Raw genomic sequence first — 72,089 nt, forward strand, 5'->3', positions numbered from 1 at the left:
CCAACGGTAGTCTCTTAAAGGGGCAGTACACATTTTCTCGTACTCAGTGTGTTCAAGTAACAAGATTAACTATAAACCAGATAGAAAAGATAGGTATAAACAAATCATGAAATGGTGAAATTTCATGAAATAAATGCAAACAAAATAATACAGTTTTGAAGGCAAAGGCAAATATGCTCATAGTTTTGCAAAAGAAGTTTGAAGCTGTTTTTTGTATTTATTTATATTTATTTAAGTATACTATAATAAACTGTTGTTTACAGTTAATACAATGTTCATAGTTTGAAGTTAAAATTTTTGAAGCTGTAGTTGGAAGCCAAGTGTTTTGTATGTATTTATATTTATAATATACTTTAAACAGTTAATATATTGTTCAATTTGAAGAAAAAAAATTGCCTTGGCAATAAAAAAAGCCTTTCTTTAATGTCGTCAGATACATATCTGTGTGTACAGGCCTCATCGACACCATCAGAGGGGTTTCTCCTGTGCAGGTCATGCGATTAGACAGGAAAGGTGTCGCATTTTGCCGGAGAAGGCAATTTTTTTTTTTTATATATATATAATCTACTTTAAACAGTTCATATATTTGGCAATAAAAAAAGCCTTTCTTAAATCTCGCCAATCGCAATTTTTTTAATTTATTTATTTTATTTTTTATAAAAGTATCGGTTCCGGCACCGTTTAGGCACCGGTATCGTTTTAAAAGTATCGGTTATGTACCGGTATCGGATAAAAACCAAACGATACCCATCCCTAGTTATAATGGTATACAGTTCAGTTCAGTAGGCCATCTGAAGGCTTGGTTGAAACCATCCCTCTGTAAAGAATTTCCCTCATGAGTATTAAGAGGTGTAACTGTAACCACCAGTTATATCCTGGTGTGTAAAATACACTACAACACTACAATTTATAGAATAGCCTTATTGCAACTCTTCACTTAATGATGTGAATTTAAAACCACTTGACTAGCAGTAGGAACAAAAGGACATCAACTGAGCTTTAGTCCAAGTTTGAGCAAATCAATTTATTAGTGTAATATAGTGACAATAACAGACATGCTTTAGCCATTCGTAATAATATCTCTCCGATTCCAAGACCGCATTATTAAATTGTGATGCACACTGAAGGCCTACCGTTTTGTCAGTATTTAATTTGATCTTTGGCTAGACAACATCCCTCTTAGTGACCGTGGTTACATGGATTCGAATAACTGCCTTAGTCGGACTGAAATCGCATTATCCGTTTCATGTAAGCACCTTAGTCGGATCGTAGTCGGACCGCACATAGTCGGACTAACACCCCTGGATAACTCGATCCGATCCAGTTGATAGTTCGACTATTGCGGCATGTAACGGTGAATTGGATAAGGAACTGGACTTTGCGTCTTTGCGCATGCTTGAGATCCCGCCGCCATCCTCCCTCCCTCCCTGCCAGGTCGTGACCCGGAAGACGAAAGAGACGATACGTTGTCTCAGCTGTTCATACTAATGACACGTTTATTTATGAATATCCTGCAGACTGTCTCACAAGCTTATTCTTGTTGACTATGAACAAACATAACAGAAGAGGTCCGAAGATATGAGTACCTTTACAACCCCTCCTTAAAAACGTATAAGGACGTTCAAATTACGATACTTATGTGGTGCCAGTGTTGACAAAAACGTTGACTGCGACTGTTTGGACAGAGCGCGCTAATTCACCGAACAAATACTTTCATATTAATTTCCCACCACTTGTTAGTCATGTCATCCATTCATATCGATGTGAATCAATCAATACTAATACATCTTTAACTGTGATGTGTTTTTGTTTCATTTCACAACGTATTTACTGTATAATCAACGATAGCAGGTGCCCGCTTGTAAACAGTCCACATTTTATTTGCTTAAAACACACAGCAGTACTGTCAAATCAGAAAGCAAATCAGCTGTTAAAGGGCTGTTACCTGACCAAATACCTTTCAAACTCGGTGATAGTATTCACAACTAATTTGTTCTTCATTCTATCAAATATGATGAAGTGTGGTCCGCGACGGCCACAAGTAAATTATTGCGACATTTCTACGACATTATTGCGACATGGAGCAGGGTTCCAGATGCTTTGCCTTGCGCATTGTCATATCTATAACTAGCCTACTGGTACGTACAAAAGGAGAGCCCGCGAAAATCATGTGTGCGCTAACAATTGTCTGGCGCCAGGTCTTGGGTAGGAGGCATGTTGTTCCGGGGATATTTAGTTAAATGGTCCGCGAATTTTTATTGGCTAAGTGGTCCTTGGTCTGAAAAAGTTTGAGAAACACTGCTTTATAGACAATAACGATCATACACTCCCATTGCACTCAAACAACCACACTCAAACGAGGAGATATTGTATCAATTAGCCTATTAAGTACTGTATTTATTGATTGCAAAGAGTTCAACGTTACAGCAACATAACTTTGCTCCGGTCGCTAAATCTGATATATCCGTGTGCATCATCGCTCTCCCTCTCTCTCTCTGCCACACCCACCCTGTAACCTACGTGTTTATACATTATAGAAGCAAGACCATTATATTGTAACAAATCACGGAAGCGTGGTATATTTGTTATGGCTTTTTATTAAACACAACACACTGTCACAATGGCACGGGCTTTATGCCCACGAACAGACTGTGCTACCGTCACCCACCTGTATAAGCTCTGTCCCAACACAGAACAACGACATGTAATTAGAACGGTAAGGAACATATAGCCTAGGGAACGTCATGCATAACATAAAGTATAACAGTATGCGCCCGCTGCACGGCATTACGGGGCGACTATGCCGACACGTTATAATATTCTGGTTTAAAGTTAATGCTTGTGAAATCAGCTGTCACTCGACTATTACCTGACCAATACCTGTCAAACTCGGTCATAGAAAAATATCATGAATGCATATTTATTACGATGGGGAAACTATAAAATCGGAGTACGGACAACTAATGCCCAGCGTTGACGATGCAGATATAGAGCTGGAAACAGCTAAATGACCTACAGCCCAAATGCAGTGAGCTTTATCAAGCCCTGGAAAGTTCGGCACATTTGCCCGTTTCCACAGCGTCTGCTGAGCGGTCATTCAGTACAATGGGGCGTCTTAAGACATATCTTACGAAGTACGATGACTGACAAAAGACTGACTGGACTTGCTCTTATGAATATTCACACAGATTTGGAAATCGACAGCGAAGAAGTACTTAAACAATTTGATGCAACTGGCAGAAGGGCAATGCGTTTTGGCTGTAACCCATTATTTGCGCGCGTGTGTGTGTGTGAATGTGCATGCGTTTCTCTCGCCTTTTATCTTTCACCTTTGAATAATGTAACTTATAAACACATCGGCCTGGCAGAAACAAACAAACAAACAAACAAACAACCCAAGAGGCAACACGCATTTCTGGACCGATGAACAGACGCGATTCATGCTCAATCAACTGTTGTTGTTATTGGTAGTGGTGAAGAGGTCAAGCGGAAAGGGCTGTATCACCACTAGTTGTAATAAAAACAGCGCCACCTATCGTATCGGATATGACATGCTTTCGGCCAATGATTCGATTTATTCACTGCCATGTACATTGGGATAATAGCACCTACCCTCGAAAGAAAGCATAGTCCGACTAAGCAAAGATTCGAATTATACCATCATGTAAACACACTGAGTCATCCAAGTCATTCGGTAGCCTACCGAAGCACTGCGTAGCCTGTAGTTAACAAATATACCACTCTCCCAAGTTAACATAGGAACTTGTGACTGGGGAGCAATGGCCATTTGGATTTGTGTAGGTTTCAACTAAGATTAGGTTATGTCATTTTATCTGTCATGGACATTTTCTCTCAGACCCAGATTACTTTATTACACGGCAGATACGTATGAACATGTATTTGTTTTACCATTTGTCGAATCAGTGTCACATCTGCCGTCAAATAAGGTAAAACTGTGACTGCAGTGGTGACGTGCACATGTTCATCCCCAGTTAAAATGGTCCCCAGTAGACCCATAACCCTGAGAGCACTGAGAGGTAGAACTCCACTCAGGTGGAACTCCTGACAGGTTGATTTTTATAATACACCACATTGTGGAAGCTTTTAGGACCCTATTGTCTCAAGGGGAGACGTGATCTATCTTCCTCTTGCTTGTTTTAATAGAGAAAACACTACAGGTTTTTTTTTTCAAGTGTAGTTCTAAAAAAGAACATGTACAAAGTTACAAAGCAACAGGACCACTTTGAATGATGAGGAAATCCAGGCGGCCATCTGCTAAAGAAGGGAATGAAGGCTGCCCAGGGGGCCCCTGCCCAAGGCAAAATTATCAAAGGACTCCCCCCCCCCCCCCCAGAGACAAGAAATCTCTCACTTGAAGTCATTTTAAACTTTTCACTCAAAGGGAATGCTGCTGAGGCAGGGGGCAGAAGACCTACTCGTATATTTGGCAAAATTGCCCTCACACTCTAGCAGCTATCAAAGAGGTATGTGCACTTGGGGAATAAATCGCCTCTTTCATTGAATGCTCTAGGACTGGGCTGTTCACTGACTTTAGACTGGGCAGTTTTCTTAGTTCAGTTCTTTTTTGGCTCAGAGCTTTATGCTATGTTCTTTGAATACAATTTAAAATAAAATACAGAAAATGATGTGCAGACACAACCTGCAACCAGCCTGTCAATCACATGTTCTACTTCAGCCCATTGGCATGTGATTGTGGGGGAGGCCTGGATGGAGGTGGTACACACGTTTGGAAATGGAATTGAACTGAAATATCTAACTGATTACCATAGGTCATCATTGATGCTCATTGTTAATTGTAAATCAAAATGGAAGAAAATCCTGTAACAGAATATTTTAAATAATTTCAACTGCTTGATACAGACTGCTAATAGGACAGGATTTTCCTCAATTTGTCTTGTTTTCAAAAATCACAAGGTAGGAAATGCTATTCTGTGGGAAAAGTTGGACTTGTTAATGAGCTTTCCGCCCTCTCACAACATTATTTGAAATGGCCTATACTGTAAATCTGAGTAATTCTTGTCCAGTTGTTCATTTGAAATCCATTCTCTAACGTAAACAGTTTCATGGGCAGCGGTGATCACCTACTTAACATTCCGCTTGTGAAATCAGGCAATAAATGAATACCTATTTTTGTCCACAGAAATACGAATGGTTGAGTATACATAATGAAGTTTATGTTTACTGAGAACTGGGCTTTGCATAAAATGACAGCAAGAATTTGTGCCACCGCTGAGCTTGTCATAAGTGATACTGTAGCTTTTCTGAGATGGAGGAAATTGCCCATCACAAACCGTCATTCACTGTCTCCTGGCTTGGCTGATGAGAGAAGCTTAAATTTCACTGGCGATGAGATTTCAGAAGCTATCTGGCTCAGGCCGTGTTGCCTCCTGCCTGAAAATGGTCCATAGCTATGGCTGTGTCCTGATGTCCAGCCTTTCCCCTGACCAACAGGATATATGTAGGAAGCAAGGATGAGTAGGCAAAGGAGCAAACATAATGACAACATGTATGATGTGGTGTGCTAGGTAAGGTAGGCATTGTCTAAGAAATGTCAGGCTTTAGGCTTCCCTCCAAACAATATGAACACGCACTGCCTGACTACTGCTGGAGGACGAGTCCATGAGAGAGAGAGCGTTTAGCGCAAATCATTGTCATTGCTTAAACATATCAGGCTTATGAATGCAGGCATGGCCTCCCAACATCACCATGTGTCATCTGCCTTTTCCATACGCAAGTATTTTGCCTGTAATGGAGAGATAATTAGGTTAACATGTTGTCTTCAGTTTTTATTTTTTATCGGCATTGCTATAAGCACTAAAAAGTATGATGGAGTCAAATACATTTCTACTCATAACTTTTTTTGTAAATGTTATTATTCTGTACTTACTACATACATCTACAATCATACCCTGTAGTTATTTTTTTTCTTACACTGTACTTCACTGTGACAAACCGCGCCTCGGGTTAGCGACAAAATGGGGTTTGGCCAAAAAGCTCAGAGACATGTTTGAGTTCGGGCCTAACAACACCCTTGAACAGTACATTATTGACGATACAGTAATGCCTCTCGTACCTTATTGCTTAAATAAACAGGCTGTAATGTAAAAGTGTTAACCCTGTTCCGTATGCATTCTGTCACAGATGACAGATTTGTATTATTTTTATTGTCAGAGCATTTCATTGCTGTCGGGATGTAAAGAAGAAAAACATTTCAAGAAATATAACAAAAAAGGCCTCTGAAATACATTGCCTCCACTAGCTTTTAATATATGACCAGGGAGGCTTCAAAATTAGGCCTGGTCTTTTCCCCAAAACTATGGTAATGCTAGCAATGCTTGTACTTTTTCTACAGATAACTCACATGCTACTGTACGTGTGTGTCTGTGTGTATGTTTGTGTTTCTATAATTTGGTACTTGTAGCCTCTTGGGAACATTCTCTCATAAAGCATGTACATTTCTGGCTAACTGCAGGGGTTGGTTGCAGAATGTGACGTATCAGGGCCTCAGCTGAATTAAACATATAAATCAGCACTTCAGCCAGCATTGTGCCTACAAGCAGTACCAATGGATATGTTCATGTCTAGGTGGTATGTGTGCTTCGGTTTTCCAAATAGTGGAAGATGTCTGTCAGTGTGTTTGCTCTGTGCGTGTGTTTGAGAGAGAGAGAGAGAGAGAGAGAGATTGACAGAAAGATAGAGGTTAGTTGCCCACCCGATGGAACATAATCCATGAAGTGTGCAAATACGAAGCTGCATAAAATTCCACTGAAATGAACCACAACCTACCTGTTCCTCAGCCTGCCAGTGGCCATTAGCTAGCTAGAGGATCACTTGGCATGAGCTGTCCAACGTGTCATCAGGATTGTCAGTATATAGATTTCAGGACAGAATTGATACTGACTAGGAAGTGCCACAGTAGCGATGGGATTCATATGCTTCAGCCTGGAACACTGACCCTTTTTATTCACTGTGTCACTACAAAAGGAAGCTTCCTTTGCATGTGTCTCTGTCCCTCAGTCTCAGCAGGAGCTCCACAGCAGCTAACCCACAATCTGCAGTCTGTGCCACACTGTGCCTCTTGAATAATCTAAAAGTTACTGCTGATCAGCAAGTTTGGAACACAGTTTTGACAATTAAGTGTTTCCTCACTTTAGATGGCTCACACAGCCCACAGTTTTAATAATACTTCCGCACACCTCACACTGGTGGGTATGACTCAGTTTGAAAGCTCAGGTAATTATATCCAACATGGTAGTAATAGCACATATTGTTACATCAAGCTAACATTCACCAGCATAAGGGGAAATTTGGTAAATGAAATACAAAAACTCACCATTCACCCAAACCATTTATGGGGAGCTAGTGAAAGTATATATGCAGTGCTATTCATCCAGTGTTCATTACTTTCTGAGTGACACAACCTGCATTGCTGGTTCTGAAAAATATTTTGTAATTAGGTTGAAAAGTCCTTGTAAAAATGAACAACGTTCTTTGTCAATGGAAGTATTTGTCACGACTTGGGATCTCTGTCACGAGTTGGGACCTCCGGGCCTCTAGAGGCCGCCAACTAAAGAGGCTTTTGGTGTGGTTATGTCTGTACATGTGCTACCTGTGTTTGTTATACCTGTACATGTGCTTTGGTTGACTTCCTGTGTCTGTTTCCTTTCCATTGTTTCCACCTGTCTGCTTGTTAGTTAATTGGTCACATGACCAATTAAGAGTTGTATTTATACCCGGTTGTTTTTGGTGTTCTTTTCGGTGACTTACTCGTTTGTGTTCTGGTCAGTACTGGCTTCTAGCTTTCATGTTTCTTGTTTCAGGTGTCGAGTCTCTCAGGGCTCTCAAGTTTGCTAGTTCCAGTTTTATTGTCATAGTCTTTGTTAATCTCTTGTTTTTCCTAGTCTTGTTAGAATCAACTTCTCTGTTTTTGACACTCTTCTGAGCGTTTGGATTATTCCTTTTTGTGTTTTTGGATTTTCCCTGTTATGGAGAAGTGATTAAAAAGACAACAATTCCTGCAAGCATCTAGCACTTGGGTCCTACTTCCTGCATTAGCTCAGTGAGCTTCTCTCTGGACCAGAGAACCAGCGGCCAGGGTTCGCTTCCCGAGCCCGGCTTTGACAGTATTGTGTTACTTGTATTTTTTGTTTAACAATAATGTACATTGGTTTAGCAATTCTGTATTGAAATCCTACTAAGCAAAATGAACCAACGCAATGGAAATTGACCGTGAAAGTCATAATGATGGACCCATGGATGAACTGTTTGCAAAGACTGTAAGTCCTGTTGAAAATCCCCCAAAACTCTGTCATTGTCTTCTTGAGTCAATAGAGATAATCTTAGAGAAAATGGGACACAAAGTTCCTGAAAATAAAACAATGACATGGCAAAGCAAAACCCAAAAAGTCTCACTGAACCCAGGATGACAAAACAAAATGTTTGAAGAGATGCGGGAGAAGGAACACAAAGAGAAAATCAAAGTTTGCCATCTACTAGCATCATCCTTTGTGTGATGGTGGTAGGGTGGGGCCAGTACTTTCTTACCCTGCAGTCAAGAATTGTCCTTTCATTTTCTTTCCCTCTCGCTCTCTGACACACACACACACACACACACACATTCAGACATATACCCAAAAACACAGGTCTGAATTTGGTGAAGCTCTCTTTCTGTGTTTCTTGATAAAAGCCGTTACTTATTGCTACGCTGCAGTGTGTCCCCTCCAGCAAGGAGTCAGCCTGTTTAATTATGGCGCAGAATTCTGATTTTTTCCTCCTGCACCGATATTCAACAGGGCACCTCATTATATTTTACTGGAGTGCACATGAAAGGAAGCCCATGGCAGCAAGCAAAGAACAGCCTAATTAATCTTCATTCACTTATTCAAGTTACTGTTGGCAACACACCCCATTTACACACGTGCATTAACATGTGTGTACACATCATGGAGGCACAGTGTCTCAGCAGTTAGGGGTTGCGTGAAGTGCATACGGATGTTTTGAAATGCGACCACAAACAATGCAGAATAACCATTTAGGGGGTCCTTCTAGTCAGCTTCCTGGGTTCCTATTCTTTTCACATTCATAGAGTATTGAAGAGATTTGAATGGTATGTATAATAATCAACATGAGTTGAACTCATCTGAGATTCAGCTGTATTGCTTAGGTGTGTGTGTTAGAGAGAGAGAGAGAGGGAGGGAGGGAGGGAGGGCAGCAGAGACATAGAGACTGTGTGTTTCTCTCCTGCTTTGGTCAGGTGTACAAACATCTGCTGTTCCAGGTGGCTGGGATGGATGTGGACTTTGAGACACAGTCTGATGCTGCTCCAAATAACTGGGAACATGTTCTAACGTCTATGCCAAGATTTCTGGTAGTGTGATGCCTAACAAGCTGACATCTATCGATTTTTCCTCTGACTCCTTTTCTTCCCTCTTAATATGAGAGCTTAACCTCTGCAAATGTCTTTGATTCAGAGTATGAAAGTAAAGCCCCTCTTTCCCCAGGTCCACACAATGCTTTAATCCACGGGGCAAGCTCACTGCACTCAAGGACAAAGGACACTTTTACAGAGGGCTTGAGCCAGTCTCTGATGGCTACTGTAATAAGTACTTTGATGCTTTTTTCTTTGTCTTTCTTTGTGTTGATTTTTCCTTCAGTCGATAAAACACCCCTTTGTATTACCATGAACAGTGTCCACTCACAAGGGGCCATTTATGTTGCTTTGAGTGAGTAATGAGTGAAATAGCACCCATATTGGCATCTTAAGGGTGTGTTCTCACTGTGCTCCATGCAGACTTGAAGTTTTGGTTCACCCCCTTTTGAAAAGGTAGAGCTGCCCTCTTCTGTGCAAAAGAGAGAGAGAGAGAGAGAGAGAGAGAGAGAGAGAGAGAGAGAGAGAGAGAGAGAGAGAGAGAGAGAGAGAGAGAGAGAGAGTGAGAGCGCAGTGGCCGGGAGCGTGTGTGTGTGATGGATATAAAAGAAGTTGGCAGAAATGGCTGCAATTTTACAGCCCGTTAAACTGTTATGGCCTAATCATACAGAGATTGAGCCCAGGCGTTCCAACCAGAAAGGAAAAACAGGTGGGGCACGTTCAGATACTGACTATGTTTTAACCCCACATACTGACCATCCTCTCTCTCTCTCTCTCTCTCTCTCTCTCTCTCTCTCTTTCTCTCTCACTCACTCACTTCTCACTCACTCACACACCAAGGGTGGCTGGCCTGCTAGGAACTGGGGTAGGTTGAGGGGCTGAGGAGGTGAAGGGCAGATGTGAGGAGGATGATGATAGTCGGGGGGGATGGGGTGGGGGAGGGGGTGGGGAGCTGAAGTGGATGGCAGACCAAAAAGGCAGCGTCTACATTTCACTGTGAGGCAGACGGGATGCTGGGTCTGACGCAATGGCGTGCAACACAAACACAATCTTTTTCTCTCGCCCATGTCTGCAGACACGCGACTCAGTGAGCCGCAGCACAGACAACACAAATGTCATCTCACGCACGGCCGCAGACAGGGCCAACAAGGCTTCTGCAAAGTTTTATTTCGAGATTTTCCAGGGCCACATTTGTTGACAGAAATGAGTGCTGAATCAGAGCATGGCAACCACCTACTGCAGATTTGGGGGTCTGGCAAAGAGAACACTGCCCATTCAATCCTGCACTTCCAAAGAACTAAAGTGAATGGCTGCTGTCTGATACTTAATCAGGGGCGTAACTATAGGGGGTGCATCAGGTGCGGCTGCACCTGGGCCCGTGGGGTGTCGGGGCCCGTAGCCGGGCCCAAAGACATACACGCGTCACTCAACGGCCCCTTCTATCCTAGTACAGCGACAGGAGTCGCATAGCGGGCCCACCGTCGATCTCTGTACAACGTCAAATTTTCTCAGATATGCTTATTTTCAAATACGCGCTGTTAATAAGCTGTGGGCAGTGTCAAATGCTATATATACACTTGAAAGGGCAAACTTATCTCAGTCGTGGTGGTTATATTTTTTGGGGGAAAAGTAGCAATTTATATCAAAATCATATGCTTATCCTACATACACTATAGAAACTATCAAAACACTATTCAATTAAATGAATAAGTTCTTATTTTCTTTGGTATTTTTGTGATTAGCAATGATGATTGCTGGGTACTATGTATGTTGTTGTCCAATGTCAAGTCTCTATTTGATCATGTGACAATACAATACGCTATAGTTAAACCAATTCTGATAACCTAGGTCTGACTGAAGGTCTGATAACCTAGTTCATTGAGCACTGCACAGTACAACTTCACTCGTAAGTCGTAACAATGCCTTTTAAGCACAAGAGTGGAAGTAGAAAAGGGCAAGAGAAAAAAGAACAGGAGGAGAAGGCGGCAAAACTGCCTAAATTAGATTATTTTGGCTTTTGAACTAGCCGTCAACTAGTCGCCAGCCCACTGAGTCAGCAGTGCAGCGGTTAGGCTGGGATCAGAATCGCTGCTTCTGCCCTCAGTGGTGTGTCAGCAACCATGCAGCAGTTAACAATTTTTACTGTAAGAAATGTTCCTGCTGAGAGTCAAACAATACTTAGTTCATTGTGTACACACCCATCGCTTCTGAAATATGTAAGGTTGATTAATTAAACACTATTTATATCGATAACAAACACCTTTGATTAGTGTTTTTTTTTAGACGCTGTTGTGGAAGTAGGGAACGCTACGATTATCTTTTTTTTTAAGCGTTCACTAGGGGGGCCCGTTATAATATCTTGCACCTGGGCCCGTCGTTACTACGTTACGCCACTGTACTTAAGTGAATGAGGAACCACTCTGCATTTCATTCCGACCCCTTTGATCACAGTAAGAACACACAAATGCGGAGGTCCACATGTATTCCAATGATAAGTGGCTGGATCTGTATGAGAAGATGAAATGATCCCTCTTTTTTTTGTTGGTGTGTCTGTCAGTGTGTTTACATGATGGTATAATTCGAATCTTTGCTTAGTCGGACTATGCTTTCTTTCGAGGGTAGGTGCTATTATCCCAATATACATGGCAGTGAATAAATCGAATCATTGGCCGAAAGCATGTCATATCCGATACGATAGGTGGCGCTGTTTTCATTACAACTAGTGGTGATACAGCCATTTCCGCTTGACCTCTTCACCACTACCAACAACAACAGTTGATTGAGCATGAATCGCGTCTGTTCATCGGTCCAGAAATGCGTGTTGCCTCTTGGGTTGTCCATCGCGTTGTTTGTTTGTTTCTGCTGGGCCAACGTGTTTATAAGTTACATTATTCAAAGGTGAAAGATAAAAGGCGAGAGAAACGCATGCACATTCACACACACACGCGCGCAAATAATGGGTTACAGCCAAAACGCATTGCCCTTCTGCCAGTTGCATCAAATTGTTTTAGTACTTCTTCGCTGTCGATTTCCAAATCTGTGTGAATATTCATGAGAGCAAGTCCAGTCAGTCTTTTGTCAGTCATCGTACTTCGTAAGATATGTCTTAAGACGCCCCATTGTACTGAATGACCGCTCAGCAGACGCTGTGGAAACGGGCAAATGTGCCGAACTTTCCAGGGCTTGATAAAGCTCACTGCATTTGGGCTGTAGCTCATTTAGCTGTTTCCAGCTCTATATCTGCATCGTCAACGCTGGGCATTAGTTGTCCGTACTCCGATTTTATAGTTTCCCCATTGTAATAAATATGCATTCATGATATTTTTCTATGACCGAGTTTGACAGGTATTGGTCAGGTAATAGCCGAGTGACAGCTGATTTGCTTTCTGATTTGACAGTACTTATTCGTGGGTTTTTTCAGCGCCAGATAACCGAACAAAACTTAACTCAGGCTTGCCTCACGGGTACAATACCAAATTTCATCATATTTGATAGAATGAAGGACAAATTAGTTGTGAATACTATGACCGAGTTTGACAGGTATTGGTCAGGTAATAGCCGAGTGACAGCTGATTTCACAAGCATTAACTTTAAACCAGAATATTTTAACGTGCCGGCATAGTCGCCCCGTAATGCCGTGCAGCGGGCGCATACTGTTATACTCTATGTGATGCACTAGCTCAACGACGTTCCCTATATGTTCCTTACCGTTCTAATTACATGTCGTTGTTCTGTGTTGGGACAGAGCTTATACAGGTGGGTGACGGTAGCACAGTCTGTTCGTGGTAACTTGCACCAGGGCATAAAGCCCGTGCCATTGTGACAGTGTGTTGTGTTTTAGTGTTTAATAAAAAGCCATAACAAATATACCACGCTTCCGTGATTTGTTACAATATAATGGTCTTGCTTCTATAATGTATAAACACGTAGGTTACAGGGTGGGTGTGGCAGAGAGAGAGAGGGAGAGCGATGATGCACACGGATATATCAGATTTAGCGACCGGAGCAAAGTTATGTTGCTGTAACGTTGAACTCTTTGCAATCAATAAATACAGTACTTAATAGGCTAATTGATACAATATCTCCTCGTTTCAGTGTGGTTGTTTGAGTGCAATGGGAGTGTATGATCGTTATTGTCTATAAAGCAGTGTTTCTCAAACTTTTTCAGACCAAGGACCACTTAGCCAATAAAAAAAAATTCGCGGACCATTTAACTAAATATCCCCGGAACAACATGCCTCCTACCCAAGACCTGGCGCCAGACAATTGTTAGCGCACACATGATTTTCGCGGGTGGGCTCTCCTTTTGTACGTACCAGTAGGCTAGTTATAGATATGACAATGCGCAAGGCAAAGCATCTGGAACCCTGCTCCATGCGTGACTTGGTTATGTTACAAACTATAGTTCGCTCACAGCCTCATACTCCCATCACACACTCAGACAGACATCACAAAACACAACGATGCGCATACTGACCGCAGTATTTCACTACCAACAGTAGGCTAGCCCACTGGCATTAATACAGCCATCCTAGTAGTCAACTTTTCATAATTAAGAGCTGTCATTATCCAACGTCACACAACACAGAATATAGCCTAGTTATCATCTTGCTGTCTCAGCGGGAGAAAAACACAGTGTTTTGAATGCAACTCCGCGGCGAGATAATTCCCAATGAGGCTGAACCACTTTCTCCTTGTCTATGTTAGAGGCTTTCTCATTTAATTTTCTTTTCATAGTTCCTGTCTTAAGCCACCAATCCATGACCTTGTTAATAGATTAGGCAACTCTTTATTAGATTAGGCTACTACTGGCTGTGTTCTCTTCGTTCTGAGTTGTATGTTAGAAATGTCGCAATAATTTACTTGTGGCCGTCGCGGACCACACTTCATCATATTTGATAGAATGAAGAACAAATTAGTTGTGAATACTATCACCGAGTTTGAAAGGTATTTGGTCAGGTAACAGCCCTTTGACAGCTGATTTGCTTTCTGATTTGACAGTACTGCTGTGTGTTTTAAGCAAATAAAATGTGGACTGTTTACAAGCGGGCACCTGCTATCGTTGATTATACAGTAAATACGTTGTGAAATGAAACAAAAACACATCACAGTTAAAGATGTATTAGTATTGATTGATTCACATCGATATTAATGGATGACATGACTAACAAGTGGTGGGAAATTAATATGAAAGTATTTGTTCGGTGAATTAGCGCGTTCTGTCCAAAAAGTCGCAGTCAACGTTTTTGTCAACACTGGCACCACATAAGTATCGTAATTTGAACGTCCTTATACGTTTTTAAGGAGGGGTTGTAAAGGTACTCATATCTTCGGACCTCTTCTGTTATGTTTGTTCATAGTCAACAAGAATAAGCTTGTGAGACAGTCTGCAGGATATTCATAAATAAACGTGTCATTAGTATGAACAGTTGAGACAACGTATCGTCTCTTTCGTCTTCCGGGTCACGACCTGGCAGAGAGGGAGGGAGGAGGGCGGCGGGATCTCAAGCATGCGCAAAGACGCAAAGTCCAGTTCCTTATCCAATTCACCGTTACATGCCGCAATAGTCGAACTATCAACTGGATCGGATCGAGTTATCCAGGGGTGTTAGTCCGACTATGTGCGGTCCGACTACGATCCGACTAAGGTGCTTACATGAAACGGATAATGCGATTTCAGTCCGACTAAGGCAGTTATTCGAATCCATGTAACCACGGTCTGTGGGTGGGATATAAATCGATTTGTGGCTCCCCAAGTCCAAATACAAGTTGTAACCCTCCATCCCTAGGAGTCAGACCACCTGCAAATCAATATGTAGTGACTGCCTGCCGTGTTCTCTGGTGAAGAACCAAACCCTGGGGTCCTCAGGGAGGGGGAGTAAGGATTACTAGACACTGCTGTGGTCTTGAAAACACGGTTCAAATAAAATGCTTTTGTTAGAATTATACTCTTGGATATTTTAATCAAAGTCTGTATGTTTGATTAGGATTGAAGATGCTTCCCAAAAGGATGTTGCAGCGCAATATTGGGAATGAATCTTAGTCTTATAATGTCAGTTGATTTAAAATGTAGATGTGACGACTTCTTCACACCTACAGCAAATTAGTCTTTTTTCAGTGAGGTCTGTGAGCCTAAAAGCAACACGATCTGAGGAGCAAGAGCGAAATAAAACAAACAAAGTCAGGAGTGCATTGGCGTCAAAATAGGAAAGGTCAATAAACTGCTCCAATATCCAGCTTTAATTACATCACCGGCCTGAGCCCCACCTGCCTGTGGTACCTCAGCCAAGAGCTGCGATGGTGGGAGAGGGCTGCTCTTCCCCACCGCGGTGCAGAGATGTGCTAATCAAAGCATGCAAGCACACTAATGGCAAGACTTTTAAAGGAAGGACTTCTTCAACTTAAAAGCATCTCAGTTTAAAGGGCAACCTAAAACTAAAATAGCTACTTTTAAAAGGATATTGATCATTCTAGTCTAATTGGAGCCTACTGTATCTTAAAGTCGAAAGCAAATGCAGAGGTCTTTATTTTCATGCTTGATGGCTTTGCTGTCCCGAGAGGATTGAGTGCAACAGATGTTGTCGATCTGATGAAAGATTTTCTTTTTTGAACACGATGGAAATGTTTGTCATCTCACCTCTACCTCCGGCTCTATCTCTCTGCGTGTGTGTGTGTGTGTGTGTGTGTCTGGCTGAGCTTTAAACCTCTCTAAAGGACAAGGATCTGACCCAGTGCAAATGACGGCAACGGACATAAACAAGTCCGCTCTCCTACAGTTTCCAAAGTCTCCGCCATTTGTGTTTTCTCTGCCATAATCCACTTTGAGAGAAAGAGAGAGAGAGAGCGTGAGAGCTGGCCATCTTTCTCTGGCTTAGATCAGCTTTCCCTGATAAAACCTGCCAATTATGTGTTAATGCTGCTGCTGTGTGTGTGTGTGTGTGTGTGTGTGTGTGTGTGTGTGTGTGTGTGTGTGTGTGTGTGTGTGTGTTGGAAGGAGTTTATTAATGTGCCAAGATGATACATTTAGTGAAGAAAGGTGTTGGCTTCTGTTTGTGTGCTCCCAGTGCTTCCATGACTGTGAGTGGGTAGACAGTTTTGAAAGGAGGTTTCCACCAAATATACACACTATTTGGGTCTTATTGAGGAGAAGACTGTTTATCACCCTGCACCATCAAAACAGACCTGGAACAGCAGCTCCGTGCTACTTTCTCATTTTTCTCTGTGGGTTCTCTGTACGTTTCTTTACTAGACCTTACTTGTTTTAATACAATGTTTAGACCATCGCTAAATTGACATTTAAAGATATACAGTATAAATCTTTGAATGCGCATCGTTAAATATATATATATTTTTTTTGTATGTTCTCTTTGGATTGGTTACAAACTGTCTTGTTCAATCAAGTCTTGGTAAGAGAGGATTCTTTCAGCTGCTCTGCTGCTTTTTTTAGAGTCATTCTTCAAGAAAAACAACTGAATTACAATCAGCTTCTAAACTTTTACGATTTAAGTTTCATAGTCTTCTAATCCAAAGACCACACAGTACAACACAATGCAGTGCAATGATGAAAGCAATGCAAAGTACTGATATTTTTGCAAGGCACTTATGGCATCTTTATCTTGCAAACTGAAGTTCGACTGTGAAGTTATATTACACAGCGAACCCAGTCTATTCATTGGAGTTCAAACAAGAATGTTTTCCCTGGAAAATGGTGTCCTTGGCAATACAAAGATTTCATCCAGAAGTAATATTTGTTTCATGCATTTGTATCATCCCAATACATCCTGTTAAGTAGATAAATAAACAATAAATGTATACTTGATGCTGCTCTTGATTCACATAGGCACTTTTCAAATATTGTCTCTGCTTGATTTACACACAGCGCTATTCTGTTGGGCAAAGAAACAAACATTATCAGGGCTCAGTGTCTTTGCCGTCTTTTTTTGATATCTTGACAGCGGATTACTGTTGTTATGCGTGCTGCACATCTTAATGACTTCCTGTTTGAAACACATAGCCTCAAATCACCTCCTGGGACATCTTAACTCCAAGATAGGCCCAGGCTCCTCAAACAATCCCAGAAGGCCTTTGGTTGCTTGATATTGTTACTAGCACACTGACAGTCTTCCCTAATACACAGTGGGGTCATTCCATGTCATTTCAACCACACCACACCATCCCAGAATTGGCTGAATTTCTGAAGTACTTGTGAAAACTGTCTCTAAAGTAAGCATTTTTTTCAGTCATGGTCATTTATGTATCTTGAGCTTGAGCTTAGTAACTTGGACATGAATACAACCAGAGTTCTGAAATTTGGCTGATTCAATTTTTCCTGTAGAAATCAATGGAATGGCTGAAATGATATAGAGGCCCAAACATGGTTACAGAATATTTAGAAGTCAGGAAAATAAAAGTGTACAGACCTGATTTTTCAGTTGTTTAAGAATAAATAGCATGATTAAAACAATAATGTTGGACATTTCACCTGGTAGCCAGTCTTAAATTTACTCAAAATTCAGGGAACATTTTGGGGATATCAAAGGCATTATGTTCAAAGTATGTGTTCCTTTCAGAAAGAACTGTATAAGCTGTAGATTTATTGTCACTTTTTATCTTTATTCGTTTATCCCTCCTACTCTGATAGAAAATAATCACATAAGGGGGGCACTGTGGCGTGAGCCAATAAGCCCCCCATTTACAGGCTACAATGCCTGCGGGGACACAGGTTCGATTCCGGCCTTCTGTTGTTTCCCAATCCTCTCCCCACCTCTCCACTCCTCCTCACTTCCCGTCCAAAATACTTTACTGTCCTATCCAAAGAAAGGCTAAAAAGCCTTTAAAAATAAATAAATAAATAAAGACATAGTCACATCCATTATGTTATGGGTCATATTGACCCACTGTGTAAATATGTCCAAAGTGTCTGGATTTATCAATGGAAAAGATTATCATCCAATTCTGAGATGGTGTGGTGGATGCCCATAGTTCAAATTACATGGAAAGCCCCAGTGTACATGTTATAAACATACACAAAATACTATGATGTGTGTGCAGGGTCATATCAATAAGTCTAAAAACATCTATTTAATTACATGCTTTGTGATGAATTCATCTAAATGAATCGCATACATCAATTTTCTGTGAGAAGTATTACAAAATCCCATCAGATTTGCTACTGACGTGAAGTGACCACACATTAATAGCAAACAACTTCAAGGTACTTCAATTAACTTCATTTAATGAAGAACACATTCTCCTTATTCATGATTGACCCATCTCCTAGTTTGTCTAAAACTAGCGAGCTAACTCAGTTAGGCAACATCAGACTGCACCGACAACTAATGCACTGACCAAATCTGGCTAGTTTGCTAATTTGGGTCACGAAAAAAAAAAAACGCACTTTATAACTTTGCTTGGCCTCGGTCAAATGCAATGATTTTTTTATATAGTGCATATGTTCTTACTGTTATGGTTAAAAATATTTAACAAATAACCTTCAGGGATTAAGCAAGCATTCTGGAATTCTCTATCTCAAACTTGAAAACTAGTATACACATAATTCTAAGATGAATCTGTGTTATTTTTTTTGACGCATTCTTTTTCTAGAAATAAATTATTGAAATTAACACATTAGTAATTAACCCTAATATGAATAACATTTTTGCACAATTATTGATTTTGGTACTGGAGTAAATTGTTGTACTCTTAAGGGTGGAATTCAGTGTTACTATAGAACAGGGGTTTTCAACTGGTTTTGTCCCAGGGACCACCATTCTGACCAGAAAGTAATCCGCGGCCCACTGATGTGCCAGTGATTCCCAAAACATTTTACAGTCCCCTACCCTTCTTTTTCATGTTTGTAACCGCCACCACGCCCCCTCCCCCCCGCACACATATTCTGCCTATAATACTTGTCAGTGTAATTTCTTCGCTGAATATGGGTCTACATCAGTATTTTGGGCAATGCGACTTGGCTATTCAGACATAAATATGTCGACGGGCCCAGGTATATTTATAAAAATAAAAAAAGTCAATGGTGAACTGATCAACATAGGCTCATGTCGCGGACCCCCTGCAATGCCGTCGCGGACCACCAGGGGGCCACGGACCCCTGGTTGAAAACCCCTGCTATAGAACATTGAGACCAGTTACATGTATGTCAGGTTAAGTGCAGGATGTAAACACAATTGCAAAAGCTCACACAACTTCTGAGGGTAGAAACAAGATATATGTGAAGCATTAATTGAATAGATAAGAAGAATATGAATGAGAGGATGAGGTTCTCAAAACATGATGTCTTCACCAATTACTCACTTCATACTTACTAAACAGCGGTACAAAGCATGTGGAGGAGAAATGAAGTGCTGCCTTTCAAGTTATTCAGGAAATTATTAAATGTACATTTTGGTGAATGATGTTTATCATCTTAATTCATGGTAATCATTATGGTTAAACCTACATTACGTTTTATTTAACTAATGAACATATGTCACAAAAGTCATCAAGGGTTGTAGTGCCTGTCCTTGCTATAGCCCTTCAGTTGCACCAAATGCAGAAATACAAAGCTAAAACAACTCAACAACTAACTTAACTACTTTTTAAAATTCTTCTTGCATATTATTTGATATAGAGTAAAAGTGATCTCAAAGTTCTTCTGTCAATTTTTTTTAAAAAGTCAGGTGAAGCCGCTGCTGCTTGTAGCCTCATACGCAACAAGTATGTTCAACAGCGAGTTTCACCGAGGCGGGCACACATCGTATGAGAAGCAGACATGTGTACGCTAAATTGAAGCTCCATTAAATATGCCTGTTATGGCTTTTAAAATGTTTACTTTCACTGAACACTGTCTTTGAAGATGTACACCCACCAAACACACACATGTACAAACACATGCATGCATGTACACACACACGCACGCACGCACGCACGCACGCACGCACGCACGCACGCACGCACACACACACACACACACACACACACACACACATACATACACACACGCACACACACACACACACACACACTGCCGACCTCTCTCAAACATAAATGTTTCAGTGTCGGATGAATAATTGATTGCCCTGCTCCCAAACGATTCCCTCCCCTAGCTTTTTACGGGGTCCTCCATAAAATAATCATTTACTGATTGAAGTTGCAATACTTTTTCACATTATCATTTTCCTATGCACTGTATTTCCCTAAAACTCTCCCAATGCCCCCCCCCCCCCTATCCCTACACACACAGACAGTTTCAAAGAGCCCAATACAGTAATACCACATTCTAGGGTCTCAACCTCTCCATCTCAAAGGTACACCTACAGAGATGAACAAAATGAGCTGAGAAATGGTAATGAGTTTATTCACCGTCCAGCACTATTTGGAGAGATAAGACTCTGTCTCTTTAAATAATTGATCCGCCAGACCTTGCGGGAGCTGGTGCTTCCTTCAGGAACGGAGGCGTGACTTGGTTTATGGAGGAGCTGAACTGCGGATGAGCACTCCGCCGGCCGTCCAGTCTCGGACACTCACAAACACCCCAACAGCACACACATTACTGGCCGGGGCTGCTCTTCTTCCAAAAGCTCTTGGCAAACAGTGGTCTCTCATCTGAATTCCCATCATCTCTTCAGAGCAAACATGTGCTCCGCTGTACACTCTCAGTCTCTCTCACACTCACTGTGATCATAGCCTTTCCCACTCATGGCGTCGCTTCCCATGTGGGTTTTCCTTACTGTAATAATTTTCTACAGTCTGTAGAAACACATTATGTACAGGTTTTTAACAACACAAAGCAAACTGTTTTTCTCTGTCTTCCAAATATGCCAGAGGTCAAAAAGGCATTCACGTGAAATGAAGGCGTTCTGACTTTTTGTGGGCATAATTTATGGATGCATTTGAATCTTTTGGCCAAATATTCACGCATGTGGGCACAAATACACATCCCATCACATACTGAGCGCAGAGACACAGAGCAAGAGAGAGAGAGCACATGAGAGAGAGAGAGAGAGAGAGAGAGAGAGCGTGGGTGCTAACCTGGAAGGGCTCCAGTGCTGTGCCACACTCTTTCACCCTGCGGCCCACTCTGTGTGCGTGGGAGTGCGCAGGGGAGTGCGCAGAGTGTGGGCCAAGAAAGGTGTACACCTGCAGTGTTACCGCTTCTGTCATCTGCATTCTAAATTATTGTCAGGGTGTAAACAGCACAGCGAGGACATGAAACATGAAAGACCTCAGACAGTACCATCTCTCTCTGAATCTTTGCCAACTAGTCTTATTTCACTTATATTAAAACATAAAATAGTCTTATTTGTAATATATTATGAAATGAGCAGGGTAATACCCCCTCTCATTTGCAATATATGCACGTCACCTTCAAGATCAAAGTGATACACTGTCAGGCTCATCTGCTCATCTGTCACGGTCCATCTTCCACATTAGATGTGTTAGGAAGTAATGTTAAAAGCAGTTCATATAAAGTCATATGCACAAGCTACCATGGTAAAGCAGGGACTGTGTTGTGCGTTCTGTTATAGGCGTATTAGTTTAATATTGTTGTGCCACAGAAATGGTCATCTTGTTAGCAACATTTTCACACTTTGTGCCCTTTTTGGTCAATGAGGGCAGAGTTTGTCAGTCTCTTTCTTTCTTTCACTCACACACATTATCTCACTCACTCACTGGCACACACACACACGCACACGCACACGCACACGCACACGCACACGCACACGCACACGCACACAAACACAAACACACACACACACACATACACACACACTCACAGTCCGGTTAAATTTGGCACAGTTGGAGTAATTTTTTTTCTGGTCAGTAATGGCCTCCGCTGTTTTATGTTTAGTGTTGTTGATAATTGGTTTGGGTTTATCACTTCACCTCCAATAATGGAATTGGAACAGACCATGCCTTGCCATGATATGTGTTTGCATCTGGGGAGTATGCATCTACTGACCAGAGCCAAAGAACCCGGAGAAGCCTAGCCTTTAGAGAGGGAGGATACCCACTGCTTACTGATGCCTCTGAATGTCATAAAATACCAAACTATGATGTTTACTTCAACAAATCTGAAGCACCATTGATATGTACAGTAAGTGCGTGTATACCTCCTTAACAAAACACACACACACACACACACACACACACACACACACACACTGTCCTCAGGTAAGACTCAAAAACGTCTAACTCCCTGAGTTTTTCAAATAAAGGTATATTTAAAGGTAAAACTAGTATTCTTCTCAAGACAATACCCTCTGGACAGGACGATAGTTGAATCCACAGCGTTGTTATAATGCTCTGAGGCTTAAATATTCCCTGTGGTCGCACCTGATGTGAACTTGAATTAAGTCAGCTGTCAGGGAGATGTCTTGTGAGGCGCTGACCATATCTAAGGATGAGTGTATAACCTGGGCACAAGCTATGTTACCTGTTGAAAAGGCTGATCATCACTGTTCTTACATGTGCTGGTTCAAACACTGTTGTTATGACATGAAATAATAAAAAAAATTGTCTTACAGGAGCTGTGGCAAACAAGAAACATCAGTTGAATAGAGATTTCCCAACTGATAGTTATTCTAAGATCAGGCATTATAGTTTCTGCAAATGCTAATATCTGCTTCTCTGTGGTTCTCTGATTGTTATTCATGCTAACTGTTTCAGAGGGAGTGTTAAAGTGAATAGGGTACAGTGTGTTGAATCACATGTAATCTGTACGGATGTTGCCTCTGTGTCACTCATGAGGCCTGAGAATCACTACGGCGATGGCCAGACTTGCAAGTAGACCTAAAGGATTAGTCAAAAGAACGAGTGGGTATGAATAACTCCACCAGCTTTTGACTGCGTCTTGGCACCCACGCCTTGGTGGAGGGAAGGCAAGGCGGGGCCAACGGTGTGATTTCATTTTGGGGATTACGCCAGGCTCGCGAGCTGCATGCAAACGAAAAAAAAAAAGGCCATCTGTTTAGAGTGGGCCAGCCCCGCACAGATTTGGAGTCCGCAAGGAGATCATCTCCGACTTCATTGTTCAATATTACTGGGCGAGTCCAATTTCTCTCCGCGTGCCACGGGAGATGGACCCGGTGTTAAGCCGCAAGACGCGGGGAGTGTGATATCTTGATGGCCCAAGACTGAGGCAGTGTGAGGGTTACACTCACCAGAGCCACAGGGATGTAATATCAGAAGGGCCTTTAGCAAACAAACCCGCTCTCCTGTGTTCACACACTCTCCAGCTCCACACAAGCAGAGTCACACAGATAGAAGGTCTAGGTATTAACTCCAAAGTGTCAGACCACCTTCTCTGTTTTAACTGATAGACTTAAAACCCCAAAAACCTAGAGGCTTGTATCAACATAGTTACAGTTCATTGTCATTGAACTGATTGTCTTGGTTACCTTTAACCTTAGTGAGACCAGGTAGACAAAAACTGTCTATAACTGGATGGTAGTGCTCACCATCTACTGCCTCAGCCAGTGGGTTTTTGTAAGGTGCAACTGATCAGGTGGTGGAAGATGTAGTGAGGTTCAGACATGAATGTGGCTTTGCTGAATATATTTTCAGTTTGGCTCATATCATTCAAGGTTTCAGTCAACCTTTACCACCTTCTGGAAAACACCTGAAAATGCACCCTAGTTGTACTGGCAGCATAGTTGGTCGGGTTTGGCTTTTTATGTTAACTGCATATGTGTATACACAAGCTTAAGAGTTTATTTGAGAGGAGAGTTAAAAATCGAATCATCGTAAAAAACAAACACCCATGGGAGGAGCTAAAACACCTCTTCGGCACGGCACAAAGCCTCATTATAGTGTTTGCAATGACAGGGATGCCAGTAAAGAGAGAGAGAGAGCGAACACTTTGATTGAGTGTGACATCTTTAATAATTCATCACAGCAGGTTACATAATTTGCTTGTTGGCCAGGGTGCATCATTCCACTGGCCTCCTGTGGGTGGCACTGTTGCTCCATGGCTCATGAAGGTAGTGCTGGCCATGCAGGGAAAAGACTCCAGCTTCTTCAAGTGGAGCCCGTTTCTGTCCCTGACCAAAGCGAACTGAGATAGTGGAACGAAAGAGGCCTCCTACTCCAGGTGAGTCCATCTCTCTCTCTCTCTCTCTCTCCTATTCTCTCACTCCCACGGCCTAATTCATGTTGCCTGAGCTGACAGATCGATGATTGGATTGGAGCACTCCGGCCAACTGTTTCAAATGGACTCTCTGCTTTGGAGAGGTCTAGGTTGTGATTGTGAAATTCTCTCCACTCCCAAGTCCTTCTCCTATCACCTCATACCTAGAGATGGAGAGCTGTGTGTGTGTGTGTGTGTGTGTGTGTGTGTGTGTGTGTCTGTGTGTGTGTGTCGGTGTGTGTGTGTTGGAAATCACTCCTGTGTGCATGAGAGAGAAACCTTGGTTACAATTTTGGAGCTACACGGTATGTTTGGTTTTGTGTCCAATAATGACAGCTGAGAGGTTGTTTTTACTTACTTAACAAACTTACTTTTTTTTTTTTTTTTTGAGTGGGATATGGCCAGTAGTAGGAATAGACAAAGAGAGTGTGTGAGAGAGATAGAAACAAAGAGGAACCCAGCAGAAGTGTTATGTGGCGCTGAAGGGGCCACACTAAAAGTGTGTGGTGTTTTCGTGACCTTTTGCTCAGTTAGCCTCTGAGGAATCTGATGTCTATCACACACTATAGAGCTGTTTCATGTTTGGTCTACAGAGAGAGAGAGAGAGAGAGAGAGAGAGAAAGAGAGATACATATTTGTGATGTACTGTCTCTGAAGGATATCTGGATATGGAGATCTAATAGCGATATTGTGGTAGCCTGAGGGGTTAATCAATGCAATGCTACCGTGAATTGCTTATTTGTAAGCCACAAAGGCAGACCTCAGGTGATCTGTGCTTATTGTAGTAAATCTGAAGATGGCATGACAACAGTAGCGGTGCTCAGAGATATGCTGTGCTGCAATACAGTGAGGCCACAGACGAGTGTGGAGCCTTTCTCCATGTGGGTGGCGTCTGACTCACCGTGAAAAGGCACCAGCGTCATGAAATGCCTCCCACTGCCACAAACACATGCACGCACACACTCACGTATACATGCACACACAGCACAGTTTGTGTTGTCATGGTAGAAATCCAGAGCAGAAGGCAAAGTGTCACTGTTTGTTGTGCTACTAGTATATTTATTTTAACACATGAGAGCTACTACTACTGTCTGGCTGCATTTACTGTGGGTGTTGTGGTTCCATGAGCTTGCACATGCACTGCCAACCTACAACATCAAAGTACAATAGATTTGAGCCTGTCAACATGATCCAACAGCATCTGTGTGTGTGTATGTGCGTGTGTGTGTGTGTGTGTGTGTGTGTGTGTGTGTGTGTGTGTGTGTGTGCGTGTGTGTGTGTGTGTGTGTGTATATGTGTGTGTGTGTGTGTGTGTGTGTGTGTGTGTGTGTTTGCATTAAAATCAGTGTGTAGGTCTCAAGGTGAGCAGGTGGAGGCAGTGATGTTTCTTGTGCCAGTCTGAAAGGCGAGATTTCCTCTCTCCATGCCAGTCTCGGTGCAGATCAGTGGAATCTTCTCTTCTCATCTCTCCACTTCTTTAACCCTTTTTCTGCTTCTTTTGGCGGCACGCCTCATGGCTCCTCTACCCCATTTCTTTGAGCTCCGGCCAAACGCCGCCGCCCGTGACAGAAGCACATTTATATTTGCAATGGGTGTAAAATCCAATTCTCCACCTGCCATTCTGACACCAAGGTAAACACTCGCCCAAGTGAATAATTAATGTGTCCTCCCCCCCCCCCTTCTCTTGTCCCCTTTTCTGCTCTGAAATAACATGTAATATCACTTTGGAAGGTAAGCATGTTGGCGAGTGCATGTGTGTCCGTGGGCAATCGTGCATGCAGAGGATTTTGCAGAGGTATTGCAATGCTTGGTTTCACATCCATTTGTGGTGTGTTTTGAGGATTCAGGCAAGAACATGGCAAAACAACACAGAGCTGAGAGAGACAAGAATTCCCCAGTGCTTTGCTTAGGGGGAAAGTACAAAGTTTCTCAGATTAATCCAAAAGATCTAACATTGAAGGCATGCTTTAATGTAGATTTTATGGTCCCTGCCAATTAACCCCATGGTCTTGGACATTCTACCTCTGCGCTGGGCTGTATGTTCTGTGGGACTGCTCTGCATACTCCTCAGATCAGTTTGTTGGGAAATACCAGTAGGACCTGGGTGTTTTCGACCTACTGGGGCCTTATAGGAACATTTTCATTTATTCATGAGAACTACCACAGCAGCAGCTAAACAGACTCAATACTGATCACAAAACTGATCCAAGGCTGGAATTGTGTGAATCCAGCATAAACAAAAAACTAAGTTCTGCTTCAAAACTCAAACCTATCCCAAAAATAAAACCCTAACATGTTAACAAAAGTTAAAGAAAAGAGCAAAAATAGTCCACAATAATAATCCAATTGTGGGATAGTATCATTTTAAAATTCCTTGGGCACACTGAAGCACCTGAACACATTTTTCATTCAATCAAAAACCATTCAACTATAGAATAAAATGACTTACAACATGAAAATGCTTTGAAAAGGACAGATAATGAATGGTATTTTATGGCATATCTTTTACTTTAACTAACAGTGGTTTTCTAACAGTACATTTCCAAAGATGTTCCTTGTTTTAATTGATGTTATAGATTATGTCATTTTAGGGTGGTACTAAAAGCACCTTTCCTGTTTTTTGCCGAAGCTCACTTGCCCCAGCAGGGGGAGAACAACATCAAGACCATAGGTTCAACACCCGAGATGCACATATGCTGATAAAAATGTAGGCTGTGGATAAAGTGTCTGCTAAACATATATTTTATAATTTACAGTATTACATTTTACGCAATTCCACAAATAGTAATTTTACGCCAAAAATATTATAACTCCTAAGCTGATCATACAAATAAAAGCCTGACTTTCCACATGGATCATTTGACTTGGATTTCCATATTGATGCAAATCCTACCATTCCCACTGAACATACATCATGCAGTTGTGATTTACAGTAATTCCCTGCATAACAGTGCTACAGGGCTATTGCATAAAACAAGATAATGGTGTAATAGGAGATATTTATATCTTAGCAGGACCCAATGAGCTCCAATGCCAATAGCAAATGCAATGGACGCATTCATATAGCCACATGAGAACATCAGAAATACCAGGATGTACCAAATAAAAAAATGTGATGTCTGTGGTTATTTTTACAGTTTACCAGAAGCTGGTGAGCTTTGTGTGAGCTGGATAGGATAGGATAGGATAGGATAGGATAGGGTAGCCAACTCCAAAGAAGCTGGTGAGCTTTGTGTGAACTGGATAGGATAGGATAGGGTAGGATCGGGTAGGATAGGATAGGGTAGGATCGGGTAGGATAGGATAGGGTAGGATCGGGTAGGGTAGGGTAGGGTAGGGTAGGGTAGCCAACTCCAGTTTTGTGCGCAACAACAGGGTTCAAGACACGATTGCTGCATTTGCTGAACAGTAGAAACACACTTTCGACTGTCAAGTGAGTTGTGTTGTAAACCAAAAAACTGGGATTGATCATCTCTGCATCACAACTTCCACGTACCTGAGGTAAGTGAACTGAGAAAGAACCACTGGGAGGTCTGATGGCTGGAGGTTCAATTCTTTTTCAGCCTTTCTGTATGTTACAGTAGTCTTCTGGCCTTCTCCTATTTAAGACCGGGGCCAGCCCGAGGCTTTTCCTCAGGCTTCAAGACCTCCCCCTCTGGTGAAAATTAAGTTTTACCCTTGTTAACATGTCCATGTTTTTTTTTTCTATGAAGCACAACAATATCATCAGGAAAATAAGCAGTCAATGCTGTGGCTGACTATTTCCGCATTGGAGCTGCAAAGCAGTGACTTAAAAAATGTCTCAAAAACACGGAATCAGACAAACAGGTTTCACATGTCACAAACCTAATCAACCAATACCGTCAACTTGCCTGTCAGGAGTGAGGAGTAACGTCAGTATACATATACATACAGTGCGACATTACCAATGATGAACTAGATGGCTTTCTTCAGAGGCTTCCTATGGTGTTCAAAACGTTTCTCCCTACTGACACATCTAGATGTTTATCATCTCAATGGAGTCAGAGGTGGCGATCAGGACCATAGTTTATCGAACATTAGGAGTCGGCTCATTCCTTCATGTAGATTTAAAAACAGTAAAATCCTAAAAAAAAGTATTATAGTGACTTACTGTTGACTTACTTCTAGTAGTTTGCAGCAGACATCTTTTTACTGAAAATACTAAGCTGATAAAATACTAGGAAATAACTACACTACGTAAATGTCCAATAACTTACTGTAGTTTTCACAGGAAAATCTTTAACACTGTGCTCCGAAGCTGACTGTGCCACACCCACTGCTTTTTTATTTTGTCATTTTTATTTTATTATTTTGTTATTCGTATCCATGAATTCTCTTCTTATTCAACTTCTGCTGCAACGGCGGGCCTAGGAGTCGTGCTGTGGCCGAACATTAGAGAAAGAGAGAGGGACTCTGATTGGGAGGCGGTTTTTGGTCGATTTTTTATTCCCCCTTTTTTTGTCGTTTCTGCATCTCATCCTGTGTCATCTGTGCCTTGAAGTGGTGGGATTTGATAGGCCATGAAATGGGTTTACCGTGTTAAGCGCGATTGGCTCCTGGGGTGCCGCCGGGGCTAGAGTGGCGCTTGGCGGAGGCAGAGCTGAGCTGGATAGGGGGCTGCTGTCATCTACTGTCAGGTTAGTCACTCGGTGGCATCCTGGCCGGGTGAAAAAACATTTAGTGCTTTTTTCTCATTTTCTTCTTTTCTTTTTCTTTTTTCTTTTTTTAAAAAAAAGCACTTAAATCTTCCCTCTGCTCGTAATTTCCCTCCCTTCCACGATTCTTCCTGTTTTGCATGACACACGCAGCGAGACATTTTTACCCCAACAGCATCTCTTTTTGAAGAGGTTTTATGATGGCTGTGCCTTTTATGAGGCAGAAACAGGTGCGATATGTTTACTAGGGTATGAGCGTCCTGTATGAGGGAATTGAGGGCTTTGTTAAAACTTCAGAGATGTCCTTTACATGAAATGGAGACAAATGCTGACATTCAGTATGCCATCAGCAGAAAGGCTGAGTGAACCAGAGGCCTACGGGGAATGCCGAGCGAGAATTGTGTCTGTCATTGAGGATTTTCATTCTGCTGTGTGTTGTTTTGGCATAAAATGGTGAACAATACCGGCCTCAGTCAAAACGTGCCTCTCAATTCTGATACCAGATTCCCAAAGCTGACATTGTAAGGCAAGCTCAGCGAGGGAAAGCCCTGTTTTTTTCCTCATCCCTTCCTCTGAAGGGAAACGATTCATAGCGGACCCTGACATTATGCTACTGAATTTGTTCCCAATGGATGTGTCACTCAATTTATTGGAAATGCCCCTTGTGATCCCCAGTGCTCAGTGGGGCATTATGGCTTGATTCATGAGTTTGATTTAACTTCCAATTTCAATCCATCTAGGCTCAGGACAGTTGTGATCTCTGACATGTGCTGTATATATGCATGGACATACAAATTCTCTCTCTCACACACACACACACACACACACACACACACACACACACACACACACACACACACACACACACACACACACACAGATATATATATTGCATATATACTGACATAACATGTCAGAGAAAGTGTAATTTTCATTCACTTCAATGCGTCATCCAATATAGCTCATTTGGATATGGATCTCTGTTTGAGCTGAGGTTCAAAGTTTAGGGAATACATTGAATTATCCCCCCGCTAAACGTAATTGAAAAGTGCAAATCCGATAATTCAATCCTCAGCCACTTCTCTTTCGCTTCCAGAGGATATAGTTTTGCAGGGTATTTTGATAATCAGAGCGTAGCATTAAGTCTCATTTACAAAAATGTTCCTTGCAAACGCTGAAGACACACCAATTTTACCTGCTCTTGAGAGAGAGAGAATTATCATGGTTTCAGGCAGGATGTCAAATGAATAACAAGAGTTATTCTTTTCCTCTGGATCCCAGCTAAAATGCTAATTAAATTACTCAGTGTAATTATAAGGATTGCATAGAGTGCTCTGTAGTTAATTTGTTATTTTTAGGCAGGTCTGTTGTATCTTGGAAAAGCATAGGGGGTGTACTGCGGTGGTGGATTATCTAGAAATTATGTGTCCTCCAATTCCCTCTCCCCTATCTGTCCCCCACAAATAGTGTTTCAGTCAATGTGTTTTTACATTTAAAACATTGGGGGGGGGGGAGCATTTAATTGCTATGTCAGTTTGTGTGTACAGTTGAGGCCCAGTCTCCTGGTGCTGCAGCTAAGCTGTGAAATTCACTCACGCTGAGGGTGATAAGCTCCTGCACGCCTGGGCCCAGCGTGCGCTCGTGTTCCGGGGTCGGGGACGGCGAGTGAGTGTGAGCAGATAACGTTAATTCACAGCAATACCCAGCGTGAGGGCTCCGCCATGCTGCCGATGTCATCAGGGGTGGCCCCTGTCTGACCTGGCAACACGGAAGCCTCTATTGGCTGATTCAGCCATACAGTGCGAAAAACATAAGGTAATGTATCACACTGTTGTCACATTGTTACTGTATGACTAGCCTATACGCTTGTGGTCTTGACAGGAAAACGATCCTCAGAGAACACAGGTAGCAAACAGGGATCAGATGGAGATATGAGGCAGTGTTCTTTCTTGGTGGCTGTCATCTCTTCACGATGACCTGAAGCTGAAAGAGCCTTTTTTTTTTTTTACTCCTCTTTCAGACACAACTAAGTCTACACAAGGGAGAAAAGTGTAGCCAAGTCTGCTGTATAAAAGAACGCTGAAAATATCATTGTCTGAGTAACTTTTCTGTTAAATAACATGTCTGATGGGATAAAAAGACATTTCCATCGACTAGCCCTTCCCCAGATCCCATTGATTCTAGGATTTATTGCTCTTCAGTTTGCCGCTTTCTCCAGTAAAATGTTTTTAGGGGAAAACATACCACAAAAGACTTTCAGACAGACATTGGCAGTATAATGGTAAGTACGAACACAAAACATGATTGCACAATACCCAATCCAATCAAAAGAACCAAAGGAAACAATTGGTAACGTTTCTAGCATGACTGAAGAGGCTCCTAACCATCGCTATAGGTAATTTGTATGACTAACCATTGCCCAGATGCCAGAATAATTCAGCACCACTAAGGGAGGAAGAGCAGAGGGAGGAGAAGAGATTGTAGAGAGGATGGGGAGGGAGGAGTGAAAGACAGGGGGAAATGGTTGAGGATACAAGAGAATGTAATGAATAGAGAAAACATTGTGGGGAAGGTGGTTAGAGGAGAGGAAGAAAGAAAAGAGGAGGGAGCTACCATGTCACATGGTGATAGAAAGAGAGTCAGAGGAAAGAGAGGCTTGTAAGTGAGTATGACAAGTTTGAGAGGGAGAAGAGGAGGAAGAGAGAGGGAGGGAGGGAGAGGGAGGGAAATAGAGAGACAGAGGGAGGGAGGGAGAGAAGAGGAGGAGGAGAGAGGAAGGGGAAATAGGGAATGCATGGGGTCTTCAGAGAGAGAGGCTGCATACTGTTGTGACACATTTGGTTCCCATGGTTTTGTGTGACCCAACACTGCATCACAATTAGCCAACGCAAAGTCCTGAATAGAGCAAGCGCTGTGCCCGATTTGATGGGGACTTAATGATGTGTTTGATAATGTTTCTGGAGAACTGTTCTCAAACACCCACAAGAAGGGAACACAAAACTGGAGCATTTCCTAAGGGGGTCCGTGGTGGTTCATTTTAAACTCTCTACAACAAAAACAAAGCAGAGAAACACAAAGAAAATACTTGACAAGGAAGTGAGACCAGGGCATCAAATAAAACTGGATTTTTGGTGGAGTAATTTTAAATGGTATGTGTGGAACTACATTTTCATGATTGCTGGCTCGACCAAGCTCATTTACATGTTCGCCTGTTCGAACAGTTTGACACCAAAGGGAGAAGACGATGGTTAGAAAAAGAAGAATACGTTTTCAACATCACTTTCTAGTCACCTGAAATGTTTGCTCTGAGGTGCTGCTTGTCATATATCTATTGATAACAGCTGCATTTTTTGAACATTATTAGAAAGTCGAATGTGTGATTAAAAAAGAACAAAATTCTAAAAATATCTGACATATTGTAAGTATGCGCGCTTCTGAACAACCTTAATGAGATATGTCACCTATTTGGGTCACATTCTAAACACGGCCACATAAGCAGCAGTCTCCTGTACTCTCAAACTATGATACTTCTTGCACAAAGGAATAAACAAATTAAAAAATAGTGATCAGATGTGAGAATAGCATGTTAAGGTATATCAGTAACAACATGGTTCAGCTGATGCGGTCAGACTTACTCTACTCTGGCTGGCCAAAAGTGAGCTATAAAGCTTCATCAGTGATGGTTCCCAAGGAGAAGACACGCTGATGAAATGTATACCTGACCTGTGTTACATGTCAGCCTGTGTGAAAGAGTCTGCTGAGTGTGTCTGCTAAGTGAACACATGTCAATTCTGTAAAGCTTCAAGTCAGAGGCATAGCAGCCTTTCTCTGTTTGGAGGTTTGGAGGAAGCTTTACATACACCTGATTCTGTTTGGGGCCAGATGAGGTTGTTTTGATCGAACCATTCAAAATCATTTTGATTTCATTTCCAGAAAGTCACAGTCACAGTATTATTATAAGATACAAAAAAGCCTTCTGGATGACTAAGACACTGTTACTCTTTGTCAGGGTCATTTCATATTATCTTCTAGGAAGTAATTTGTTCACTGAACATTTCACCTGCAATTCCAGCCCACATGCCCATTGTGGACTACCGCCTCAGAGACGCAATAACAATGTCCAACGCATCGCCAGCCATTCAAGTAACCACCATCATAAGTAAACTCATCAGACCCAACCAACACTTCAACATAAAACAAAACAGTGTTCACTCAATTGGTTTGTTGCTTGCATCAATGGCTGCTTAGGTATTCAAGGACCTTGGAAACTGGCAGGACACTGGAAGCAGTTTACTCAGACAAAAGGCCATTCAGAGAAAAAGGGGACCGAGTGTTTAGAAAATGTCACTGATAAGGTCAAACCGAGATTTCCAGCGCAGGCATTACAAAACGTAGAACTGAATAGATGGGCCACCTAGGGAGAGTAAACGACATCTTTGAACAAGGGAACCAAATGTCAGTGGCTCGTCAGATGGATCGAGATTTCCGACGTGAACGAGTGTAAATGGGTGCTCTATTCAACAGAGGAAGCGGCGACCATCTATCTCCACACTGAGAGAGAGAGAGACAGAGTCTGCAGAGAGAGACAGTGTGTGAGGGTGTGTTAAGCTCAGCATTAGTCTGCCGCAAACAGACAGTGATTCGAGTTTTGATTTTGTTACGAGTGGACATTTTCCAGCCCACTCGAGCCTGTAGCATCCATCACTAGGGGTGAGTTAGTCTCTTCTCCTTAACAAAACAGTTTCATATTTGAAGCAGTTTTTTGAGCCCATCTCTCAACATGTTTGCAGTTTACGATCAGTAGCCACTGATGTTTGAAGGAATTTGAACATATCGCAGATCCAAACCATTTGGGTGTCCAATGCATAATGATGAGACCTGCTGAGGTATCCTAAATGGTGATGAGCTTCATATGCGATGTACTGTATATTCCAATATTAAAGCACTCGGCTATGCAAAAACAATATCCCTGTGCAGCCATGTCACTGTGGCATTTTATCTAAATTCTTTGTGCTAGAGTCCTTAGATGTTTTCTTCTGCTACATTGCACAACTCAGTTGGCGCTTGGCCCAACTCAGTTAGGTGGGAGGAATAAGGTGAAATCAATGTTAGTTGAGCAGATCTCTTTCTTGGTTCATACCACACATTGCCTTCAGCCCAAATTAAGTAAACAGAATGGAAATTGACCATGAAGTAAGATTTAAGGGAACATTTTACTATTTTAGTGGTTGACCTTTTCTTCCCTCAAGGAGGCGCAGTTCCTAAATAAGCGTGTGTGTGTGTGTGTGTGTGTGTGTGTGTGTGTGTGTGTGTGTGTGTTTGTGTGTGTGTGTGCTTTAGATGGAAATGCAAGATAACAGTTCTTATAGGAAAACTCATTGTTTATAGCACTCATTCATTACTCCTGTTCAGGAGTCAATTTGCTGCTGCCTTTAAACAGGCCCATCTAATAAACCACATTGCTGCTTTGAGTATGCAGACATTTTTATTTTCTCCTCACCCACTTCAGCACCTCTCCCTCTTCCTCTGGGGAAAGGCTCCTGCCCCTTTCCATCTCCAACAAGCAGGATCCCTGAGTGGGTGACCTTGTATCATGGCAACTTTGACACAAAAGTAGGTGAGAGACTCTTTACTTTACTCTTTGTTGATTCAAGTCAACAAAAAAGCTCACCATAGCTTCGTGATGTGTATCACAGAAGTCTAGTCGTTAGAATCATTTGTAAATGCATTTTTCATAGTTTTTCAATCCAATCCAATGCAGAGTTATTGGGGAGATAAGAGGGAACCAGAACTTATTGTGTTTTTTTTCAGGTACTACATTTTTTGGTTTGTTTTTGAAGCACTCCAAAAATCCTTCAAGATTTAAAATGATTTCAAGATTTTTGATACACTTGTTATGTTATATGAACAATCTTATTATAGGCCAAAGACATACATTTGTTAGGTTACATGAATTATCGTATTATAGGCAAAAGACATACATGTGGATAATCTGCACTGGGTTGGAAACACACACACACACACACACACACAGAGACACACATCCAGAGAGAGAGGGAGAGAGAGATAGACAGAGAGAGGGAGATAGTGAACCAGAGAGAGAGAGAGAGAGGCAGACAGAATTACAGAAAATCGTAGTGATATAGAATCTGCAGCAATCATTATCCAAACTGGGGTGATAACAACTTCCTTTGCCAATATGTACTCTCTACCGTCATTTACTTTCCCTTTCTTTGTCAGAAAGTCTTTTGAGTATCCATTGTGCTTCAGCGGTATAAAGCTGTGTGTGTGTGTGTAGGAGACGGGATGTTTGTAGGGGAGAGACACAGTGTTGCCTTCCTCAGCGAACCGTAGTTATGTATTGACTCATCCAGTCCAGTGTTCAGTCTTCCCCCTCAGAGTGTGTAATTACGATGTCAGCTTCTTGTAGATGCTCCCACACAAGGCCACGGCAGGATGTGAGGTCACCAGTCGTATGCTGTGATATGCTGGCAGTAGAAGATGAGGGAGACAGTTAGAACAGCACAGTAATTATGAAACAGGTTGATTCACTGAAAAATGTTGGGAGGCTAGCCTACAAGGCTAACAGGGTATGCATTTATTAATATTTTGAACTTAGAGTAAATATACTATAACAAATGTATAATGCTAAGTTTATAGTTTGTTAATATTGGCCATTGACTTGCACTTTACAACCAGGATCATTTACATCAGCATCTTCAAACGTTAAGTTATATTGCACGCTGATATGAATACTGCACCGAGGTCAATCACTGCTATCAATTAACATTTTGTAAGAAAAACTTGAATCAAATTGTTATTTTAAACAGGTATTGCAATATATGGTCAATGATACGTGAATGTTTTGCAGACATCACCTGCACTTGCATGCTGTAGTAAAAGTTAAATATTATATATGACCTAAAACATCACAAATAGTTGCTTTACACACTTTCAAGTCTTATTTTTCTGTGGTTGGATACGTTTTCAAGAGTAGGAATATTGGCAGAACACTGAAATGTTACAGACAGGCTCGAGGAAAAGGCCCTAAATCTCAAAGAAGTGAGACTATTGAGAGGAGACAACCTCATTAAGATGCCTTTTACAGTATGATACATTTTTCTTTAAGGGACTTGACCGTAAAAAAATACATTGATGCTTAATTACATCAACACAGATATCCCTACAGTGTACACTGTGAAACGAACAATGAAGTCTTTGCAGTACTCGTGACCATGTCCTTCAAATTCGCCCAAGCAATCGCTCATTTTTCTCAGACAACCACTGCAATTGTCAGACTGTAGTTTCAAGGTGTTTTCATGCGTCATTGTTTTCATGTTTTGTTTCCTAACCTTTATCTTGAGGGCCCAAAGGCTTTGTTTGTTTCCATAAAGGAGAATGTGGTGGAAAGATTTGTCATGATGCCAAAGCAAGGTTATGGACCAAAAGAACCAGCAAAGCAATCCATTCAATGAAAAAGAAAAGGAAGGTGGCTTGATTGCGTATTTAGGAACAGCAGACATAAGCTGTCCGACTCCTATGATGACAAATGAAGGCGTCTCTTTCACGTGCTAAGGCCTTTCAGCCATTTAGTTGTGTGATTAATGCTTTATTTAAGTAGTGCATTGGCCAAGTGATTTTGAGGGCTGAGGAAGGTGTATGTTGTGTTCATGAGCAACATCCTGTTTTATATGGCAAAGGGATTTAAAATGTCCATACACAACTCAAGACCATGACCAGTAAATCAGTCTCCTGTCTTCACAAAGTGAACTTGCATGAAGTTGTGCATCGCAACTGAGACCAGCATGCATCCCTTTGGCTGTTTGGGCTACGGTGTATGACTGAGTATGACACTAATACAAAGAAATAGAGAGAAAATTATGTTGCAGTGCCGTTTGCCACAAGCTGTAAAGGTTACAAGGCCATTAAACATCAGCATGACCTCCAAAAACCTCGGCTCTATCTTATAATTTTGCCTGCAGACAGTTTATCAATTGGGCCTGTCTTGTTCGGTAGACCGCATCTCAACAAATTGCTTTAAGTGTTGCTATTCCTAAAAGGGGAATCGAGGCACTTTCTGTCATATTGAAGCATTATGTGTCATGAAATCCTTATTACTGTTACAGTGTGTGTGTGTGTGTCTGTGGTAGTCTTATGTCACATGTACTAGTTTCATTGGAGCGTGTTGAGCTCTGGCCAGATTTGGGATCACTGGTGAGGGCAAAACCAAATTGTCTTGGACTTATTATAGACGCTTGTGCATTTTGGCTTTGCATCTCCAATAGCACAGTCCATCAGTGGAGCCAGATTAGGTCTCTATCAGTGATTACCATTCCCATGCCCCACACGTCTTATTTTAGGCAGCAGAGCGCAAGCAATTAGGAACCATGCGGATTTCCGATCCCAGCAATCTTGGACAGACCAGGAAACATAAAGGAACTGTGAGCGCTTGACCTGCATGTTAGAGCTGCTTTTCAGAGAGAGAGGGATGAGCTGATTTGTGCTCCCATGCCTGGTGCTCTCTGGGTGGCCTAACACAAGGTAAAGGTTTAGTGTCTAGCAGACACTGTTGTCCACAGCGACTTACACAGGCAACTTGCATTGGCTGGGAATCGAACCACCAACACCAACTAACCCTCATCTAAGTCCAGGCCATCTCCCTTTCCCCTTCTGGACATTTGCTTTTACTTGCTGGCATGTGATTTTGTACACTAACTGCATAAAAATGGAACATGTGACGGCGAAGTTGTAACCAGAATAAGAGAAGACATTATGATTAATTAGGACAAATTGCTGAGAGACATTATATTTCAGTCACTAAAAAAGGCGACTATGAACTTGTGAAGGAATACACACCATGCATGTGGTGCAATTTGAAAGCATGCAAATTGAGATCGTCCTTGCTCGCTTGTTGATGAAGTTAGAGTTCTATTGCAAAGCTGTCCTTGACCTTTGGTTGGTTGGTGGAGTCTGGGTAAAAGTCTCAGCCATGAGCTGTGGACGTCGGCGTGTTTGCCCGTCCTTGTCCTCCGCGTCCCTCACAACTCTTGGCTGAGGCCCCGGCTCTTCCTCTTCCTCCGCCGGCTCCTGACTGGCAGTGGGGGTCATGGCGAGGTGACGCTAATGAGTCAAGGGGGAGGCCTCCTCTTCCACCTCCAGCAGCCCAGAATCCTAATGCAGGCTGAAGCCCGGAAGACGGGAGCTGAGGCCGGATCAGCCAGGTGCCACCTTCGAGCACGGTATGGAAATGACCTTTTTTGATGAAGATGGGGAGTGCTGAATAATGGAGGAAGAGGTAGAGGTGGAAGAGGAGGAGAGCGAGAGATGAAGCTCTCTCAGTTCTGCCGCCATAAGTCATGGAGAGAGGCCTTTGGTTGGAGGCCATGGCTGCCTGCTGCGTAAGCTGCACCTGCTGGGAGACGGACTGTGCAGACGGACTGTGCAGACGGCTGAGCTTTTGAATGCAGAACACAGACAGCCTGAGGGCCGTCATCTCCTCGTTTTACTCACTGTTTACTCTCTGGCATCCACACACGGCGCGCTCCCTCTCACCAGAGTCACCTAAAGAGTATCTGGTCACACAGACCTCCCTTAGAAATCCTCACAGCTATGTTGTTATGTTGGATCCCATAGTGAATTTCAAGCAAATAAAGATATAATAGAGACATAACATTGGTGATCTTGGTTTGAAGTAAATCATTCACCCGTCATGTCCACACTTAGTTAATTTAATGAATGAATTTTGCATTTTTTTATTACTGCAAGTCATGATTACCATTTGTCAAAAGCATTTACTAAGAAATACATGTATATTATATTAGACACGCTTCCTACCCACACAGTTAGCAATCTATAGGCTAAATATCAGCAGCACGACTCCATGATCTCTCATGTGGCATAAGACTGTGTGTGAAGGGGCAATGACCTTCACTGTAAGACCTTCACTCTGACTTCTAACAGTTGGCTCCACCTCAACTATATTACTCCCACCCCTCAGGTCATGATCAGTCTTAGTGGGCTTTCAAAAAAATAGACATATCTGGAGTTTTTCACAGACTTCAGCTTGAATGTCTGAGATGCCAAGATGGAGACATTAATCAGAAACTGGACGTCTGCTTTTTTTTCAAATCAATATCAGAGTGCTCATCTCATCTGCGAGATTTCTTGCTGGAACTTCTTCAGCATGGCGAGGCAGGCTGGCATGCGGTGGGACACCAGATGGAACTCCTTCTCCCTCTGTCAGAATCCGCCGAGCACTCCACTGACTAAAAGCAATCATCTGGAAGCTGTCAGCCAGGATCTGATGGAGGCTGCCCCTAAAAGCACTGCCTTCAGCTGTCACTAAAGACCCCCAGAGCGGCTGGCCCACCCTCTCATTTATTTATATTGGGGAAAAGTTTTTCTCAGGCTTCGCCGGAAATACTCGCGTACATCTGCTTGGTCTGTTTAGTGCCACTTGATGGAACGCCTGCCTGGTCAAATGTTCTCAGGTTACATGCACAGCATCTGGGAAAAGGAAGTGTGTGTGTGTTGGGTGTGTGTTCCACCTAGTTTGAGGGACTGGCACCCTCAGAGAGACTCATAATACAACAAGTCTTTTGCCACACTGGTAAGCTGGGCAGTCTCAAGACACAAGGGTTAGACACAGAGAAAACGTACTGCCTGTTACTTTATAATGGACTGACCTCTATGTATTTGTTAAGCGAATGTTCACCATTACATTTGTGCAATAAAGCAGCCTCCCTGAAAAAGGTTGACGTAATCCTCTCCAAGAAGCTTACATAAATAATTTCCTAAATTAATGATGAAGAGAAATGATTTCTCACTAGCAAATATGCCTATATCCACCATGATTTAACACAACATACAAAATAAAAGTATGTGTCATCCTAATAAATACATTTTATTATGACATTAGCACTTCATTCTGTCATCTGAACTCTGCCCAGTAGCAGTAGTTTACGTGAGCAGACTTTGTTCACAACAAAAAACCAGATGACCCATGAAGAGTTATGCACAGAAATCTCAGACAACAGCCTGGGAAGAGTTTTTTAGGAACATGATTCTATTCTGCCTCTGACACAAGCTGCCATCAAGTACAGCGTAATGCGAAGATTTGACGCTGATTAAATGTTTCTGGATTTTCTCTGGTATTATATTACAGCTTGTTTTCTCTCCACTGCACAGTATTTCATAACTGAGAGTCAGATGCTTTGTTGTTCTGGCAGCTGCAGAGAAGTACAAGGTGTCAGAACCAATGAAAACACAAACAGCTGTCAGTGTTTAAGAAAAAAAAGTCTTGCACTCGTTTTTTATGCAGTGTTGCTGAAGAAAGTGTGTAATTCATCCTTGTTCCTCTTTTATGTTATCATCAACACTGTGGAACCTGATATTCTTTCTAAATTATGAAACAGTAAATTCAAGAAGTTAGCTACAGCTAAAGAATAATTTTTTGCTACAAAGTTTGTTATTTGAATTTGTTGACACCACACCAGCCTCCCCAGATGGAGAAGAGTTTGTGTGAAATGATGTGTTTGGGATTTGTAAATTACAGATCAATACATGAAAATAATTATTAATTAGCCAGCAAATTATAAATTAGCCAGCAAAGACCTTAATGTGTCACGGTTGATTCTTTCTAAAAAATGTAACTTGTAACTTGTGCATCAAGGACTTCAGATGAGTCTGGAACATTTGTGCTTAAAACAGTTAATGATGAGTTAAAACTCCTGACTTCAGTAAAAGTGAGGAGGCTGTAAAATTCACCAACTCAGCCATAGAAATGCCAAACACTCCTAACATGAAATGCAAGTAAACTTTGGTTAAATGGTAAAATACAGAGAGGGAGGGAGAAATAATGAGACCGAGAGAAGGAATGTAAAGGTGTCTGGAATAAACAGAGACTAGGACTTCTTGTCCTAATTGGATGTTGTGTAGATGGTGAGCTCTGTTGGACTGTGTCAAAGCTAAGGCACCAGGGCTGATGGACTCCAGGGCTTTGCTTTGTTCTGGACAGCCTTGCATGGGTGCATCATTTGAGTGTTGGGATTGCTTCCCAGGATTCCTATGGACCCTCGGACGCACGAGGGGGTACGTCATTACGAGAGCTGCCTGTCGGAGAGTTTACAAGGGGATTTTGTGAGTTCTGCGTGGCATTTTATTTATTTATTTCTTAGTTTTCTGTTTTTGTCTATGGATTAATGGTATTGACTGACCTCTTTTAAGAGGCAGAGAATCCATGTATTGTTTTCCTTTGGGTGCTCAAAGCATGCTGGGTGTTACTCAAACTTCAATACCGGAGGATTTAGTACTCGAGGAGTCTCCTCATGAGTGAATGCTTCACAGTTAAATGTGGCTCAGACTAAAGGGAGCACTCTGCATTAAACCAGACAACAACCAGAGCCTTGACTCTGTTTTATCGCAACAGAATACACCTGTATAGGTTACATGAAGATTTGGTAAGTCATGTACCACGGATACTTCACCAGTAGCTGGAGAAAAATCATCCCTACATATTTAAGTAGGTTTTGTTTATGTAAAAAGTGTATGAGGTGACAACTGAACTCTGTGAAACTTTGGCATCCTGTGCCATCCTGGCATCCTGGGCATCCTGGGCATTAATACGATAAAAAAATCAGTAACTCCAGAGCAGATATAATTATTTTGCCCAGTACCCCAGTAGTCTTGTGCCCTTAATGAGTATGATGAGATGAACATAGCCATGCTAACTTACCTGTTCGGTAGAGTTATAGACTTACAAGTGGCACCATAAGCGTCTAGGGTGCTCACAATGGAATTCTGAGTGCCAAGATGCAAGGCTGGAAATGTATTCTCCTCCATATCCTAGGAGAGGCTGATATTTCTCTAAGGAACCAAGGCAACAGATGCGATGGGAACTGACACAGACGGATGATGGCGAACTGAGTGTGGGCTACGCTCGTAGTTCCCAGAAACTGCTGAAGTTAGCTTAATTAGTCCAAGGCCCTTTTAACAAATTAGCAAGATCCCCACTACATCCCTTTGGGAAATGAAAGTAGGGTAAGAGGCAATGCACAAATGCTAACTCAGACGATTTAATGTCTTACAAAAGCCTAGATCTCAGTGAGAGATATTGTGTGTGTGTGTGTGTGTGTGTGTGTGTGTGTGCATGTGTATGTGTGTGAGTGTGTTTGAGGAAGTGAGAGAGAGAGAGGGAAGTGTGTGATTGGTTGAGCGTAGCTTCACAGTCTTTTGTGTAGCTTCAAGTGTTTTAGGGTGAACAGTCTAGCATTTGTAGGAAAACGCGTGGCCAGACTTGTGACTGACCAAGCCACTAATTGTCCACTAATAGATGAGAGAATGACTGGCTTGGAACGTGTGTCATTTTCCTCTTCCATTGGTTTTATAATGCTTTGTTTAGAATCTCTTACAAAGAAAATGAATGGAATTTGTGCTCACTCAAAACTGATCCACATTTCATTCCTTGCAGTAGTTCTGAGAGGAAAAACATGTACGGAATGTCTTTGTGTGTGTGTGTGTGTGTGTGTGTGTGTGTGTGTGTGTGTGTGTCTGTGAATGTCTTTGTGTGTGTGTGTGTGTGTGTGTGTGTGTGTGTGTGTGTCTGTGTGTGTGGTTGTGTGTGTGTGTGTGTGTGTTTTCACCCTTGTCACAAAAATTAATTTATTTTCTGAAAAGTTCCATTCCTCTGATTCACTTGTATTGTTGAAAGTGGAGATTTCCGTCACAATAGCCACAGAGAGAGACATCTGTGAATATCTCTCCTCTCAACGCAATTTGTCTCTCCGTTGAGCTCACAAGAGGCTATTGAATGAAGTACATGGAGGAATTATAATTTCCCCGTTTGTGGAAAAGCCACAAGATCTGGACATCTGTCTTTGTCTCTCTTTACTGTGTTCTGGTGCCCTCCTAGTTTAGCAGGGATAAAAGAACTAGATAATTATAATTAGACACTTTTTCTGAAAGGGTTTTGTGTCTGCTTCTGTGGTCGAGAATTGACCGTGTGACTGTGTCAAACCAGCGTTTCTTGATGAACTGAGAATCCAATTCAGCGGTGTTCACTGGAGGGTCAGGAGCGCAAGGGCACAGGCTGCTGATTGCAGTGGGTAGACAGCCTGGCAATTTCATGGTTTATCTTTGCCTTTGATCCTATCCCATGCCTGCATTTGATCCTTTCCCATTAAAAAACAGCACAAAGTCATGCATTTAATGATGCCTCTGTTCGCTCCCACGTCACAAAATCAGCGGGGAGAATACCGCTCGACATGAAATGAAAAGTGAACAACAGGATTTTTTACAAATGCAGGTCCCATCTCGCATGCACTGCCCCAATTTACAATGTAATTTTCCTTACGTTCAAGAATATATAACAAAAATAAGTAGCAGGTGATTCCGTGAATTGGCTTTTAAAAGACTCTGGTGGCCAGATGTAGTCCAATTTCTGACAGCAAAAATGGGAAGATTGACTTCCACCAGAGGCTCCTCCCTCAGTCGCTGTTGCCAGTGAGCAGACTGTGGCCTTGTGGGAAGATTGACATCTGGCCGTGGGAACAATGAGGGAGGGATGATTTGAAGGGTTGTCACATAAGTAGACAAAGGCAATGCCAATTGGAAACGCAATGAGATCCTGGAAAGAAGCACCAGAACAGCTGCAGTAGTCGTCTGTCGAAAAATGCCTTTACGGATCAGAATATGTATTTCTGTATCATCTGTATCAAAAATGTGTTTCTGTATCTCCATCACGGTCCCTATCGCAGCTAACTGACAAGCACATCTGGGGTTGATTTCGTTTTGTGTAGGCTAACACTGGTTCAATTATTCAATTGGAATTGTCGTCCATTTGCCTGTATACGCCCCAGGCACTCTTTTGTAATGTATTATTATGTAGTTCACTGTGGGTCACACAGGTCAGAGTGTGTAGGGTGACTAGATTTGAGTTTGTGAAAAAGAGGACACTTCATCGTGGGACCCCGCCCCCTCCCCCGCAACAGAGTTTTTGGACATATTTTTCACATGCAGATGACCCCGCCCCCTCCCCCGCAACGAAGTTTTGACATCTTTTTCACATGCAAATGTCAGGTACTATTGTAAACGATGCAACTAGTGGAGGCGGCAAGGTGCTCAGTGTTGCCAGATTGGAAATGGCGTATCGTATCAAATGCTCAAAATGATTGTATTTGGAGGATAATTATCATATCTGGCAACACTGGGAAGGCGGTCGACCAATGACAGTTCTCTCTACAGTCAGAGCTCGCGCAAGAAGGTGGAACGTAAGGGAGATACCCTTTCCAAAACTTGTAAGGACGTAATAACTAGTTTGTGAAAGACCCAGAGAAACACAAATATCCGACGAGTCAAAATCGGATTTTTTAGGTCTCGAAAAGAGGACAAAAGAGGATGTCTGGTCACCCTAAGAGTGTGCCTCTCCAGCTGTCTTTCCAGAAGGGTGGAGAGAGTGCACAGGGGACTTATACTGAGCATCAGAGTGTGGATGAGTAAGACCCATGCATTTAAGCTGCAGCGTTGGTTTCTAGTGGGGTAGTGGTAGAATGGAGAGTCACATAAACAACAAGGAAATCATGCATTCACTTCATGACCTGTACCCAGCTCGGTTGAGAACACACATGAACAATGATGTGAGACAAGCCAGGTGAAAGTCTTTCCAGAAAGATGACATCATTACTTAAGGATAAAAGGTGTGTAGAAGTCAAAGAGCACAAAGCAATACTATTGCATGTTATGACGGTTTCACATGCTGAGTTAACAAAAGACCCTTTAAAGCTAATTTTTCTGTTTTCACAGAAATCTAGCTGCTGTACCTCCTGCTATTGAACAGTTTCCTTTGTGTTTCGGCTGAATAAAATGTGACTACATTAATGGCTGCTTGGGGAGTACGTGATACTGGTAGATTCTGATGAGGGGGGTGGAAGTTATTAGCCTGCAATGGCCTTCATGCAAACTGGATTCCTGGATTTTTCCATGAAAAAGTCCGGCGATCATAACATGCGTACATACATGTGGTTTCTTGTCAGTGTTTCATGTTGAGTCTACAGTACTTGTTGAGTCTTCCATGAACCATGGGATTCACTTGCTGGAAATCATTAACCCCACTGAACAGCCATGACAGAAGAAGAGGGTCATTGAAGAGCATCTCGCAGGGGACAGAAAGAGACTAATAGCAAGCTGCACCTACCTGGTTGCCTGGATCGGCCTCATTGTACTGTGCTGTTCTTCTGTTTATAGGTCAAAGCAGAATCTGATTTCCGGACATGATCTCAGGTATTGTTGGAGCTCTCTGTTGTATTGAGGACATAAGGAAAGGGCAAATCAGTGTAGGGTGACAGCTCTCTGTTAGGAAGCAGCACAAACTGGCTGAAGCTTGTTTCATGTTTGGCTCTCTCTCTTTTCCTTTCCGTGGGCTGTTCGAGTCTCACCTCCAGTCCTACTGATACCTGCAGTAATTAACTTTCCCTTCTTCTGACTTAAAGGAAACAGCCGTGACCTGGTTTCCATGGTAAATGCCCACCCTGCAGGAAGTTAATTAACTTTACACAAATCTACTGTAGTTTTGCTAGTATTGTCATGCAAAGATACACACAGACTGGCACACACTGGCACACACACAAATTCACAAGAGAGTGCACACACACACACACACACACACACACACACACACACACACACACACACACACACACACACACACACACACACACACACACACGCACGACTGTTTTTTATGAGCAACTACAAGGCTGTCTAAATTGAGGGACGAACTCCCCAGCCTGCTTATCAGGGGTCAGATTACAGGTGCTGTATAAAATCCCCATTAGGCCGGCTGGAGGGGGGAGAAACTGAAGCGACACTTCATTTCTCTTTGTGTTGCTGCTCAAATGGAGCGGCATGGTCTCATTAAGGTCTCACCAAACCCCCGAAAGATAAGCAAAACTCTGATGATCAAAGACAGACAGAATCCGCTCAGCTTACCTCGCAGAATGACACACAGAAGACCCACACAAGCCAGAGCAGGGAATCAAGCCATCAGACAGGAGTGGCAGTGTCTTATCCTCAAGTCAGGTACATGCAAACAGACACAATGGAGACTGTTCAAATTATAACAGCAATAACATGTGCAGTGTTCAAAATAATTCAGTTATTTACCACAATGGGAAATATCTACAGCACATTTCTTTAAAAAATCTAGTTAACTGTCCCTGTGAGCAGTCAATAATAAAGGGTATGAAAGCTAACTGAATTGTAAATTGTGACCAAATCTTTGAGCTGCTGCCACACAACTCCTAGTAATGGTGTTTTAGCTCACTGAGGCTTTATAAATAAGGCCATATTTGCATTATTACAAAATAACAATTAACAAGCCAGGTAGTGATTTACAAAAGTGGTGAGATACAAGTAACATCAACATGCTGGAGACGTTTTCGACAGCTTCATTCAAACATTGAGACTGAGATTGAGTCAATGTAATGCCTGTCCCCTGTCCCCTTTCCATTGCTGACCTTACAAGTGAAAAGAAAAACACTGACATCCTTCAGTAACATCTGTGTGTGCATGTAGACCTCTTCACAGTTTCTCAACCCTTCAAAAACCCAGCACTTGCCAAGAGTCTTCCACAACTCTGTTTGTAGTGTGCTGAAGAGCTGGTGTCAGCTCACACCTCTCCCTGGAGTACTCCATGCCCTCCCCACATCCAGTCACAGGCTAGCTGCGGTTATCATGTTCATTTTGTCAATTATTTATTCTCCTATGTTTATTTATTTTTGGTATGGCCACAAGTTTTAATGTGGCTTGAGACTAAATATATTAGAGAATAAAATAAATAAACATATATATATATATATATATATATATATATATATATATATTAATATTTTATTCTCTATATGTTCTCTAATATATTTAGTCTATATATATATATATATATATACACAGGCATTTCCTTCTCATTTCCTAACACATAAGTTATTGTGTTTTTTTTACCCAATACAATTATTAGCTATTTTCCACTGGAATGAAGTCGTGCAGTTTGTCATAAGCTTTCCTCTTCTGCCATCTTTAAAGTCAGGGCAATTAGCAGCTACATGCTGGATTTCTGGATTTCATTTCTTAGGGAGCAGGGGCTCTCTGCATAACAGGGTGAGTGAGGGCCTTTATCCCTTTTCAGGTGGCAGTGGAGCACAGAGAAGGAACTTCTCTTCTCTCAGCCCAAGCTGAGATCCCAGCTCCCTCTTTCACATCCCCCTGTCTCCCTTCGCCAGCCTCAAATTCAAGAAGGCGAGAGACTTGGGTCCAGGCAGACAGCCTTGTTGGTAAACGTCGGCAGGAACAGCAGTCCAGGAAGCGGGGCCATGACAACTGCGAAGATGTGCTGCTAATGACGTCCATATGCTCCCAGAGATAGATTAATGGAGCGGGAAGAGCGGAGCCATTATTCAATAGGCCCGAGCGCTAACAATCAAAAACACGCGCAGATGGAGCCTTGGCTTGCGTGGAGGCTGTGCCACCGGCCTGGACCAGAACGGGCCAAAATATGTACAGTAATGCAGAAGGAAAAAGAAAACAAGACAAAAATGAAGACCCAAATGGCTCCAACACAAACACTGACTCACTCCATCTGGCACATGACGCTCATGCTCACAGAGACAGCAACAGTGGGAACGCTTGATGATCAGAGGTGCTCACAGTTTTCAGCTCAAAAGGAGGATCTTGCATGAAGTTGCACACTCCCACTGATAAAAGATTTTAATGAGGAAAAAGCATGCGATTAAATACATATCTATCCACATGACCACACAATCTGTACATTATCTCTGCATTGCATCTACCTTTACAGGTGATTTAATCAGCAGAGGTGTGATGAGTGCTATGTTCAAATGGAAACACATACCTACATACCTTGAATCCAAGCTCTGACGAAACATTAAAAGCTTGTATAGAAATAAATGGAAGCAAATTGGACACGCTGTATGCTATCTCAGTACTTCGATCGATTTTTATGAGCCGAAGATCACAGAGGCCAACCAAGGACCATGACACTCAGGGGGACAAGTAATCTTGTGATATTGTCACGTTACGATCTAGCACAGACAGCATATCCTTTCAAAATGTGGAATCCTGTTTTAAATGTTCATATGTTCACTTCACATGTTCATCTCCTCTTAACTTGGTCCTCTCCACCACTGCAAGCATATCCCACCCCCGTCTCTTCCCCCAATATTCTCTCACTAACCTCTCCGTTGTTCTCCATTATTATTCTCTGCTCTTTCCCCTCTAGTTTCTGGGCTTCCTGTGATGTTTCCACTTTCGTGACAACACCCTCCCTGGGCTGGCCTCCAAATGGACTGTGATGACTGCAGGGCTAATTCTCCCTGACAGCACATTAATCATTTGCCTATCGAGATTCCTTAAGGTGACTGAGAAGTGATTTGTGGAAGAGGAGCGAGAGCAGACACATCTCTGTCTGTCTGTGTGCTCTGCACATAGGTGTGTTTAAATAGAAATGTTACTCACTCTTTGGAAAGTATGACAATTTGCAACAACTACGATTTACACTCATACTAATCTACTCTGACACTATTTTACCTATAAAATGAAAAAAAAAAAGAAACGTTCATAATGGAAATGTAATTTCAAGACTTACATTCAAGAGTTTTTAAGGCCGCAGATGTATTATGTCAGTCAGATATTTATTTTTCTCTGTCTTTTCTCTCTGTTCTCCCTGTGGTCAATATTATTTATCCCAACCTCTTTTTCCTCTTTATTCTGAAATTAAATACTTCTAATGGTCGAGCATCAAGTTTTTCCTTTTTCATAAGGCACCATGCTAAACAAACACAGATACAATATCCTAAGTAGACAGCAAGTGAACATTTCAAAAGATGATTGTAAGCCCATCTGCATTCAAACCAGTACTTTCTGCCCCACTCATTTCTGCTGTAATTGTCACTGATTGTCCAAGGAAAATTGATGATGTGCCTTTCTTATTGTTCTCTGTTAAAGTAATAATAGAATCCGCTTGGGCAAAGCAAAATGAGCTCAACTCTTTGGGCCTTTATTTTGAGAGCAGGGACACCTGGTAGAGACAGCGGGTGCATACTGCACATATGCTAATGTGATACTCTGTTAGAACTAACTATGGGAATGAAAACACTGGTCAGTAACACTGTCAGTAAAGGTAGCGGCACATTTCCTTCACAACTCTGTTTGATATGTTGGCCTAAACTCACCTGTCATAAAAACTGGACTGCTCCCATGAAGCGAACATAGCCCCCAATCTACTAACCTAAATGGCTATAACCTGTGAGTTCTGTTTGACTTCTCTATGCTTTGGTTTTATAGTGTCAGTTAACTGATTTTGATAGCTCCATTGCTAACCAGCCAGTCTGCTAACTGGTCGACAAGCTAATTAAATTTCAAACTTTAATGGTGGGGATCTAAGAAGTCCATTCTAATGCTAACGTTTTCCTTTTGAAAACCTGATTAATCTGATGTTATTTTACCTCGTCTTGACATTGCATATGCAAAAGAAAATCTGTATTTATTAACATTTATGTCTAGTTTGTCAGATACTTGTGTCATATAATTTAACTTAGCTAGAACTTTACATACGTATTTCCAAATCTGCATATTTGACATGCTGATGGATGGAGTGTGTTCTCTCAATGAAGAGAGGAACAATGTGACCAGGACCTGGAAGACATCCTTCCTACAATCATCTGTGGTGTGTATAGAGAGAGCTGAAGGAACAGTGGGGCACATTTATTTTTATACTGGAGACTTATAGATAAGTAGGGTGACCAGACGTCCTCTTTTACCCGGACATGTCCTCTTTTCGAGACCTAAAAAATGTGTCCGGCAGGGATTCCAAAATCGTCCGGGATTTTGCCTCGTCGGATATTTGTGTTTCTCTGGGTCTTTCACAAACTACTGTTTACGCCCTTACAAGTTTTGGAAGGGGTATCTCCCTTACGCTCCACCTTCTTGCGCGAGCTCTGACTGTAGAGATAACTGTCATTGGTCGACCGCCCTCTAAGTGTTGCCAGATGCACGATAATTATCCTCCAAATACGATTATTTTAAGCATTTGGTACGATACGCCATTCCCAATCTGGCAACACTGAGCACTTTGCCACTTCCAGTAGTTTCATTGTTTACAATGGCACATGACATCTGTATGTCAAAACTTCGTCAAGGGGGAGGGGGCGGGGTCACCTGTATGCCCTGCGGTCCAGTTCCAGTATACACTACCCCGCCCCCTCCCCGGCAACGAAGTGTCCTCTTTTTCACAAACTCAAATCTGGTCACCCTATAGATAAGTCAGCTGCAGAAATTATTCAGCATAGCACTTGGTTGTAGAATACTGATAACTGATATTGTCTGTTGCTGCAAAACAGTAGGAAAGTATGAATGTTGCAGTGTACTGGTCAGAAAAATTTGCTACAGATCTTGTCCTATCATATCATGACATTGCTGCCAGAGACACAGCCAGAGCGAATGCATACTGACAGTGTTCATAGCTATATCACTGCTGGAACACATCTTCTAAAGAACACGTCTTCCCCATGAACTGTTGAGGCCCATTTTTGTTGTACATTGCAAGCACACTTGATACATTTACTATTACATCAGGTTTTGGAATAGATGCAGCTGTGAGTGCTCATTATATCATATGAACACATATTGTCTACATGTGGGGAATGGTCCCTTTTGAACAGTGCGGATGAAGACCTGTCAGAGACAGTGGTGATGCAACTGCTTGAGCCTGTCATGGGTAAAGGGGGGAGTGTCACTGTGAACAATGCCTGTGTATCAATCTCAGTGGCCAGCAAGCTCATCGCCATGACAGCAAGGCTGCTTGGAACCATGAGCAAAAGATGAGATGAGAGCTGGTGCCCTCTGTGAAGAACAACACGTCCAGAAAACTGCTCATCATCAGTGATGATTACTACTGGAACGACAGCACTCACTGTCTCTGCATACATGTTCAGGGTACCTGAGAGTATCTTCTTAGCACTACATGCTATTGTAATAATAATAATAGCAATAATAGAATAATAATAATAATACTCATTTCATTGACCTGTCACCATTTCACAGTCCTGTGAAAGATTGAGGAGAAATGGGTGGGAGACAAAACAACTAAAAAGACATAAATGATGAAACAGGAGTTTTATAACTAGATGAGCAGTGAGACAGGAAGGCGGCTATAATTCTTTTTTGGGTTATGGGTATGTCATAACTGTCCAGCATGTTAGAACACACCGTCTAATAACATTTTTGGGTCTTATTACAATTTGGGCATTTATAGTTCAGGCTTGTGACATAACCATTTGCCCATGATGGAATATTTATTTGACCCTTATTAGATTTGGGCTCTTCACAAGTCATTGCAGAGTTTAATTGGAGTGGCACAGTGGGATCTGGTCTCTCTGTGCTGGACGTTTGAGCACAGGGGACAGGCAGCAGGATGGCAGCAGAACAAAGGAGGTTTGTGGAGAGTGAGCGTCTCAGAGAGGCACTGAGGAGTTTTATTGACAGACGCAAAAACAGAATGCAAGAGTAACTGCTGTAAGTAAATAGATGTAGAGCCCATCTTGTTGGCAAATGATCAATAAAAAAAATTACGAACTATGAAAGGAACTTATGAAGAACAAGTGGATGTGGTTAAGCTGAATTCTGCCAACCCCCCATTCCTTCATTAGAGTCTTTAGTCTGTTTAGAATAGTACCACACAAGGTGAGGAATAATTGAATAGACTCTTAAAGCAAATGTAACCTTGGCGTGTTTTTAATTATCCATGTAGAAATGGCTACATTGATTTAAATGCAGTGTTTTGTTCTTTGGGCGGAGCTGCATTTAGACCATAAAAGCCTGCAGGGATATTTTTTTGTCTATTAAAAGGAGAATGAAAATCTTTGTACAAACATTAATAATACATCAGGCTTCATCCAAATAATTTGACTTCCACTGTGTTCATCTCCACACCGAGGCATGTAGGGTCAGGGTATTATGGTGGTGCTACCAGGACTGCAACCTTATAACCTCCATACAGATACAAGACACAGGGGAGTAGCAATGGCAAAAAATATTCTGGAATGTATCGTAGAGTGACTAAATGAATGTGCTCCCAATACCTGCAACCCTATTATCTACTAGTAGTTTATCCTTAACCTTTACCTTCACCTCACACACACCCTGACCTTTGCCCCCACCCTGAGAAGCACCTTACCCTCACCATACCCTCAATCCATTAAGATAAAACTATGTGCCTGATGGAACCGAATATTGCTGATTTCCTATTGTGTCAGACATGAACTGAGTGCTTACATTATTTTGTACCATCTTACTCTGTAACCCATGCCCCTGGATATGCACTCTGTCTTTGTCTCAGTAAGAGCAAATAGCTCCTTCCCCACAGATAGCCTCCTTCCGGCTATGAACCAGCCCCCCCTCCCCCCTTAACCTTTTGACCTCTGTCCTCACCCCCCTCAGAGGACCCGCTCTCCCCCCATTGTCTCCCCTTCTGGCCAGTACCTATAGGGTGTGGTCTTATCAGCAGTCCCCTGTATTCTCCTACCTGACTGAATGGTATGAATGCCAACACCTTCTTACTGTCTGGTAGGCCATTTTCTGAGCAACACTCTTAGAGGGTGTCTCCACACTGAAATAAACAAAAAAGAAATCTAGACTACGTCTTCCGGTCCATTCTTCAAGTTTGGCATGCTCATTAGATTCTAACATGCCATACTAATTGGCAATAGATTTGTGGCTAAAACAAGCAAATTATTGGCTATTATTGATATGAAATAAGACTAGATGGCCCATGGAGAATGAGTGCCTCCTGTGTCTGTATGTCTCCTGTAACTAAAGCGTGTGTTGGCACTAACACCTAACAGCTATACCACTGCCCAGTACACTGAACTGTACAGTGTTTGACTCTGATGTAATAGAATGGGATGTCAGAATGGCATTCCGTTGTGACTTTTTCTTCGTGCTGTCGCCACCTTAGCTGCTCTAGGCTTTTGTCTTTATCCACACAGCTGCCCAGTCATGTGAGGTGATCTGTAGATCCTTTGTGAGGAGAGGCTGGGGGAGATCAGGACACTCTAGTTGCAACAAGGGAGACAATTAGCCACTGTAGTGGACACTGCTAGCTGTCAACAACATCAGTGGTCCAACAAATGTGTAATACACGATTGACTTAAAGTCCCCGTGCGCCACCAATAGCGCTTGTTAGGAGACACGCTCCATGTTGACTCCAGCTCGCCTTGCTGAAGCACTAAACCCAAACATTCCAGAGGGTACAGTGTCATGGAAGAAGACAAACAGAAGGCATACAGTAGACTCTCAGCAGTCCCTGCTTCTGTTAAATTGGTATGGTGGAAATGGGGGGGGGGAGCTCTAGGTTTAGAGCTTCTTCTAAGTGGGGGTGCAGGTTTGTCAATAATAACAACACAAACAAAAGCACAAACTGAGATGGAAGAAAACAGAGGCAGGAGATAAGGGAGAAACTTATTTCAAACGTAAAAATGCACCTGGAAATCTAATCAAACCAAGGACACCTCACTGATTGCCTCTTAAAAACAAGACAGCGTAAATTGTTTTCTGTCATGACATAGTGAGCCAATTGATGCTAAAAATGGTTAAAACACTGCAAGGAAGAAATTAGAGCAGTTCAGGGTTAAACAACTGATAGATTAACTCACAGCAAGGGGTCTGATATTGAGAAGGGCAATCCTCTTTGCCAATCACAATCCCTCTTCACAATTACAGTACTTAAAACAGTTTATCTGCCTCTGGCCATTCATACATATATTTGAGGCAACACCAGCTGTCAGCACAGAATTGCTCAGTTAAACCCCAGCAATAAAGCATAATTTAATAATAAATATTTTACAGGAACCATTATGGAAAATCATCAGTCAGACCATGGCAATACCTTCAGAGAAAATCAATTCTGCTAGAGGATGTTTTTTTCACTCCACTCTATTCTTCTGAAGCCTGCTGCTATAGTGACTTGTCATCCCGTTTGACACACTATACATTGGATGTTTTAATTCCTTTATTACCAAATATAAATCAGCAGTGGGAAACACTTAATTGCAATGGTCCATTATGTTACAGTCAGAGTCTGCCTGGCCGTTGTTCTCGAGCAAACTTAATTATCAGCGTTGGCTAACTTTACCACATGTTAATGAAGTGATGGCTAATGCTGAATATCATCTGACAATAACCTCAGCCCTGAGCCAAAATGGAAGGATATTTGTACTCCTGGTTGTTGACAGAGTGTTTGTCTATTATTTATGATGGCCCATTAAAATAAAGTAGGACCCAGCAGTCAATTTGAGTGTGTGTGTATGTTTTGTAGTTGTTTCGTAGTAGAACATCTGTCATATTTAGTTATGACTGTCTCCCTCAAAGCCGCCAGAGTACTCCATCTTCTAAAAGGGTTCCTGCTTTGATTGTAGACACAAATTCACCTATGAATTGAGTCCCAGCTCACAAAGCAATGGCGAAAGAGCAAACAACTATCAGAACACCGGATACAGCCCTGTCGAACCAGAATGCTAATTAAAACATAAGTAAATCATTGGCTAATGAGTTGTAATGTGAGATAATTACAGAACTGTTGATGTTTCATGCCTAATTGGATGGCATAGCTGAGATAATTAGGAAAGTTTGATTACTTTATGCTAAACGCATTAGCGGTGAGCAGGTGTTTTTCTTAGAGGTGTCATTGGCAATACTTGTCCTTGTGTCTCCATCTGATGATATTGACTGAAGAAAAGAAAAACATCTTTTTGATGCAAATGCGTTCACAAGATAGCACTGTGAGTGTGTGTGTGTGTGTGTGTGTGTGTGTGTGTATGTGTGTGTGTGTTTTGTGAGTACAAGAGGATGTGAGAGACACAGAGAGAGCCAGTCATTTCTGTGAAACGTAAAAACATAATAACTGAGTGTTTCAGTTTTCTTTTTATTTACTATGCACAAGAGATTGTTTAGAGACTATTTTGTGTTGCTAAGGCAACTGCATGATGAGGTGGAGGGTGAATAGCTATGTGTGTCATTTATCTGACATCACATGACTGATTGGCTGTTATGAAAAGTATAAGCAAATACGAATGTGTAGCATATAAGTTACACATAAGAGTGTGTAAGAGTGTGCTAGAGGATTCTAACAGATGTTTGAACAACCTACAACAGTGTGAGAAAGATGGGTCAGAGTAATAGTAGAAAAAGTAGAAACAAAATCATGTAATTATTTAAATAAAAGGAATTGTTTTGTCTCTGTTAATCTTTGTTTAAATAAATTAGGAAGAAGTCCAAAAAACTAAACCTGTGGTTTTACATGTCAATGACAGACAGGATGAAATAGAAAAAAATGCATATCCATTTGGAAAAAGTGTAAAATGGAGCTCTTTGACCCAGATAGTTTTTAATTGGTCTTCTGGAAAGGATCAGTCGCTATCCCAAAGGCCTTTGTGTCGATGTGACTAGCCATGCAAGTGATTAGAATTTAAGTCCCATTATGTTAGGAAATAAAACAGGAGCTGCTCTTTGACCCGTGCCTCTACAAACTACTGTGCAGCACTCGGTAGCAAGACTCTCTGAAGTTTTCTTCTTCTTATTGCTGAACAAAAAAACAGTCCTTTGAGTAAAGGTATGCTTTGTGTTTAATGTTTCTTCCTCAGAACAGTAAAGTTACAAAGAAGTATGCTTAAGCTACTGGAAGTAAAGAGTGGAAACTTGCAATCCCCCCAATTGGGGCAAGTGCAACCATAGAATTAGAAAAGGCAAAGTTCCAGATCCCAGCAATGGTATATTCCATATCAAACCTGATAGAAGTACATTAACCAATAGAGTCCAGTGATTGACTGACACACTCTGCATAGTAGTCAATGGATGAGAAGCTCCCGCACACAAGACCCTTGAAAGGTGGAAAGAAAAGTCTGCTTTTTACAAAGTAGTCCATGAGATGAGATTCCATCTGCTGTCTGCTTGTGTTGATATCATTATTAAAACAGTATACTGCCTGTCTCTGATGAGCTCGTGTGAAATGAGATAATACACAACCCTTTTGAAGATATGTGAGGATGTCATTTGGTATCCTTAGTTAGATCAGTGAGACAGTATTGTGTTTTATATTGTTTTCAAAATGCAATGCTTCTACCAGCATGAGTTGGTCAAACTGTTGGGAACACTGAAGGGAACCCTCTAGGAAATGGCACACTTGGTGTTGACAAGCAATTGAAAATAAGGACTTGAAATGCAGAAATGTGTTTGTGACAAAATAAAATTATATCATTTTATATAATTTGCATTCTTATGATACAAAACAATAAAATGTTTTGTTATTAACCTCAATGAAAGGGAAAAAGTTAGTAAACAACTCGTAAAGAAATCGTAAATAAGCGCATCATATGATAAAGCAGAACCTCTATTCATGAGGTGCTGGCCTGTTGTTGTGCTCCGGTTGCACAAGAGCGACAGTAGTGGAGGTTATTTGAGTGCCTCTTGAGTTCAGCCGTGATTCTCCAAAGCCGAATCATGAACATCGGCAGCAGCACAGTTTTTGTTCTCCCGTTCCCTTCTCTTTGCATGGAGCAGAGTTGGTGTTCCCACTTTGTTTTGCGCCTCTTTGCAGCCACACTTCTGACAAGCAACCCGGAGAAGGCAGCCATTGCCATTTATGCGATTAAGCGCTGGCACTTCTCAGGGTTTATTTTTATGTACCCCCCCTGTCTTTTGTTCTAAGATTACACAGCGCCCAGATCTCAGGGTGAGGGGTTTGAGGTATCCAGATATACAATCCTCACAGTGAAAGAAACCCCAAAAGGATTTGTTTTTATTGTTATCAAGCTGTGCTTTGTTTTTTTTGCTGTTCCAAGGAATCCTCATAGGAGGGTGTACGTCTACTGAGTTGGCTGCGTAGCTGTTGTTGTTGTTAATCTACTTTTGTATAATGATGCTGGGAGTGCTTCTCTAAACAGACTGATGGGACTATTCCTGGAAGAAGATGGCTCGTACCATTCTCCCGCTCCACTTCTCAAAACTAGTTGTGCCATACTTGCATAACGAACGCTACTGACATCTTTATGTGAGAAGGTGTTAGGATAGCATTACAGTTTTCTCGAAGGTCTAGTTTCAATACATTCGAGCACTGTATATGAAGCAATAGTTTGCCTTTTTCGGGTCCTACTTCAATAGCTACTTGTGCAATAGAAAAGGGTGTGGGCTAATGAAAATCAGGTATTTGTTCATTTGAGCAGGAAGAGAAAAAGTTTAAATTAAAAAAATAAAGTTATTGTGGGCACACAGGATCTGTTAAAACGTCATGCCAATAGTAAGAATCGTGGAAGTTCCAGATAGTCCAGTTTAGGCAATCTATGGCACCTTCCACAAGCACACAAATCCATGCATTTTGCAGGCTGTGAGTAGTGTGAAGGTTTTGTGATTTTGTGATTTTGTGATGTTATTGGTAAATATGCCCACACTGTCACATCACATAAGCTCATGTTGAGGAAATCAGTTTAATTTTTATTTGCTATATTGTAGGTTACCTGACCAAGAACAAAGTCCTGATGCCATTTTGTGGTGTTGAGTTTTGAGTCAGAGGACTCAGAGGGGTACCCACTTGTCAACATGCGGTGTTGGAAATATGTTTACTCTGAAGGGATGTCTTGATCATTTTAATTTTATTATTTTCACAGTGAGCATCACGCTATTTTTATATCTCTTCATCTGGACTGACTTGATATCTTGCTCATCTACTGTATCACAAACATAGACTTTTCAAAATGCAGTAGAATAGACCAAATGAACAATGCACACCATAAACACCCTATAAACTCTAAAGAGGGCATTTTTTGAATAATGTTCAGATGTAACAGATCATATCATCCAGGACACATTTACAGCAACTAAAGTCCAGACAAAGATAACCTTCAGACATTACAACTACAGCACTTTGAAAATGCAGACAAAGGCATTAGTGTGAGATTGGAAGAAACAGGTGATGGTCGAAAATAGCACAAGGAGAGGAGCTTAAACAATAGGACAGAGAAACAGAGAAAAAGAAAGGCCACGGGCAGAAACTAGAATTGTTTCTTTTGACGTTGTTTTATCCTGCCGCCTGCCTGGACAGTCAGATAATTGCTTTTCGTGGCAGGACAGGAGCGATGCATTCCGAAGGAGTCGCAGACCGGGGTGAGGTTAGTCAAGTGCTCACAGCTGGGCTGCAGACGGGTGGCAGGAGGACACTCAGACACCGGTGGAGGTGGCAGCCAGAGAGGACGTTTTGGGTCAACCTGAGACCACAGACTCCAGGCTCAGTTAAAAAAAAGAAGAAGAGAACAAAAAAACGGTCTTATTTACAACAAACTGACCTGAGATCAGGCCTCTCTCAGCGGACTCCTGAGGGCACTGAGGCAGGATGAGGACCACGGACAGCACAGACAGGTCTGATCCCGGCTCAGACAACTCAGCAGGTGGGGATGTTCTCCTTCACGTGACTCTTCACATTTGTTCCACAGAAATCTTTTCAGATGTGTATCGATCTCCAGGTGCTGCATGAAAGGCCAAATGGAGAGGGAATCGATTCAGCACAGTAGATTTGGATAATGTATTCTGGTCTCCGCAGTCTGTTCTAGGAACAAAAATAAATGGAGACACTTAACAATAATTGCCATGTTGGCACAAAACAATTTTTTTCTAATTTTGCAAATGACCTTGGCATATTGTCTATGCTCACACAAACCATAACAAAGGGGAAGGGAATTTTTACAATTCTGAGCCCCGTGTCCTGTGTCCTGTGTCCTGTGTCCTGTGTCCTGTGTCCTGTGTCCTGTGTCCTGAGTCCTGTGTCCTGTGGATTTTGTAATGCACATGTATTTCAACATCCCCCTGCTGTCGTGAATGAGGTCTTTCACTCTTTTGATAAACGTAATGGTCAATAAAACATTATAACCCCGCTGCTGACTCAGAACAAAGGCCATAAAACCGGTCCCTGCCTAATAACAGATCATTTTTATGTTTGACTTTTCAAAATTAGCAAATCATGTAGAACAAAAGAAGATAATTATGTTTACACATTTTGGTTCTCTTGCCTCTGATGAGAATACACAACTACAAGCGGAACTGGAAATGGGTTCCAGCGTCAGTCAACCCCGGTGACATCTGAGAGCTGACATGGATCAGGGGCTCTCATCTAGAGCATTCTGCGAAATGGTGTTGGAGGAGAGAAATTCCTGAGGGACAGAGTCATTTTTGGCACAATGTCAATATATGATGGTGAGGTTCTGTGAGAAACATGAGGGATTATTACGGTCAATATTATAATATACTCAGGTTTGAGTTATTCCCCTTGAGGCCTGATGAAAGGGACTGAGGGCAAACATCCATTGGATTAGACGTTACAGTCTGCTGAATTATCCAACTTTACTTTTGAAACAAGTGGCAGATATGGAGGCAGAGGCATGGGACAGAGGAGAAAACTCTTTTTTTGTGTGTTCTGTGTTCTCATATACCATATACCATATACCATATATGCATTGATGTGTCTGCTGTGTCATAGAAGTGATTGTAATGGGCTATTATATAATTTGAGAACTATAACCCTTAACTTATGAATGCTTTCCATCCATGATTATCCCAGGGTCAGCCCAGTGCAGCTTTGCCATTCCGGTCCTGAATACAAGTATGGGCGAATGTCTCAGGACACGAGTTCAAACACGAGAATGACCAAATAACATGAAATATTCGCAAATACTGACGTCTATTCTTATGACGGGACCAACAGAAGCATGAGCGCAGCGGTGTGGCATATTTCCCCAACAAAATTAAGTGTGTCCCTGTGGCCTTGGCTGATGGCCAGGCATTTTGCAGTCTTGTTTCATTTTAATCATGGACTCAGTTGTAAATGTGTCGATGCATTAGTGTGCTCACATTCACACTGCCGCACAGCATATTCTTTTAGGATGAGTTGGAGAGGGAAATGGAATGGAAATCGCCTAAGCTTAGCTGACTCAGTTCCTCAGCCCTTCTATATGGATTAGAGGAGGAACGTTCACGCACAAAGTGGTTATTCTGGCAGAAAAGAGAATGTGATGTCACCGAGCACCTGAATGCTGGGAATGTAACTCAAGGTGAGTGGAACTCATTCATATGCAAATGACTGCATTGCAAATGAAAGTTTTTTTTTTTTCTTCTAATGATCACAGCATTCTCTCTGCAGTTGATGCTTTCTGTTTACCGAGGCATCGTTGGAAGTTACAGTGTCCTGCGATAGGGTTCTGATTGCCGGGCGATGTGTTTACCCATGTATCTGGGTTAATCATAAAAATAAAGAGGAAACCAAAGAACTCCATTAAAGGGGAGGGAAAAAAATCAATTGAAAACCTGTAATTGTGTTGTCACAGCTGAATGAGATTCATTCCTGGCAATGTCATTACAGGACAATTATTCAAGGTAATCTGTTAAATCTATTCTCTCTGTTCTCATTCACTTCCCTCCCCACTTTCCTCTACAGTCAGTGATGTACGGCTTAACAGGAAACTAGCCTGTTGAGCACACTAGACCTCAGTAACTTACCTGATTACCTCCTCCATACTTTATCAGGGAAAGAGACATGTATGTTCCTCTTCTTCCTCTTTACATTATCTCTCTTGCTCCCTCTCTTTCTCTTTCTCTGTCTTTCTCTCTCTCGCTCTCTTCTTCTTCCTCTTTACATTATCCCCATCACTCCCTCTCTCTCTTTTTCTCTCTCTCTTTCTCACTCTCTCTCTCTGTCTCTCTCTCTCTCGCTCTCTTCTGCTTCCTCTCTGTCCCTTCACATGTGGTTGTATCAACAGCTGTGGGCATAACACTTAGTCCATTTCTCTCACTGAAGGGTTAATGTAAGGCATTGTGAAGGTCACTGCAGAGAGGCAGTGTGTCAGAATGCCTTGACAGGAAATGTCTGACAAGTGGGGTGATTGAATGGTTTGACTGACACATGGTTTTCATGGAAGAGAAAGGGGAAAAACAACCGTACCCTCCAGGTATGGCTGCAGTGCTGCATGATGCATTTATGCTTGTAGGGAGTCATAGTGGAATGACCTTTGGACAGCATCTGGTTAAGGATGAGTGTTGCACTCAGTACAACAAGTTCTTCTACTCTCCTTCTCTTCACATTAGTTCAGATCAGGAGATACCATGCAATACAATACATGATGAGTATATATTTTGCCCCTGTTGTGAATGAATGCAGTACTGTGATAATTCCATGTTAAGTAAACAGCTAGTCCATAACAATCCTTATTTTATGTCTGAAAACGCATCTTAATTCAGTAAACTGAGTTTTCTAATATGAATACCAGTGGTACACCAGTGCAAGTGCTGAATCACTACAATGCCTAATGAAGTGCCTCAATGAGTGCCTGATAAAGGATTCTAGAGATGATCACAACTATTAAGCCAGTCTGACATACGCATAATACATTATCCCACAAAAGACACAAGGGGATTGCATTCCTGCTTTTCACCAGAGTTGATGTACCCAAATTAAATCCCTTTTACTTAGTAAGTAGAAGGGGTCTTTTCCCTGACCTTCATATCCTGGACAGTATTTCACCCAAGCCGAGCATCAACCAAGCATTTGGGGAGAGGGAGAGCTTTTAGCGGCCCTAATGGCTCGGAGTGTACCCACGGGTTTCATTCATGGTAGCATAGGCCTCAGAAGTCTTTCAGCAGGGCTGTCACGGTCGACCTGATATCCTTGGGCATTGGTTGTTCCCAACGCAACATAAATTAAGATGTACCAGGATAATCAATGGCATTACCCAATAAACAACCCCTCTTCCATCATTTTAATGTGATCTTCTACAGAAAAAGTTTGCAAATTCAAAATAACAGGGGAGTTATTACTTATAAAAACTATAAATATACTATAAATACTGTAAAAACTTACCAGTCCTCTGTAGAAAACATCTTTTTTATTTGGTAAGCTTACATATATTTACTGAATTCTTTAAGTTAAAGCAACTTGATATTTTTGAGGTATGTTATGGGCAATTAGGTTTGTTATTATCTTCAAATTAGAGATGCATTTCTGCAAAAGAAAATGCAAAGTATGATTGCTCAACAGCAGCCGAGGATAGCTAACCATTGCCCAGCATATGGCCATACAACACATATTAGGCTTTATGATTAATAGAACACTATTCAAAATGAGTTGACAGTCTTCATCCATTGTAAGCTACATAACTTACCCAAATCAAGGCAAAAAGTTTATCATTTGTCCTATAAATAAGTTCAAGGTCAACATTGGCAATTATATCACCAAACAACAAGAGTTAGCAAGCTTTTATGAGAGCTAACTTAACTGTTGATGTTTTTTTCCAGGTTTGTCATGCCCTTTAGGTGTTTAGCTCGCTAGTCTTAGACTAAAACTCCTTAGTGTTGCTTAAATGTTACCTGGTTAAAGTTATGCCATTGGTGACCCAAAAAAAAAAAAGACTGGATTGGTATTTGTTGGCCCTGGACAACATATTTCTTGACCCACTGTTTAAATATGGTTTATTAACATTATGTCTTTGTTGAGTCTGGAAAAAAACATAGTTCTTGATCCAGAGACATGCTTGTCATATATTTCCTGGGTTAATACTGCTTTTTAATAGGATTTTTCCATGTCTAAACATCCTCTACTTTATTCTTTATCAAGTACTTTGTAGTTCAAATTGTGATTTTTCACAGAATGAACAAGAATTATACAAACACAAGAAATACATATCCTGTAGGTACTCTTCCACTGTTGATGTTTTTTTTATTTGCACTGCGTGAGCTTATGTGGTTAACATATTACTAAGGGCTTATCAATAATATGTTCCCTAGTCAATGAAAATGGGTAATGGTGAAAGCATAATGGATTCCTCATCAAAAACAACACATTAAAGTGAATTTATATAAGTGGTCCTGTACTAAAGTTTTGATTGTACAAGTAATGGTTATTGGAAATTGTACAATTCGTTTTCAAGTAGTCATAAATAATTGACCTTAAGGCAAGGTCCACTTCCATATGTAGAGCATTGTTAGTAAGGCCACTGTTAAATGCTAACTAGAATGATTTCCCACCTAACTTGCTCCACACATTCCACTGTTAGTCATGACAGAAGATTTTAAGGCTGTGATATTTCAGTACGCCCACAACAGGAGACCATATGGCCAATTAAGGTTGAATGTTCCTTCTTGAGCTGCTCCTAAATGTCATCAATGCCTTGCTTCATTCTCAGCCGTGAGAAATACAGTTTAGTGCATGGGCAGAATTCACTAGAAATAAAAGCTGAGGGGATACTTTTTTTATCTGTAAAGTTTTCATCCTGAGCACCTGGAGCGATAACTTCCATTCAATATTAAAATGACTCTAGGCTCTATTAAAAATCATTTTTGTGCTCAGAGATTTCCCTCACTCCATTTCTGCAGTCATTTTACATGGAACTTAATATTCTGCCGGAGCAAAAAGTCTTTTCATATGACACGAAGATGCTGTGTGGATGCCCTGTAAGTTCTAAAACTGATTATACGCCACATTCATGAAAAAAATTAAAACACCCTGAAGTCTCGCCAACTTGTGCAGAGGCCCATGCAGGCTCACCTAAAAACCATGGTAATACTGAACCAGGATCTGCATGCTGCTGTTGACAGTGGGTGGAATTCGGTTTAATCTTTTATTTATACAGTATATTTATTTGTCATCAGACAGAGCCGCTAGATTTGTCTTCTTAATGAAAATAATGTATGCCTCAGTGGTTCTTCTTTTTGTACCATTAGGGTGGGAGATGGCGTATTTATCAGCAGGCTCAGAGATTGATTAAGATAATGGACAACATCCCAGGGTATGGAGCAAGATAAGGGATGGAGCAAGACTCCTAAATGACTATCATTAATTCATATTTTGTGAATCTAAAACAAAATCAAAGTGTGAGGATCTGATATACAGCTGTGTACACTTTGGATTCAGAAAAGAGAGGGGGACCATGTACCACTGCCGTAGGAAGGCGTCTCACACTAGGGGGACCAAATAGGGGCGGAGGGGTGTTGGGGGGTGTCGATGAGGTAATTAATGTGGGGTCCAAAACCTACCCGTCTGATATAATGTAAGCTGCACTTGCAACGTCGCAACACAATCGTGCTTGAAACAAAATCATTCTAATTTCAAATCGAAATCAGTAACCTTAGATGTGAAAAGAATCAACAGGTTTGCCATTTTTGTTGGATATCATATCACGAGAAAAATGTTCACTCGCCAGCCTGTGAAAGCAGCCAAGGACGCAGCCTAGGTTGTATAGTTGAGCTTCGAATTCTTGAGGTTGTTTTGTACGAGGAAAAATGATTGGGGGATTTTGTGGATGTCACCAAAACCATTTATTGTTTTGCATTGTTGTGTTTTTTTTTTATTTTGATCAGTATTACAATTCTACTGTTTTTGTCTTCGCTTCTCTCTCTCCCTTTGTCTGACATCTACATCATGGTTTTCATGATCTGATGATGATACCCAGGGTTTAGGGTAAACTGACCAGATATAGGTACATGTTGTAGGAGTAAGTGTGTATGGATGCATATTTCTCTCCAATAAGTGGCCAACCCTTTTCTGAATGTGCTTCTAAATGCTGTGCTGTGCAGTGGAATGTCACTGAACGCCTCTTGGTTCAGCTACCATGTGACACCGGGGTCACCTGGAGTGTGTATCAGCTGACCCCAGGCCAGCCGCCCTCTTCGACATCCGCTTCAGCTCCATCAAGCGGCTCCTTGTTCATTCTTCCATGGCTGCCACCCCCCCCCCTCCCAGAGGCTCCTCCTTTTCTTAGTTGGCAAAGGTACAACGATGCCCTGAGCTGATTAGCCAACTGTTCCAACTTCTGGTCAAGCCGTTGATTTACCTGATACTTTCTTTGGAGAACGTACTCCTCAGCTTCCCCTTATGCAATCAAATGCACACACAAAGAAACCACCACAAATTAGTAGACGGTAAACACTCTTGGAGATGAAAAGAGAGAATGCGCACAGCTGGTTCTCTTATTGCGGCACGAGTGGCCCGTCTGCTTTAATCCGCCGTGATTGGTGCCTGAGGGCACTCTCTGAGCCTGTGTGTTTACATACGGCATCGGAGAGACGCACACGCGCGGGCGTGTTAGTCATCACATAGCAATTTAAACTAAAGAGACATCCCCCGAGGAAACCGTAGGAGGTACTCTTTACCGGAGCCCAGTGGAGTTGTGCCAGAGAAATGTTTACCACACACACACACACATGAACGATATGGCTGGCGTTTCAGTTGCACACACGGGCGTCTCTATCGGAGAGGTTGGTCTGGGGTCGGCCATATTTGCATGTGTTGTATTGGCGGGCCCCTGTCGTCAGTTTGAAAACACACAGAGCAAAATGTTTGATGTGGAGAAATCTGTTAAACAGCAGGAGAGGAGAAGATGAGGGCTGTAAGGACGAGGGAATGAGGAGAACTCAGCCGACTGAAACGAGATGGATTTTACACAAGGAGTCTCTTCCTAAACTGACATGCTGTGAATGGCTTATGAGTCTGATAGCCAGGCTTGATCTATTTCCTCCTGCATTGTTATCCATTTACCTAACTTAGTCTTTTTCTCTTTCTCTTTCTCTGTGCAAATGTATTTGCTTATGCCCAAAAGGGTGCCAGCATTGCACTTGAGCCTGTGATGCCTTACTTTTAGATCCAAGCAAAGTGAGCGAGTTAGCACACACAAATCTGCGCATACTGTTGATGTGAACGTGCAGTAGTATGAAGAAGGCAGCTGAAGCTGCAGTGGTGGTGCTGTGGGCATAGCTGCAAAGCTGATTGACAGCCACAGCCCAGCCCAGCCCCCACCCTCACCCCCACAGAGAGACTCACTCTTGCTTGCTCAGAGACAGATTTCTGATTCACACAACTCTGCCAGGCATAGATCACTCCCACCCCCCAAGACTCCCTCATCAGAGCTATGTGTAAAATCAATTTAAAGAATGCTTAGCAGTGAGCGATGAGCGGTGACAGTCCTGGTAGACACGCACTGCTGCAGTACGTGCTTGAGGTGGAGGTGTCGGGCTGAGTACTCTCTCTCTCTCTCTCTCTCTCTCTCTCTCTCTCTCTCTCTGTTGATCTCTAAGCCAACACTAGAACATACAGACTATACACTTTCTGTATTTATGTTTCACTGTACAGACAACACAGTGGAGGATGCGGTGTTTCGAACACAATCTGTCCCTCTGTCGCTGAGTAAATTAACCTTTGCTCTGTGGCACGCACACTCATTCAACATTCATACAGTATATAAGGCGTTCTGCATATCTCTGACTGAATGTATTAACCTTTCTTGTCTTTATGTGTTTACAATTATATTGATATGCATGTATATTATTGTTTATTAACTTATATTGGATGTGTGGTAAACTATGTGAAATTCTTTAACTGAATTAATGAACCTTTGTTGTTCATACACTAATGTTAAAAGGTGCCTGAAAGCACGTTTAAAACTAGCTTTCTTAGAAGGCTACACACTGTTCTTGCAGGTATGGACGTAGTTATCAAATGCAACATTCTTCATTACAATACCTTGTGAAAAACAGTGAGAGATGGAGTAGTGCTAATTTGAAACAAAAAAACTGCACCGATGAATGGCACTCTTGTCAACTGGTGGGTTTTTAGAAGGAAAGCCAGTTTTGTCCATGATGAATTGTGCGGTAGCCCACAACCAGAATTTAAATTAGTAGTCCTTAGACATGTGCTCTCATCTGTCAAGTCAGACTTAGCTCTCAAATGTAGACACATTGTGTAGTAACCCTTGACAGTTTTAAAAAGGCTGATGATGCATCAACTAAAATGTGAAGACTCAACTTAACCTGTGATGACTGATGATCAGGCAACCATTGATTTAAATGGTAGAAAAAAAAGATGTCTTCTTGGCACTTTTGCACATTCCTTCACAATGTATCCATCTGCCTGCTTTGTGGCTCAGTTAAGTGCTTAACGCAACCTGGGGATGTTCTCACAGCTGTTACCTATGGTATACAGCACTCTGTAAACTGACAACTTCTCAAAGACAGACAGGGAGAGAAAGACTGCTGCAGTTTTTCCTTTGAATCTGATTACGCAGCATTAACGACAGTCATCTGGTCAAATGTGTCGATGGATTCTGAGTCCAAACACTTGAAGAAGGACCAGGGAGACGAGGTCAAAGGGTTTGAAGCTTATTTCAGCATGGAGCCTGAACAGGGAGCCACCCCAAGCCTAAACTCAGGACGTGACTGACTGGCAGTGGGAAAGGCATAACATAACGTGTATACCAGGCAGGTAGTAAAGTCAGCATGATGCATACATCAGTCGGAATAAATCAGTCAGTCATGGGGTAGACGGAGATGAGACAGTGACGTCTGCACAGATGGTACATTGGTGACAGGGGGAACTCTAATCTCAAGCACAGAACAGACAGTATAGGCTGTATATTACAGTATTATACTTTTTGGCTATCTCTCCTTCTGAGAACCATTTTGGCATTTCGGCATCACCTCGGGAAAGACAGTTGAAAAGGACATTATTTTACTTTAAAACGGGGGAATTATTTATGGCTTCAAGGAGTTGAACAGGAGTGGCTTGGGTCCATCACTTTCAAGGGTGGGGAAGGGGGAGAAACAGAGAGATCATGGCAGAGAGAGACAGAAATGACCGTGCAACAAAATAGAACATACAGGCATACGCACTTTATGTCTGTCCTTTTAATTGATAAACACAGCTTTAATGTATGGTGAACGTGCAATCATGCAAGTACAATTTCCCAACCGTTTGGTGTGCTATAACCATTAAATCAGAAAAGCAGTCATTGAACACATTCTCATTAAGGTACGAAGCTAGTTCCACAAAGATGCTATTGGTAAATGTAGCTCTGCTTTGTGTTTACAGGAAGAGAAAGCGACCCAAGGCAGGGAATGCACCTGATGTCATCAGTGAAAATGTGTGTGTGTGTGCATATGTGTGAGTGTATGTGTGTGTGTGTGTGTGTGCATGTGTGTGAGTGTGTAATGGTCTGTTTGACTCTGTGTGACTCGGTGGAGATCAGGGCTGGGTGATGAGTGAGGGAGCACGGGGCAGAGGCTGGAGAGGAGGAGGAGGACGATGGTGGGACTGTGCTCCTCTCTTCTCTCCTCCTGCCAGTCTCGGTAATGAGGCGTCACGGCGCCGCGGCTCAGAGGGGTGCCCGCGGAGCCTGCCAGCGGATGGCACCGTATCAAAGCTGGGCTCTCTGGAGGGGGCGCTGGGAGTGTCAGCGCTGTTTTGCCACTTACTAGCTGTGTGGCCCGCTCAGAGGTGAGGCACTAACAAGGCTGGGTGGCAAGTTTGGACCTCTGCAATGTGACAGGCTGTATGTCTGTGTGTGTTTTTGTGATAGTGAGTTAGTGTGTGTGTGTGTGTGTGTGTGTGTGTGTGTGTGTGTGTGTGTGTGTGTGTGTGTGTGTGTACTTATGTTTCTATGTGTATCATACACTCTTACACTTGTGTTCTCATCATTTTCATGCATTGACCTTCTTACCTTTTTTCTAAGGACCACTCTTTGCCACCTCTCTGGATGCCTTTCACACATGCACTAGGCTATATCATTTCTTTTTTTTTCTCAGGGTTTTTCCATCACTCTGGTCTCTGTTTTTACACCCCATTTCTCTACCCCTCTCTCCAATCTCTCTCTCGAGGAACATTATCAGAGGAGGGAGAGTTTGAGGAGAAAAAAAAGCAGAAAAAAGTAGGAGATTGCAGACTTCCCTTTTTCAGTAACTTTGTAGAGGCACTCTCAGACCCTGTGATGTCTTCACCCTGGCTGTCTGCCTCCCCATCACAGGGCCAGTGGAAACTCAAAGGGTGGAGGGAGTTTCTACCTGCTGCCCAGGTAATCCTGCTCTTAGCTGCGATGTGGAGCCAGTCTTTGATATTCGCAGGGGCCTAAACTAAGACAGAGCTTATATGGACTCAATGTTTCAGTCGTTTTGAGCAGTGTGATCCTTTGAAAGCAGAGCTATAGCAAAAGAAATATGTGAGGGAAATGGACTTCGTATTGAAGCAGGACGTGGTGGTGGTTGTGTCTGTGAGCTGTGTGTGTGCGCGCCTCTTTGTCTGCGGATGTGTGTACTTGTGAGAACTTGTTGTGCACATGTTGTGAGTGACAGGTAAGTAAAAACCCTTCCTCCTTTGTGGTGCATCTTGATAAAGACGAGCAGGCTGTGCTGAGCGGATGGTCACGGTGATTAAAATGCACGGCCGGACGTGTGACATTTCAGACCTGAGAGGCTGCTCCCACCGGAGCCTTGGATTTGCTCACAACTCGATTTCCCCGCTGTTGACCTTAGTCCTTTGTTTTCTCAAGGGTCCAAGGGAACGACACATGTCCAATTACATTTGATGAAATAATCGTCTACCCTGTGAGTTGCTTTCAAAGTTATCATCATCACAATCATTGCCCAATAATGAAATATGACAGAGGGTAAAAAAAAACGACTTGACACTGCACAGACTAGCCTGAGAGTTTTACTTCTGTCAAGGAGGTAAACATATGAGTTATTAAATGAGTGCTGCATGAATGGATAAGCTGTGATTATGCCTCAAAAGCTCTGTGGCATTCTTGGTTTTCCTTCTCCAAGCTCCTGGTCACTCGTCTCTGCCACGTGAGCAGCAGTCAAATGGAGTGTGTGTAATTACAGTGACCGAGCTAGCACTATGCTAATGGACTTGCCCTCTTGATCTCTGGCATTTACCTGCAGGCACCAAGTAGCATTTTAGCAATCTTGCTACGCGATTGATAAACGCAGCTGACAGCAATTTAATGAAGTGTTTCCTGTTTAACACCATTTGAAAGACACTCATTCCAGGGCATTTATCTGTGCACTTATTGTTATTCCCTCTTCCTCCAAATTTTCAGTTTGTTTTAAAACTCAACCCCCTAGACACACGCAGAGACTATTTCATCTGGATATGCTGTCATCACAGCAACCGTCTGGGTCACTTGCTGTAGGCATATATTCCTCTCTCTCTCACTGGAACTCACTTTGGCTATGATGAAAAATTATCACTGTGTGTCTCTTGATACCAGAGGGAGGCATTGTTTGATGGTTCTTTAAGTGGGTAACCTGTGTTTTATTCAACGTTTCACTTCAATTGCTAATTTGCATTCTAATATGGAATGTTTTAGCATACAAGTATTTCACTATTGCATTTGAGGATTAGTTTTCCTCCCTGCATATTTTACAGAGGACCTTTGTTTTTATCAATCCTGACTTCTCCTACTTCAACTGAATCTGGACCAGTCTTTTTTTTTTTAGTTAGATAAATTGTAGCTCCTCCATTTTAAAACATTATGTCCATCCTGGATTCATACTTCTGTTTAATTGCTTTGGCTACATTATAATCTACAAATGCATTAGAGAGCTGTGAACATCCTCTGATATCAGGTTCATAACTCTGGTAAGTCACATTATATACATAAAGTATATTTACTGCCTTTCGAAAGTGGAGCCAACTCTAGCCTATTCCCTTTTATGCTGTCATTTGGGTCTTCATCTCCCTGGAGTAAGACCTCAGGTAAAGAAATCCCTGGTATGGACAGGCATCCCCAGTAGCCCCCTGATGAACATGTCTAGAATAAAGCCTTGCTGGTGCTGTAATTTTGATTGCAACGGGAACTATCTGGGACATAATTACTGCTATGTCTCAAGTAATTCATACGGCAGAGTAGAGGGGAGTTAATTTAGCTGTCATTCAAATTAAAGCCTAAACTCCACCCCCCCTTTTCTCTCTCTCTCTCTCCCTCTCTCGCTCTCTCTCTCATTCCATCAAGGAAAATATGCAATGTGTTCGTTCGTTCAATTAAGCATGCAGCAATTGTGAATGGAACATGGTGGTTAAAGGGTAGTTTTGATGACTTAATAAAGGGTTTAATAGTTCTCTGTCTGATGAATGAATCTTGGCATTTGGAGGTTCAAACGCAGTTATTAAAGGGGAGGATCTGATGAGGAGTTACCACACAATGCCGAATGCCGACCGGTCTTTTCCTCATTCTTATTCCCTCCGTCTCTGTTGCCTTTGCTTTGTCCTTCAATCTGGCCAATCGCTGTCTTTCTGTCAGAGCACACACGATTTTTTGTTCTAGTCACTGTGCAAATGTAGGAGGCTGCTGTAACTCTTACTTATTGACCCAAACTCCCAGGGTAAAGTATACTAGCAGTCAGATCTCTGTTTTCTCTTCTCTGCTTACGGTGCACATCAATAAAACAAAAAGACAAGACTCATTCCTATTCTGATTCTGATTCTCTCATTGCATTGTCTAGTACTGTACCGTTTGCAAAATATCTCCACAGAGGCAATATGTAAACCATATTTTATGTACATTACTTACCAGATTTATACGATAGCATTTAATAAATAATGTATGGCTACTTTTTAGGCCGCGTCATTACTATTGTGATAAAAAGGCTTCTTTGTGCTCAAAAGCTTCCCTGTTATAAAAAAACTTCTCTTAGTGGATGTCTGCAAATGCAACATAAAGGGCATACTAACATATGTTGAACTTCCTACTAAGAGGGAATTAGAAGAAAGGTTATTGGTTGGGAGATTATAAGCAACTTTTCAAATCTTAATTTCTGTCATGTTTACAGTTTAATAAGAATTTACTCAGGATTAAACAACTATTAAAATGATAACTGATTACACTAAAGAGAATATTTGTGTGTTTAATTGTATGAATGAATAGACAGTCCACATCCAGGAAACCGTTAGATCTGCTTGAACCAGATCTGAGACTCTGGTGTTATCTCTCTTTTAGTCTATTCTTCCAATCTTCTAATCTGCTGGCAACCAGCAGGGTTG

The 72,089-nt window shown here is 42.0% G+C and overlaps 1 long non-coding RNA gene across 1 annotated transcript; it reads left to right on the top strand.

Moving 5' to 3' along the window:
• The first annotated feature begins 33,462 nt into the window (after nucleotides 1–33,462).
• LOC116221947 lies at nucleotides 33,463–48,986 on the top strand. Its single transcript, XR_004164370.2, has 3 exons — nucleotides 33,463–33,898; nucleotides 34,698–34,801; nucleotides 48,474–48,986. It is a non-coding gene; the product is annotated as an uncharacterized LOC116221947 (long non-coding RNA).
• The last annotated feature ends 23,103 nt before the right edge of the window (nucleotides 48,987–72,089 follow it).

This window comes from Clupea harengus, chromosome 9 (genome assembly GCF_900700415.2).
Source record: "Clupea harengus chromosome 9, Ch_v2.0.2, whole genome shotgun sequence".
Taxonomy (NCBI): domain Eukaryota; kingdom Metazoa; phylum Chordata; class Actinopteri; order Clupeiformes; family Clupeidae; genus Clupea; species Clupea harengus.